The sequence below is a fragment of the Mytilus galloprovincialis genome, chromosome 2, assembly GCF_965363235.1.
Source record: "Mytilus galloprovincialis chromosome 2, xbMytGall1.hap1.1, whole genome shotgun sequence".
In the NCBI taxonomy this organism is placed as follows: domain Eukaryota; kingdom Metazoa; phylum Mollusca; class Bivalvia; order Mytilida; family Mytilidae; genus Mytilus; species Mytilus galloprovincialis.
This window is the reverse complement of record NC_134839.1, coordinates 10,628,177-10,697,666: the sequence shown is the minus strand read 5'-3', so window position 1 is coordinate 10,697,666 and position 69,490 is coordinate 10,628,177. Positions and strand designations below refer to the sequence as shown.

The following is a 69,490-nucleotide window of genomic DNA, read 5'->3' as shown; positions in this document are numbered from 1 at the left end:
AATTATCTTGCCCATGAACTGATGACAAAGTTTTAAAACAAAACATTTATTATTTGACAATGGACGAATAACACCCTACAGTTAGAAAAAATGAAAAAATTAAAAAAAAACCACGTAGAAAAACAATGAAATCAAAGCGAAAATCCACAAAAACCTCTTTTAAACAAATTGATTGATGATCTCAGGTAACTTAATATGAGTAGTAGATCCTGCTCCAAATGTAGCATCCATCTTTTTTCATATTATTGGAACAACATCAGTGGAAAGTCTGAGTCGGCGATGTTTCATCGAAGTAGAGTTTGGTTAAGACAGTTGAAAATTTTCAGAGGTCATCTACGACACAGTTATTCCATTACGGTCAAAGAACTAGCCGATGTGTTTAGAAAACTTCGGAAACAATGTTTTTAACATTACATTTTATAGAACCCTGGGTTCAAAAGCTTCCGTGTAAGACGTAACCTTCTATTAAAGACTTCATGGTAAGAAACACAAACTCTTGAATATAGTATGAAATATATTCTAATGATTTTAAAACAATATGCTGACAAATTCAATCCTTTTTTTTGGAATGATCTGCAAAAAGATGTGTTCTTTCTATGTGCCGTCATCAGACATGGTCGCCTTTTTTCGTGCCGTCACAATAGGAAATTCAGAGGAAAGCAAGAAAATTCGAATTATTACCAATGAAGAACTGAGATAAATAAAGGCAACAGTAGTATACCTTTGTTCAAACTCATAAATCCATGGACAAAAAACAAAATCGGGGTAACAAACAAAAACTGAGGAGAACAACGACACAACACTAAAATGTAACTAACACACACACTAAAACGATTCACACATTGATTAAATAAAAATAATCAACATGTCAGGAAAGGGATATAAAATCGTGTAAGAATTAGAGAAAATTGTTTATTATATTATTTAAGTTGATATACAAATTCTTTAGAAAATATAAACAAGAGACTCTTTACTATATGGGCATTATGGTCTACAGCAGACTACTTCTTATCATAACTAATAATTAAGGCCAGTTAATATTATCCATTGAACTTTCTTTTTTTTGTGTGGAAACACTTCAAAAACACCAACATTTGGATTATATATCTCCAAGTTGATATTCCAGGGCTTACAAGGAGGCAATCAAAAATTTATATTCTATTTGTATCAAATTGTACTCGAGTAATCAGTCTTCTGAGGTAGTCGAATAGCCTTTGCCATCCCAAGTATAATTGTCGGAAACTCATAATATTTCATATGTAACAAACCTGATATATTGAGAAAAGAAAAGTCATATAATTGTCGTATTAACATCATGCGGTTTCTTTATCAAAGATAATTTGTAATAACGATGTTTAAGTCTAATGAAATTTGAAATATCGTGTAATAAACTTGGTAAGTAACTCTGGATCATAGTTAGAAGGCGGATAGTTCAGATCTTTTTTCAGAAGTAACAAAACCCAGTTATAAAAATCTCTCAAATAGTAGCAAAAGATATTGGCAATTTCGATTATAATTATAACAATTGTTAATACAATTTCGTACAATAGAAAATTATATGTAATAAATATTGGAGTCATAACAGTGTGTTTCACAAACTCTTAAACATGAGTGAACCGTTGTGTTTCGATAGGCAAATCATCACCAGCAAGATATACAATTTGCATCGTGAATTCGCTAAGAGTGACGAGCTGGCTGTGAACAAAACCAGTTATAAATTAATTTGTCTATATTGACAATGTTTATGTCAAGATGCTTAAACTGTCGATGGCTCTAAACGTTTTTGGGGCGTCAGGTGAAACAAAATCGACATCATCATTTCATAATTTACATGTTAAGAAAAAAGATTATAAATGACTTAAACTTCACCTTAAATGCCAATTATAGGAGGTAGAGGATACAAAAAACACAATCCTAATTGTAGAAGAAAAATTTAAAAAGCCATGGCAAAACAAAAAAAAAATGAAAGAAGAGACGGATCAGAATCTAAAACGATAACCAGAAAACGAAAGAAAGAGGAACGCGAACCCAATTAAAAACCAACCGTGATCTCAGGTGCTCCAATAGGGCCTGCATGTGCCACCGTGTACTCATAAAAAGTATGTTGATAATTTATATAAAGTTATTACGCATCACGCAAAAGGTGAATGTAAATTAACTCTTACATGTGTATAAACCTAATATATCACCGAATTCGTAGACCATCAGTCATGTTAAATAAAATTTGAAAGGTAAACATGCTTTTCTGGACAAAGGTTAGACAACACTGCTAGCGGAAAAAACAACACTGATATTGAAAATATCGAAAACTAATTAAAGTAAGAGCAACTCAAATCTCCTTTAAACAAAGCTATGGATGACCTCATTGCTTTGAAATGATTGACAGATCCTGCTATACATGTGGCACCCGTCGTGTTGCTAATAATAAGAACAAAATCGGTGATAAGTCTATGTCGGTGATGTTACTTCGAGACATGATAAGATTGTGATAACGACAATAAATACATATCATTGATCATCCGTGACACAGATATTCCATTACGGTCCACGAAATAGAGAATGCGTAAAAAAACTGAATATAAAGACATAATAATAATACAATAAACTCTTTATTTAAAGAGGGTAACTCAATTGAACTAATTTAATTTTCATTCAGGCCATCAAACAAAATGCATGCATACAGTTAACATTCATACATTCATACATTAAAATACAATAAATATCACTAGTATATACACAATTCAATTATTCAAATATACAAATGGTAATAAATGGCAATATTTTATAAAGTTTTGTTACAGGAAAACAAATTATTTGACTAGCATATAGTTTTCAAGAAAATGATTATAACAATGTTTCTTGAATAATTCCACATTACGACATTTTTTTATTTCGAGTGGTAAATTATTCCGTACGTTTGCAGAATTATGAAAAGATTTTTATAAAAATTTGTATTTGTTCTTGGAACAAGAAGATCATTATTAGAGACATCAACGTTCCCTCTTACAACCCTTTGTTCAACAGCTTCTTTGTAAGAAGTCATCTTCTTTAAAGAAATCGTGATAAAAAAAACTCAAGTTCTTGATTGGATATTTATATATACTCTTTAAGCAGATGCTCACAAAATAATAATTTAAAAAAAAAAACAAATGGTAGTTAAAATCAATTCTTTTGTTGTAAAGTTCAGTTCTCATCATTATTCAATATCTGGCTGTAAGTCAAAATAAGAGGCAGATTTAATTTCATCTATGATATCCTTTATTATAATTTCGATGATAAAGATGCGTTCAACAAACTGGTCACCAAACTTTTTATTATTTAGTAAAATGTCACAATCATATAACGATGTGAAATTGATGGACATTACTGGTTTCCTTTAATTCTTTCTAAGAAGCTTTGTATGAATTTTGTCTCATATTAATATGTAAAAATGTGGAGCACAGTTGCTTCCAATAGGAATGTGGACTGTGAGTTAAAGCACGTCATCCAAACATAATAAATATGTTATGAATATAAATAGCAAGTAGCTTGGTCAAGTCAGTTTATTTATTTGTAGTAATTATTTTTTAAGTTAACCCAAGTGCGCTTTTACCACTGCTAGTGAACTTTTCCTCCACAAACAACGTAGTAGTCAGCATGTTTGTGCTGACATGAGATATCCTTGAAATTTTTTATTTTTTAAAGAAATTTTACAGTTTAAAAAAGTTGAACAGTTCGATACACTAGGGATTTATTTCCCTTTCCTCCCGACCCTGACATAGATTACCTAATCCGAATTAGGCAAATCATTTTGAAATTATTTGCTTCTAAAATTTTGTTTATTTCTTACTTGATTTTACAAACTGCAGATAAATTAGAACACGTCAAAATTTAAGTGACAAAAAATATTACTATGGAACCAAGCTTTAGTCTTACTGGACAAACCAAAATTAAGTGACCTGTTGATCACATCGATCCCATTGCACTCAAAAATTATAAAAGCATTCACAACAGATACAATATAAATGCAGGGAGATGATGTTACTAATGTATAGCTTATGTTTAATCTCTTTAGCAACTTTTGCAAATAACATATGTTTAAAAGAGAGACGAAAGATACCACAGGGACAGTCAAACTCATAAATCGAAAATAAACTGACAACATCATGGCTGAAAATGAAAAAGACAAACAGACAAACAATAGTACACATGACACAACATAGAACACTAAAAAATAAGCAAAACGAACCCAACCAAAAACTAGGGGTGATATCAGGTGCTCCGGAAGGGTAAGCAGATCCTGCTCCACAGGAAACTTCACAGATACTAATAAGACTGGTTCCTATCTCACGGTCAGTCAATTTTATTATAGCAAATTTTCTATTATTATGTGGCAACATCCTAACAGCACCGACATGTTCACATATGACCAGGGATGTTTTCCATTGGCAGCTATACTTATAGTTTTATTTTTTCCTTGTTTGTGACATCACTGAATTCAATTTATTTTCCGAATTTCGCGAGTTATGAGTTTTTTGTCTATTGATTTTGTGTGTGTTTGGGGTACTATCTCAATGCAGTAACTATCTCATTTTGTTCTATTGCATTGAATAACGTCTCAAAGACAAAGTTCATGTTGGTAATGTTTGAAATAAATCTAAAGATAAAACATACATACGTACTAAATGCTAATTTAGACAATTTCTTTGTTGTGATTTGTGTAGTTTCATTTTTCTGTCATGTCATTGTCAGTTTTTTTTGTGTAGTGTTCCTGTGGGATAAACGGATTCTGAAATCTGTAACTTGAATCAAAATTAGTTCAAAATTTCTATTCTATTTGTATCAAATTGTACTCTAGTACTCAGTCTTCCGAGGTACCCGAGTAGCCTTTGCCATCCTAAGTGTAATTGTCGGCAATTTAAAGTATTTTATATAAAACAAACCTGATATATATTGAAAAAAGAAATGTCATGTAATTGTCGTATTAACATCATGCGGTTTCTTTATCAAAGAATATTTGTGATTACAATATTTAAGTCTAATAAAATTTGAAATATCAGGTCAAATAACTTGGTTAATAATTCTGGATTATAGTTAGTAGGTGGATAGATCTCTTAGACGTAACAAAGCTCTGTTATGAAAACGTCTCAAATCGAGCAATTGCATTATTCACGTATCTGGATACATACACGGATTGGCATATACGTATCGGACAGATTTGTTTAAAATAATGATTCAACCCCAATCTCCATTAAAATTAAATGCATTATACAATATTTTTCATCGGGTCCAACTTGAGTTAATTTTACTGAGACATCGATACAGATACGCCAGGAAACACATGATAATAGCAAATGCTCTAATAGTAGCAAAATGATATTGATAATTCCGATTATAGCAATTTTTAAATAATAATTATAAAAAAGAAGATGTGGTATGATTGCCAATGAAACAACTCTCCACAAGAGACCAAAATGATACAGAAACTATTAGTTTCTTTTGAAATCATAAGTTACAAGTTATACTACTGTAGCAACCAATATTCAAAATAAAATACATTTTCGTATAATTTGATTTTGGATGTAACGCGTCTTCTGATTGGCTGACGTTATTTTGTTATGAGCCCATAGATATAATTTAGTCATGTGACCGTGACGTCATCAACGTTTTTTCATGGTTTTCTACGGTTAAAAATGGAATTTAGAATTAAATTATAAGAAATGACTGTAATATTTTTTCTGTCTATTCGAAATAACATAAAAAATGTGGTGCACACTGTTAAATAACCCGCTACGCGCGTTATTTAGTGTGCACCACATTTTTTATGTTATTTCTTCATAGACAGAAAAAATATTACAGTCATTCCTTAAACAATAAAAAATTCTATTTTCTATGTAATAAATATTTGAGTAATAATAGTGTGTTTCACAAACACTTAAACATGAGTTAATATTTGTGCTTTGACAGGGAAATCATCTCTAGCAAGATAAACAATTTGTGTCATGCATTCGCTAAGAGTGACGAACTGGTTTTAAACAAAAACAACTATTTGTTTGTATATTTTGACAATGTTTATGTCAATTTAGCAGGAGATGCTAACACTGTCGATGTCTCTAAATTTATTGGGGGCGTCAAATGAAACACGATCGACATGAAAATTTCATAATATACATGTAAAATAAAGTTAAAGATTATAAAAAGTAGTCACCTTCCTTAAAGAAATAGTTATATTAAACACATGCTCTTGATGAAAACAACGTTCAAACCTATGTTTGCGTTGGATAAAACGCAACTTTTATACGTGTACATGTAACAAATTTCGTTGTAGAAGGGTCTAAATACAGCACAAACAACAATTTCCAAAAGATCAAAAAGAGTGAAAAAATATATTTTAACAAAACATATTATATACTCTAAAAGCAGATGCTCACAGAATAAAAAGAAAAGAAAATTTCACAAATAGAAGTTTAAATCATTTCTTTTGACGAAAGATTAGTGCTCATAAATATTCAATGTCTGGATGTAAATCAAAATCAGAAACAGATTTAACTCTTCTGTGGTATCCTTTATTATAATTTTGATGAGATAGATGCGTTTAACAAACTGTCATCAAACTTTGAATCATTAAGTAAGATGTTATCATTCATATAACGATGTGAAGTTAAGGGACAATACTGGTGTCTTCATATTCTTTCTAAGAAACGTCTGTGTGAAGTTTTTCTCATATGAATATGTCGAAATGTGGAGCACAGTTGCTTCCAATAGGATTGTGGTTTATGAATGAAAGCACGTCATCCAAACATAACAAATATGTTATGAATAAAAATATCAAGCATCTTGATCAAGTCAGTTTATTTATTTGAAGCAATTATTTGTTTAAAGCATAATTGTATTCATAAGTCTATGACCTTTGCTGTGTATAAACCATTGCTAGGGAACGTTTCTTCCACAAGCGAACCGCCATCCCAGAAGTTAGCATTTTTTGTGCTGACATTAGATATCGTTGATACGGTCTTTTATTCATTTTATTAATTAATTGTTTACAAAAGGTTGACCATTTCGAAAAACTAAGTATATCAATCCCCTGATCTAAATTTGGCAAAACATTTTGATATTGTATGCTTCTAAAATGCTTGTCTAGTTTTTACTTCATTTGGCCATCCAACTTTTTATGATAAGACAGTCACTTATGCATCTACAAAACTTATTGCGCACCAAATCATAAACATTCAATAAAAATATGTCAATCTACGTTGAACATTCTTTTATATGAAATCAATTTGGACTAATTTCAATAAATTGTCTTAGAATCAAACAATGATATGAATTAAGAAACGTGAAACCAAACCGATTAAAAAATATTCTAACTTTGTATTTTTGATCGTGGTGTTTGGAAGAGTAAACTTAAGTAGAGATATTTGTATCCTTTTTTTAACAACAGTTACTGCAGATAAATTTTGAAGCTGTCTAGAGTTAAGTGAAAAATGTAACTATGAAACCCAGGTTAAGTCTTACTGAAACAAGAATGTGTCCATAGTACACGGATGCCCCACTCCCACTATCATTTTCTATGTTCAGTGGACCGTGAAATTGGGGTCAAAACTTTAATTTGGAATTAAAATTAGAAAGATCATATCATAGAAAACATGTGTACTAAGTTTCAAGTTGATGTAACTTTAACTTCAGCAAAAAAACCTTGACCAAAAACTTTAACCTGAACTTTGCACTATCATTTTCTATGTTCAGTGGACCATGAAATTGGGGTCAAAACTATAATGTGGCATTAAAATTAGAAAGATCATATCATGGGGAACATGTGTATTAAGTTTCAAGTTGATTGGACTTCAGCTTCATCAAAAACTACCTCGACCAAAAACTTTAACCGGACGAACGAACGGAGGCACAGACCAGAAAACATAATGCCCCTCTACTATCGTAGGTGGGGCATAAAAATGTCAAATATTTGTGACCTTGTTGGTCACATAAATCCCATTGAATTCAAAATAGAAGCACCAACAGATACTATACAGATGCAGGGAGGTGATGTCACTAATGCAGAAACGTGTGTCCAATCTCTTTTGCTACTTTTGCAAACACAAGTTAAAACTAAATAGGTACACATAAGACTGCTTCCTATCTTTACGTGCAGAAAATTGACTATGAAGGTCAGTCATTTCTATTATATTGAACTTTATATTATTATGTGGCGGCATCATCCCAACAGCTACAGCATGTTGACAATTTACCTCTTTTTTGATATTCCGAATGTGGCATTTACTACATGACTGTCCTAACGGAGGATTTCTGCTAACAAGAAAGCTACAAAACCAATTATTTCATATGTCAATACAGTTTAAGTAATGCCTTGTAACATGTAGAGCAGGTTCTACTTACCCTTCCGAAGCACATGAGATCACTTCTACTTTTTGGTGGTGTTTGTGTTGCTTAGTCGTTTAGTTTTCTATGTTGTGTTTTGTGTATTATTATTTGTCTGTTTGTTTCTGTCTTTTGTAACCATGGCGTTGTCAGTTTGGATGTTCCTTTGGTATCTTTTGTTTGTTGAACTTTGTGAAGGTTTTCCGGCACCATCATGAGTTGGTAGACCATTATGAATTATTCAAGTCACATATGATATGTTCCATTTGAAGCTATACTAATAGTCTAAATTTTGTCATTGTTTGTGACATCACTGAAATCAATTTATTTTCCGAATTTCGCGACTGTTTATGGTTGTTTCTGTGTGTGTTACATTGTCGTGTCGTTTGTTTTTGGTGCACTTTAGTGTTTCTGTTGCTTTCCTCTTATAGTTGACGTGTTTCCCTCGGTATAAGTTTGTAACCCGGATTTGTTTTCTCTCAATCGATTTTTGACTTTCGAACAGCTGTATACTACTGTTGTCTTTATTTATGCTGATGCCATTTCTTGAGTAGGAAATTCACCTCTTCCAGAACACCTTACTTCATTCTCAGTTTTTGTTGCATTTTGCGTTGTTAAATTTTAGATTTCTATGTATTGTTATGTGGACTGCTGTTTATGTTTTTGCAGTTCTGCTTACGAGACATTGTGTGTAAATCAACTCATCAAAGATTTTTTTTATTCTATTTGCCCCCATTGGACATGTATTATCTTTCTGTACAGTCATATAATATTTATTGATACTAAATGTCTATTCACTCCATTGATAGTGTGTGTCTTCGGGTTGCTATCTTAATTTTGTAGTCCTGGTCTCGTTTTATTCAACTGCTTTGTATATCGTCTTAAGTACGAAAATCATATTGTTAATGCTTTAAATAATGAAAAGATAAATCAATAATACTCCTAGTAAATATGATCGGAACTATTCCTTTGTTGTGCTATTTGTTCTGTTTGTCTTAATGACGTTTTCATTTTTTGTCATGACTTTGTCAGTTTGTTTTTTCGACTTATGAGTCTGAATATCTCGTTGGTAGATGGTTCATTCTTTAACGATAAAATTAGTGTGGTTTGATACAACCAACCTGATAAAGATATGTGCAGCAGTCCATAGGGTAAAGTGATACTTGAAACAATCGTGCTGCAAAATTTGTATTCAATTTGGAGTAAAAGGAACTTTAAATTATAAATATATTTTATTTTTTGAACAATTCTTAAACAGTGATCATACAATAACATCAAAATATAAATAAATCAACATTTCTATACTGACATCATCAAATGATAATACAATCGAATATGAATCAAATCATATCAAAATACCGGACGGGCTCTCACTGTATGATTGTGAACTCGTTAGAAGTTGTTGCTTTATGGAAAATATCAATCATTGTGTTTGAAAGAACTTGTGTGTACATCTTTTGTATAAAAAAAATAAAGTCTTGGGTTATGTTTGACAAAGCATGTGATTTTACTTATTTTTGAAATGTTCATGTTCTGTCTATGAGTATTTTTGATTTTTTTTGTAAAAAACATACATTTGTTCGTGTTAATTGACAACATTAACGTAATATATTAACACCGTTGTGGTTTAAATGTTGTATATCTATGTTTGTTTTGTATTGATCACTTGATGTATCCCTTCCTTACTTAGTATATAATATTACTGAATAAATTATCAAATGTTTGCGTATTGTTTATTATGTACTTTCTTTTCTTTATGTAGTTCATTTCATTGATTGGGAATTAAGAAGACTCCGTCCCTATTTTGATATGATCCGCTGAACCCAAAAAGGTTCGTTTACTCATCACGGGAATACTAATATCATTTTAATAATTCATACTCCTACAAACACGTACCGATTCAAAAGAACACAAAGCGTAATTAACCGGGGAGTATTTCTGTAACATTAACCTTGTAGGTAAGTTAAAGGGATATTAAACATTTACATCAAATCATCTTGAAGTAAAATAAACAGTGTGAGAGAAAATCTGGCAAGGGCAGATTTTACTATTTCATAATAATAAGGGTAAACTAACTTACAGTAATCAGCATACAAAACAAGAAAATCTTTCCCGAAACATTCATTTCCTTTAAATTAAAAAAAAAATTATAACACATACATACAATACCCAGCCAGCATTTCTTTATACTCTGATACATCAATAACAAAAATATCACTATATAAAATTTCATCAGATCACAGTCATTCCTACCCCTATAAACAATTTCTGTGGTAAAGTTAGTGCTAGACAGAACTAACTGAGTTATATTTTAGCAAATGAAAACATACATTCGAGGGACAACAACTTCTCTTAACTATGATTGTTGGCAAGACAATTAAATAACTCTATCTTCATGCTACAAGTATTTATAATAATAAATTAATTATTTAGGCATAGACAATAAATAATCTAATCTTTCAACATAAATAAGAAAAATAAAGTCATCTTATGAAAAATAAAAATACAACATTATCATATATATAATATATAGTTTCTCATCCTTGTTTTTTCAATAACACATACTAAAATATGTCCATGAAGTATCAGTAACAAATCAAACTACAAACTAGTGAAGTTTTTACATGAAGGCTTTTCCGAAATATGCTGAAAATATGTTATGCCTTCTGAATTCGAATTCGTTAAATAATTCGGCATTGAAAACCGACAACTTTGCACTAAAAGGAGGGATACCAAAAAGCATACCATAGTGATTCAGTAATGACAAGACTTCCGATAAACTTTAAAAAAATAATGAAACAAAGATAGCAGCCTATTCATTGAAAATTTTAGTTTTAATTAGATGAAATTGGTTCTACTTTTCATGTCCCGTTGGGTTATAAGCTCCTGACGTTTTGTAGTTATTTATATATCATTGTCTTTCAAATGATTAGGGTTTAGTGTTCTAGATGGAGGTTAAACCATAAAAGGGTTATGGACGCACGAAATTCATCCAAGAGTTAATTCGTGATTAATCTTCAACAGGAACGCTGAATCCCAAATATTTAAAATCCTGGAAAGCAAAAATACGTAAAAAACTGATGGAACGTTATAACTAACAGTTAACTTGAAATCATATCGAAATTAATCTAACCAGGTAAACTTGGCAGAAAAACCTCAGTTTCTTAGCAATTTCTTAAAATAGAAACTGGGAAAGTTACAAAAAAAGGTAAGATCCCCTACGTTTACATTTGATAGGAGACAGATAACAGAATACCTCTACAACAGATTTACCAGGATATAAGTTCTTTATCGTAAAGAAAATTCACACAAGTAGTTTTAAACAAATACATAAATCAAATACCATACAAAAAGCAGTCCGATAAAAAGCCGTAGTGAAAAAGATAGAATGTCATGAAGAGGTAAAGAAGCAACCTAAGTCTTCAACCCAGATATTCAAAGAAAACCCGTATATCTCTACATGTACATGGTATTAAATTTTGTTTTAAATTCAATTATAAATATATGGATATCAGTATCTTCATGAGAAATCTGTATTGTAATTCGGGGTAAGGTCAAACACAGTTATTGATAAGGTATAACATTGAAATGTCATAATTTCTAGTATCCTTGTACTACGAATCGACACATGGGTAATTACTGTAACCTTGATAGTTTAATATGTGACATCCTCGATACTTCTTTAACCATTATCCAAAATAATATCACACATTGGAATATTAAATCAAATTATAGCTATATGGACAATTTGTATGATCGTTAAAATTTCAAATTATTATTAAGATAAATTTCACGAAATAGTGGTAAATGAGCGAAGGATATGCATGCAAGTGGTTCTGTTCTGTTTGTTTGTTTCTATGCTGCCTTTGCATTTATTTTTGGGCGAATTCTTGTATTAGCTTTTCATTAGCATAGATGTTTTCATATGTCGTTTTGCATTGATTAGTTGATTGATTGGTATTTAACGCAACTATCAGCACCAGTGTGCCATTTCGTTACGGCTAGTTATTATTGAGAGAGAAAGCTGGGAGCTCGGAGAGAACCATCGACCTTCGGTTGGAAAACAAACAATTCAAATTAAATAATGATAGGAATTAAGCGCACCTGGCACGTACGGGATTGGATCTCACAACCTTAATGTTGACAGACTAGGGAACAGTAGTTCGACAACTTATGACTACTTGGCTTCCAAGGCACCCCGTTGTTTAGCAACGGTTAATTAGAAACGATAGCAACAACAGCATCTCCGTATATTCTGATCGTGTTAAATAAAATATTTAACAAGATAAAGTATCAGTGTTAAGTTTGGGAAAATGAAAACGAATATATAGTTTATGAAAGTCGATCAATAAACTTCTAAATGCAGTAAAGTTAAGTATAATAGTATTACTTCAAAGGTTTTAACAATTTATATTGATGAAACTGTCTCCTTAAGCAATATTGCCAAATAGACTGATTTTAATCGTTTGAAAAAGATCCTATTAAATTATATAATTTAATTAATTAAACATAACAAGTTGACAACCTTAGTACTAAATCATGCATATACACATGTTGCAATGACGCTGCATATTTCTCTCACTTCCGTTTGCAATAAAAGTTATAAGGGAATAAATTTGACTCTAAAATTATAATTACCACACCTCAAATGAAATAGGATAAAATGTTTACCATTCATTTAGTAGATAATTACATATAATAAAAACAAAAGTTAGTTTCTAAACTTGTTCAACAAGCTTAAACTGAATATATGCGCATGCTTAATCATGAATGCTAAAATGTTTTTTCCAAGGAAACATAAATGTTACAATTCATAACATTGCCACATATGCTTGAGAATAGAATTATAACTATGAAAAAAAGACATTTATATTTCGTGGTATGTTATTGACATGATTTTGTGTCATAAGGGAAGTTCTTTGACATTTTATGACTCAAGACATGTTGTTGGACCTTTTGAAACCCGCCTTCGTATGACTGTTATAGCATAACAACATCCATGCAACACCTTTTATATAAGTTCCTACTGTAAATACAAGGAACGGATTGTCCTCTCAAGGGAAATAACTCATGTAAAAAGCAAAAGCTGGATTTGTTTCTGCTTTGATGAGAGCTGCTTGTGAGAAGGATACATTAACGTTATGGAATATATGAGATTCCGCATAATAATCATGTAATACAATGTATGTAAATAAAGCAGTTAACACTTTTAAAACGTTCAAGATACAAAAAACAGACACAGTAATACATTCACCGGGTCAATGATTTTTAAACAAAACATTCACATTTACATATACAATAATACTGCAATTTACAGAACAAAAACAAATGACTCGTCTTTTACTAAGCGTAAAGTCGTCTGTAAAATACGACAACTCTAAGCAAATCTTCGCGCAACTTTCTTCATCAGTCGATGCTGTTTATTATTTTATTCGGAATGTTGATATTTCTTCCATAAGAAAACAAAAATGTAATTTCTCTAAACATCTGGAGATGACATAAACTGCTTATTGATATGAATAGTTTTTTTTTGAAGCCATATTCAAAATTATATAAAGCAAAGACTGACGAAAGTATCATTTATCACCTTAGAACATAAACGTGTATCGCTACAAAGCAAATATTGCTCTATGAAACACAATAACCGCATAGATCGTATATTTCTGTAAGCTGTATCAGCTCGAATGCTCGATTACTTGTTCCTGTGAAGCAGTTGTAGAGTATCTGTTCTTTCTGGAGATCAAACGTGCTACATCAAACCAATACTCTCGTGAAGAGATCCAAGCCGAAAATATGTTTTTCTTATTCAGTGGCAGGTACATTCTTCAATATGTCCCTTTGGAATGTCTAAAAAGGTAACACTACTGTCGAAGACTAAATACGTTTGTAACGGTTTATATTTACTTGGGTAACACTTTCTAGAACGTGTTGAGTTTGTTTCTACATTAGTGGAATTATATGAGCATGATCCAATGCACTCGGTTTTATAAAAACCATCTGGATATGCAACCCGGTCGCCTAAGCCTATATCGGAGAAACGTATATATTCTTGATAACGACAACATTGATTAACAGGATTATCTTTAGAACATGATATTGTATCTCGCCTTTGCCTCTGTTTAGATTCTTTTTCATGAAACATTAGAAATGGCCTTTTCTTTCTAAGTTTTAATGGTTTTCTTGATTTATCTAAGTGTTTTGTTTTCATAAATTTATGTCTTTTCTTTAATGTCTTGAGTGGTAAAACTATTTGAGTGTTTCTGTTACATCTTTTGCAATCAATGCAAAGATTTAAAACTCTTTCCTTTAATTGATTAGCTTTTTTAATTACCGAAAACGGTAAAACTAATTTATTCCATTTTTTATCAGGATTAGGACGAAAGCGTAAACGAGATATGAACTTTTTGTGGCGGGTATGTTCGTTTAATAAAGAAACTTTAATGGTAATTTTTCTTTGGCGCTTTCGTCGACGTCTTCGCCTACCTCGTTTGCCGTCTGGTCTTTTCCTCCTATTTGTTATATAAACGAACACATCTGCACCCGGTAAAGATTTCCCGGGGGTAGATTCTTCTGGCAGTTTGAACTTCATACAGTTGGTATCATTGCTATATTCTGTAATTATAAAATATTAAAATTCATACAGTTGGTATCATTGCTATATTCTGTAATTATAAAATATTAAAATTCATACAGTTGGTATCATTGCTATATTCTGTAATTATAAAATATTAAAATTCATACAGTTGGTATCATTGCTATATTCTGTAATTATAAGATATTAAAATTCATAAACTCTAAGTTAAAAAAAGTGAAGTTGAGCAAGCATTAATAATGTTTTAATTTACTGTAACATTTTGTAAAATCTAATAATGCATAGTTTTATTTTCAGTCCTCTTCTAAAGTTTGGGAATTCCCAAAAGTAAATCGAAAATTCATCGAAATTGTATACAAGATAAATCGATAGTAAAAGTCTTAAAGTTAAGTATGCTTTCAAGCTGAGACTACTAACATATATGTGTTATAGTAGTCTCAGTTTCAAGTTGCCATTTTAAAGTTAACAAAGATAAAGTTGTGGCATTAAGATAATTAGGACTTCATTGAATGCCTGTTTATCAGTATGAGTCACCAACATACAAAAACTAACGTAGTTTGTCAGTACCAATAACATACATTTACAAACTTTACATATCAAACAGCTTTTCCAACATAACAACTCACAGCGAAAACTGATCGTCATGAATGTCAATTGTTAATTTAGTAACATAAGATACTCTGAACATGATCGTATATCCCAAGTGGGAGTGCTCCGATATATAACGGAGGTGAAAAATACCTGTACAGAACAGATCATATACATTTATAAAATAATCACAACTTGCTTTATTCAAAAGATATGCAATATGTGAAAAAACATGATACTCAATTGATAATCTTCTCGATATAAAATGTACTTCGATGGGCGTAGGCGTAGTTGGCATTGTAAACGTTATCATTTTGAAGCATCCTTTTGTCATATATTATATTTTCCTAATTATCTTGTTAAACACGGGCTTTTCTATGTAGTACTTCCGCAATTTGCAAATCTACTGGAATTGTTACAATAAGCTACCATTTTCAACATAATTATACATAATATTTTAGCAGGTATATCATAGATTGGGCGTACGTATTATGGTACAAACATGTATAGCATTGTCCGTCTGTTTGGATTTCACACGTGGTACTGAGGCTACAAAATACTTAGGGCAAATATCTTGCAACTTTTACAAGTATTGAATAATTGAATTAGGAACAAAGTTACCTTTCAATTGATTCTTTAGATACGGGACTCAAAAGGACGATTTATTAAGTTTTTTCTCGCATCAAAAAATAACTTTTGTATGCTAGGATTGATTCCGTGAGTACTACCCAAGTCGGTTTACTTGAAATGCTATGATGCTTTTGTTAAGATTGGGGAAAGTAACATTCCTATCTATTTGAAAATGTTCTGGTTTATCGATCTAAGTTATTGGACTTTATACGGTAGATTTAAGGCAACTTTTCGCATGTCACACATTAACTGTAGCACATGTATATACAATGAACATGCCTTAAACTTATACTATTATATAGAGCTAGGACCTAACGCTAAATCCGATTAATCGTTCCAGAGTTATTGGACTTTAACCATCATGTTAATCTAAGGCAAGTCATCTCGTGTCGTACATGTATTTGACTATGTTACATCAATTTACTTCAAACTGTATAGTATTTAGAATGGCAAAAGTATGATCCTATTCCATTTTCAAAACTTTCCGATTGATCTGTACAGAGAAATATGCTGTTAACTGACACAGTAAGGGATTTTATATTCATCTACGAATATCGTTCTACAGGGCCATTTTAGTGACTTTCGATTTAATGTCGTTTCCAATAGTCCATTTTATTCATTCAACAATGTACTTGTATATACGACAATAACCGTTGGTCAGTACTTAGCCTCTTTAATCGCGATGTTTCATTAATTTTGGTCTTAGTTCCTGTCCATAGTAAATATACTACACCCCACCCCTTATAAACATATACTTCTTAATACTATACGACTAAAATGTCCGAAACGATTTAACAGATGAATTTAAAACACATTGACACAATAAAGATGTTGAAAGTTATCTAATATGGCTAAACAATAGTGCAATCTTTAATTGTAATTACATCTTTGTAATCATTTGTACTAAATTTAAATTAATTATTCTGACCGATATTATTCTTTCTGTAATGGGCGTCTTCATTTGACAATAAAATATTAGAACTTGAACTTGAATCTTCTCTTCTGCATTATAACTTTTATCAGAAAAGAAAATTACGGCGGAGTGTCTATTCGTCCGGCTAGCCAGACGAATAGTTAATAATCTCTATTTGTCCGGCCTTCCGTTTGCGGATGCGGCAAATCTTTATGTCAATAAAAGTGTCATGTGGCGCTGAAAGTGTCCCGGATGAGGTGTCGGATAACAAATGCGCGTATGAAATGGACGTTGTGAGACATGATTGAAGATAGTGATTTAAAGATGTCATAAAGAAAACAAGAGAGAATGTGATTTCCTTTAAAACAAATTTTTATATATTAGTGACTCCAGAACAACAGCGTATATAGTTTACATGTAAACTGAGAGGAATAAAGCCTGACATCAAACTGAAATTGCTGATTTACACCATGGAGGCAAAACGCATTTGAATAATGACTACATCAAATATGCTTGTATGCATTATTTTTAAGTTCTACTACAACGGAGATCTATGAACATGCACTGATAAACCTTGACTCAGAATAGGATACCATGGTTGGATAACTCCCATTTTTTATTCTGTTTAACTTAATGAACATCGTTTTCTATATTTTTCTATCGTAAAGACAATTATCTTACTTTGGAAAAAGGTTATACGTGCCTACTGTTTTCTCTTATTTCCTATGAGTTAAAAATTCCCAAACATTTTTAATTAAAAAATCGTGTCTGAAAATCATTCGATCCAAACTTCAAGGAAACAATAAATTCAGAATCTTCTTTTTGAACTTCATAGATGTCTATTGAAGCCAATGTTCAATCGTCAGGCTCTTTACCATACATGAAATTCATAAGTAGAGGTTGCACTTTGTAAATACAGCTGTTTCTCAAAACATGCCTCTTTTGGGGAGATTTAGAATATTCATAGAAAAATATTTTTGTTTACATACTGGTTCCCAGTTATGCTCTAGATGTGTTCCATCTCATAGAGACATAACTTGGGAATGTTACCAGTAAATAGACATGAGCATATTGTTTACATTGAAATCTGTGGTAACCCTTCATTCGAGATAGGGGTAGTTAAGAAAATTAGTGTTAGTTTAAACTCTGAAAAGTTCAGGGCATATAAACGTTGAAAATATGCCGCACAGCCCTATATTTTGACCTTTGAAAAAATTGTAGTGCATATGAACTTTCAATTCTAGGATAAGATTTTTTCAAAACTTCATAGTAAAAGTGGTACAGTTTTAGCCCTAAAAGGAGTTCCTATGGGAAATTGCATTGTCAATATTTACAGAAATGCAACCTAGAACAAATAAAAAGATGAGAGTCTTTTTTGCCCCTTCCCCAAACTCCTTTAGTATAAACAAAAATCTGAATAAAATGTATACTTTGTAATATATATATGCATTTGCATTTTGATTTGTTTTAGTGAATGAATGGAAATATGCACATTTTTTTTTAGTTAAGTTACTTATTCAAAGTGTATTTGCTGCATAGATGCTGATATACGATTTTATACAAATTTCCTCATAGCTACCCATCGTTTATTTATCTCCTTAAATCACAATGTTATATCTTCACCATAATATTTTTGGCCGGACAAATAGCAAATTACCGTAAAATGCTATTTGTCCGGCTTGCCGGATGAATAGACATTTTGATTATTTGTGCGGCTAGACGGACGAATAGCCACTAAATTATATGTACAGACCTACCACATTTTACTTTGACCTACATTAAGGCAAACACCTATATTCCAAATATATGCCATATCGGATAACTCGAAAAGTATAAAAAGTTTATAATTTAGTTCACCAGACACGCGTTTCGTCTACACATTAATCCAATTGCGCTCAAATCTCATTTTTGTTATTATTTGTACATTATATACGAGAAAAATCTGATAGGGTTGATTAATAAGTTTTATTTTTGTAAACAATGACTGCACTTATCGAAACAATGCAAAAAGAAATTGCTACTTTAATTTTCCTGATAAAAATCTGTATGCCATCAATATGAAATAGTTAAGGGTGATAAATCAGTTTTATTTTTGTAAAAGTGACTGGACGTCTCGAAACAATGAAAAAAGAAGTAAAAGAGAAATCTATGTAAAGACGGTTTAATTCGTGTTATCATGCCATTCTTTATAGTTGCATGAACAAAGGTAACGACCTGATTTATATTTGTGATTAACTCTAGACTACCTGCAGCAACCTTTCTTCCACCTTTAGGTGATAATTGTATACTGCACGAATACATTGAATGCACTGACATGTTGTATAATATTACATATACTTATAGAAGCTTTATAAAATTTACACGCTCCCTTATCATCAGAATTGATTTCTCCAACCTATATTGTGCTCTAAATATAAAATAAAATGTTTGGTATGCATATTGTCTGTAACCCAAGGATAAATTTTCCTCTTTACATTAAAGTATGTGTTAAATTATATCAATATATAACGAATTATTCATCAAACGGTTTTAAAGTATTTTCAAGATGCAAGACAACCTGTCACATTCACTAAGAGATTGACATGTATCTGACAATCAATAAAAAAGTGCATGAAATGCACAAAATCAAAATAAAAAATATCAAATGAAAAAACATATACTCAATCGCACTATCACATTTCCATGTTCAATGAACAACCAAATCTGTGTAAATGTAAAAACAATGTAATAATATGAACTTTTAAAAAAAAAAAAATTGCGTGATAAAAACAATAAAACAGGTACATGAAAACTTGCGAGGTTCTGATTGCGCAACAGAACAAGGAGTCAGTACCAGCAAAAATGAAGACCAGTCTGGATCATCAAATAATAAAGTTTCGTGTTGAAGAGAAGAGGTGGCCTTACACGTTTGTACAGACACAGGTATAAGAGGTACGCAAAGAACAATGTACTCGAGTTTGACAATTTGTGTAGATGAAGTGCGACGACATGGGATTCCCTATCCTTCGCCTTAAACTCATCTGGTGCACATCCGCTGCAACATTAACACCACTCTACACAGATATGAGGTTTTGATACCACACATGCTGCCCATAATGATCACCGTAGGCAAGTATGATAACACGAAAATACTCAGCCGCACACAGCTCGTGATACTGTTGACTTTCTAACCACGTTACAAAGGTCCCTTGGCAGTCCAATTATCAGACTGGTACTAATAATAGAACAATTGCGTGATACCTAAGATAATCGCATGCCTCGTCATCAAGCGCCGCTCACTAGACAAGAACTCCAGGTAGCAGGCTCTTGTGCAAGATTGGTGAGCATTTTATAAGACCGTATTCGTCGATTGATCAAGTCTTTGCCGAGAAGGATCCGTGCTGTGTTACAAGCTAGTGGAGTACACAACAGATATTGACTTGAAGTCGCGTCATTTAAATAAACTTTAAATTTTGAATCACTAATGTCATGCTTGCTTATTTCTGTATTTAAAACAATGCTAAAAATGTGAAGTACTTTTTTTTTCTTCTTTTGGGAGAGAAAACTTTTTAAAAAGGACGTGTTTGAAGTTGCTAATATCACTGACAACCGGATAAAGCATATCAATATATAAAAAGGAAGATGTGATATGATTGCCAATGAGACAATTCCCCACAAGAGACCAAATGGCACAGAAATTAACAACTTTAGGTCACCGTACGGCCTTCAACAGTGAGCAATGCCTATGTATATTAAATAAAATTTTAATAATTTCTAATGGCTATGCAAATATTTTTACATTTTTATTTGTGAAAAAATGCCTTTTGCATTTCAGTGCACTCATTTGCTATTCTTATTTATAATCATCCTTTTCGATTTTTTTTATTAAATGCAGTACATCAATGTTTGAAGGATGAATATCAGTTGCATGTATCATTAAATTATCTCTCACATAGGCATGTTATATAAAAACGTATCCTTGAGCAAGTCAAGTGTACCTCAGTGTATACAATACAACACGAAATACAAATAAATTAATACTGACAAAAACCAGAAGTAGAAATTCGTGGCTGACCTTAATTCTTTAATAGGGTTAACATGTGTACTCGGCAGTTTAAAAGTGTCATAAATATGGATATAATTCTCATGGCGTCAGTATTTGGACAGTTAGAAATCATTTCATTTTTGGTTGATAAAGATTTGTGAATTTTAACGCGCCGATTGTCAATACAATTGATTTTTTGTGTATGTTTGTGTCTGTATGGCATGAACATGTATGACTATACAGACTGTGAATTGTAACGCCGATTGTCACTACATTTATTTCCCGTGTCAGAGGGAGATTTGAAGAATTGTTCACCAAAGAATATTAAAATTTCACGAGAGCTTTGCCAGAGGGAAATATGATTTTCGAGGGTGAGACAATCTTCATATCTCCCGAGACAAAGGGAAATGAATGATTTACTCCACTGATTATGCTTTGTTTACTATCAATACATTAAATATTAATGTGCATACATTTTTTCCTTATCCGCTTGCTTTTATAAGTTAAACACGACATACCCATTGATTAACAATACATATCAAAACTTAATTATTAGTCTTTTTCTTTATCGTCAGAAATAAATTTGAACATGAAAATGATTTTTGCTATCGCTATTTTAAGAAAAATAAGAAGTTCAACACGTTATATGTACATTAACCGCGAGAAACGTCGCACGATGTAATCCCGACATTTCAGAGGGGAATATGATCCTCAGAATGGAATATGAAGATTTGTTCAATGATACTAGGGATTGTCTCAACCAATCAAATATTGATTAAACTAACAATATGTTTAACAGTCGAATAAAATTGATTGTCTATTTGTGTCGGTATAACATGTACATGTATGACTATGCAGTCTTATTTGATCTGATCAGCGTCACTTTGTAGGGAAAACTATCGTTTTTAAAGAGTAACCCGAGCAACAAATATTACGCCGAATCCGGACAATAAGTGGTCATTTGTTTATTTTAAAATCTGACCACAGCCAATATACCCGTGTTCCATAATGGCAGAGACACCCGTCTGTTTCTAATCTACCGACTTTTAATAAGTTTATTACTTTGACCTAGTGACCTGTTTTACCTAAGATACATTAGCCAACATAAATTACACGTCAAACAATAAAAGAAAAATAAAACCAAATTAGAGCACTTATTCTTATATTATTTCTAAACTTCTCATTTATGCCTATAGAGAAAGTTTACTTGTGCTTATACTTTTTTCTTTCATATGCATTTACCATTTGTCAATGCTAAAAAAAAACCCAATATGATCAATAATATAAATGACCAAAGCAAAATGATGGGACATCAACATCGATGAATACTAATTTAAAGAACCCACGAATTGACTTGGATATTATAATAGCATTAATAATATATGGTTATCAATAGACTGTCCTGTGCGACAGCTAAACCCTTGCTAAACAGTTAACGATAATGAGAACTAGCAACGATTCGTACAGAGGTCCATAGATGGGTAGATCCAATGCTTAATGTCGGACCCATTTCAAACTCACCCTTTATCCAAAGACCAGACCAACTTACCGTGTAGATCTTTACACGTCCAGTGGCAAATATTTCATGTGTTTTTTGCCTGAGAACAAATTAATTAACATACAGTATTTCGACAATAAATGCATGAAATATTTGTAACTGAACATGTAAAAGAAACAACCAAACAATCATATTAAACATATCACAAATAAAGAACGATCTACAGTTACTGATATAACAAAATACAAGCTACTTTATACATTACTGTTTTGTTCAATGCATGAGATATTTGCCACTGGACATTATATAGAAACAATCAATTAATCAAATACGCATATCACAAACAGCAAACGATCCCTCTTAAAACAAAATACAAGCTACTATATATACAGTACTGTTTTTACTGTCACCATTAATGATTATCATACCAGGAAATGTGACCGATTGAAACCGAGACATTATTTGCTAATGCCAATAATAGCATAGATTTCACTTTACTTAAACTGGCGACCCGTTATTACATGACTGCATAATCCCAATAGAGAATAAGGCAGATATTCATCAATATCCTAATCTGATAACTCTATATCCATACCCAGAAATAAACGTAGCCAATTAATTGTAATTCTATTGGTTAACCTGTCTGGTAGCTGGTAAAAATCTGCAGACAAGTTGAATAATTGCGAGTCATAATGTGACAATTATTAAATCTTTCTTTTGTTTCCCTGTATCGTTTACAAACAAAACCCGATTTGAGTCAATAATAGATATAATTAGCATGCCAAAGAAGATGAGGATACAAAAGTTCGTCAACCTTTTTATATCTTATTTCAATCGCACCGTATCAGAGTTTTAAACGACCGTGTCTCATTGAACTCGAATAGTATATAATTAAAATACAAGAAATAACACGATATTTTACAAAAATACTCTAGCATAAAAGTTTATATGTTAAAATAGCCTTTCAGATATAAATATGTAGATCTGTATCATGGCTCTATTGGCTACGACTGCTGAAGCTGTACATGTATGGCAGCTGACTATGCGATACTATTTAATAAATAAAAGTATTACACTGATTACCGGTTCACTTATTGTAAAGCCCAATAAAGTAAAACAGACACATACTAAAATCAAAACCCTCAGATTAGTACATGAGTAACAAGTTCCACCTTCACATTAAAACCAATTATATTTTAAGATACGATGTCTTCACGCCGAAACTACAAAAGGTCATACGGATACCTCTTGATGCCTTTTCTTTTATTTTGTGAATATAAAAAAAGAAGATATAGTATGATTGCCAAATGAGACAACTCTCCACGAGAGACGAAATGACACAGAAATATGGGTTATCGTACAGCCTTCAACAATGAAAAAAGCTCATAACGCATCGTCAGCTATAAAAGGCCCCGAAATGACAAATGTAAAACAATTCAAACGAGAAAACTAACGGCGTAACATATGTACAAAAAATGAACGATAAACTTATATATGTAACACATCAACAAACAACTACCACTGAATTGCAGGCTCTTGAAGTTTAGTTTTCTTTTTCATTGACCTTTAACCCCTTTCTAAACTTATTTATGAACAGTGAATGTAGATACACCTGGGAAATACAGATAAGGAACTGAAATGACAACAATTAAAGCGATACCTTTGTAAATTTTGTATTTTAAATTAATATGATTTATAGGTTGGTAAACAATTGAAACAGATCAAGCCTCTGAAGTCCGAGTCCAAAAGCGGATAAATAGAACTTGATTTTTGGTCACGTTTTCTCATTTTTATTCGATAACTCGTTCTTGAAGTGTTGTATTATTGTCATGTTTTATTTAAGCTAAAGAATGATCAAATCTTAATATTAGTATGTCAATGCCAATGCCAACCAGTTCGTTTTTTTAATGCGTCGATATGTGACCCAGTTTACACACAAACCACTCAACGGACGTCACGATGGCTTAAACAAATAGATCAATAACATTTAAAGCTAAAAGTTATATGATATAATCAGGGTGTTCTTATAAAGGGTGTAATTATTTTATCGTAACACTGTGCTACAGAAAGAATTTGGCATACATTTTTCAAGGTCAATACATACTTACCTGCAAAAGAAATTTGAATGTCATACTATAAGTACCATCATCAATGATAGGCGGATACGAATAGAGAAATAGGGGTATATAAGACAATTTCAGATTGTCTCTTTAACAAAAGAAGTATTTGAAAGAACTTATTTGTCGATTAGTTTTGTTATACAAATTCTATATCTATTGTACTTGTTTTGCTATTGCAAGCGAAACATAAAAAACGTATATTGACCTATAATTTTTTGTTTAACGCCACAGGAAGTTATAACCGAGATAAGATCTTGAAGTCCGAGGATATGTTTTTAAGCTTAGGCCATAAGACTGATTGTATAAAAAAAAGTGTATGTTTACGTAATGAGGGTGAATTATTATTAGAGCCTATATGGTACCCGAACGTTGAGAAATAGTAAACCAGGTTACCTCTTCAAATGTTAATTTTATCCATAATACAAAAAGGATAATACAATTTGTTGCGATGTCACTATGACGTCATGATCATGTTGTAATTGACTTATTTGGCTTATAAAGCTATTGGTATAATCAATTTTTACCATACAGAACATTTAAAAGATCTTGTTTGAAAGATAAATTAAAGGGGCCAAAAATACGCCCTATACCGTCTCTTTTGAAAAAAAACCACCAATGCAAGATTGAGCACTCAGTAAAAGCATGTTTTCTAGCAATGCCGAACAGGATACATGAGATAAACAATGCTATGTGATCTAACTACTACCATATAAATAATTCTAAAAAAAACAAGCGAAATAAAATAAAAGCATATTTCAAACCATAAAAGGACTTGTTATTTACATTGTAACGACTTTTACAAAAACAAGTGCAATAAAAATATGCATATTTTTAGACGACTAAACGACTTTTTAAAAATGCTTACTCGATATAATCTGTATTACATTGAAAAAAAAAAACCAAACAGCTTCAGCATAATATCCTCTATAATACTATTGGAATATTTATCCAAGAAAGCGTTCAATATAGTAATATTCAGAATGAGAACATTGTCAATATAAAGTAAGGTTGTATAATCGAATTGGTTAAGAGAGAGCTACACGATATAAATGACACTAATAGAGTTCCGTGATAATGGCATGATCAAGTTATAGAACATTGTAGTTGTGTAATGATCAACAAAGGCCACAACTTTCTAAAAGTGCTGAAATTGCACTTAAGCTATGATCAAGTTATAGAACATTGTACTTGTGCACTGATCAACAAAGGCCACAACTTTCTAAAAGTGCTAAAATTGAACTTATTTTATTAAAAAATAAAGGCCACAACTTTCTAAAAGTGCTAACATTGGACTTGTGTAATAATCAACAGAGGCCACAACTTTCTAAAAGGGCTGACGTTGCACTTATATGAAATAAAAAGAAAAAGATACAACAGTTTAAGTAAAACATTCAATAAATAAGGACAGTAAATCAGGCTTAAAGATGGAAAATTGAAGTTTGCTTTCCGCCGCATTACAGCAAAAAGGCTACCTTGCGGCGTAAAATTGCCAATAAGACAACAATCAAGCAAAGTAAAAAGGACGCATGTTTCCTGCACTATAAAAAATAACTAAACGGCTTACCTGATGGTTCTGAGAAAACTAATGATATGTTGATGTTAGATGCAGTAGATGATGTTGGTTCTGTTGCAGCATTTGTTGTTGTCTCCCTCGGGTTGACAGTTGTGATGAGAGGTTTTCTGTCTATAGTTGTTTTGCATAACTGCTTCAAGTAACCACACATTCTCATTTTGATCTTTGTTTTAGCTATTTCCTCGTCTAATTGTCTTCCGAATGCTTTAAATGGACTAGATAGTTCATCGGTTGTTGAATTGGAATTTTTAGAGTTTTTGTTCATGGCTCTAAACCATGTTCGTGTTAAAGTACCTCCACGGATACAGGTAAAGTATATAAATAAACTGAACCATAGTTGTTTCATAATGTTATTACTACCACAGCGTTAGCAGATAGCTATATCCATCGACTGTAAAATACAATAACGGTATTAGTTTCTAGTATATGAAATCAGATCAATTTAACAACTGATAACTGTGTATTGAGTTTTCCCTCTTACATAAATACAAGAACAACTCGATTCCTCTCATCAATACCAGGACAACTATTCTCTCAGACACTGATGCTAAATTTTATATGATTCATTTACTATTCCATTCATGATTTTTTTTATTTTGAATGTCATTGTGACATAAAACTTTGGTAAAGGTTAACACACCTCCAATTCATTAACTCCAGCCCGTGCTGGTTATTCTCAGATACATTGAACAGACGGTAGCCAATGCGTTTTCCGATCGCTGACAAGACGCTTATACATTGGATGTTTCAACTGAATCTCCCACGCTGTTTACTTCATTGATAAAGTTGAGAATCAATACTATGTAAAACTACAATACACAGGAAACTACATGCGGTGTTTTATTTAAATATTAATTATATTCTAAGTCATTTACCTTACATCTGTTGTAGTATGAATGAAAATGATAAAAATGTGTTTTTTTCATTTTCCAGGTAGGTTTTTCTTATTTGAACTAGACACGTATATGCACATTACTTTTTAATCAATTGAAATGTAACATGAGTAAAGGCAGTAGATACCGGTAGTAACTTCAAATCAAAGGTAATACTAAATTATAAATAATATGCAACGAGATGTACTTTAAAAATTACAATTTGCAATTTCAACTGAGTCTCAAATCGCCAACAGCAAATTTCTAACTTTGAAGACCAGATAAATTAGCTTTGATCAACATTTTTGTTTTTAAACAATTTTGCTCAAGGACCAAAATTCCACTATATAACCTTGCAATATGATTAAATTACATAAAAGAAACAAATTATATACGACAGACTTATCAATCAAATGCAGTTATAATATTTTTGTTGAAAAATATTTAATTTACCAATTACGACCCTATTACATGTAATTCAAACAGTCTACACTCATCTAGCAGAATTACAACTGTCTGCATTACAGTACAGGTGTACTGTAAAAACAGTACATGGTTGAGTTCAATATAGTAGCAGCTACGTAGTGCTGCGTATAATTTGACTATTGAACGTGTAGCTATAGACTAGTTGCTACATAGATATTGATAGCAGCTACGTAGCTGCTACGATATTGAACTCAACCCAGGTGTACTGTAAAATCTCCTCACTTAAAGTAATTACTGATACTTTTCAAATTTAGAGTTTTTCACTTCCTAATTTTTATTTTCAATGAAGTTTATGAATACGTTTTTGTTTTTGTTTACTTTTACAAGAACGAATAATACGCTTAAAGCAGTCAGTTTGGTTGTATTCAGTAACAATAAGCAGTTAATCTTCGATGATACATGACATTGTATATTACTGTATTGAATTTGGACCCTACTGCGCGCAACCTATGATGTGACTTCAGTTTCGATACAGCATGTGCTCAGAATGTTTTGATTTTGAATATAAATCAGATTTATAAACAAAAGAGTGCCATTATGATTTTCGAAACTCGATAAAAAAGTAAATGTACATGTTTTTATGCATGTTGCTGTTAAATGCAATTTTGATACAGCATTGCATATTTGTTTCATATAAATTTGCATATAAAGATGTCAAAGAAACAAAAAATTAAATAAGTTGTATCAAAAAGATATCATAAAGCTGTATTATAACAAAATATTTCAGTTAATTTTTGTTAATAATATCGTTCTTATATATTTTTTATATAAATACTTAAAATTGGTTGTTCTATTGAAACCAAGGTATTGGGCTTATTTGAGGCAAACATTACTTCTTCATTTGTTTAGTAATAAGTCAAAATTACTGTAAAAACCTCAAAGTACCCAAATGAAGCTATGATACTATAAGCGTACGTAAAGATCGAATAAAAGTATAATTACAAAAATACTGAAATTCAAAACGGAAAGTCCCTAATCAAATTGCAATATCAAAGGCTCAACCACATCAATCGAATCATGGGACAACGACTGTCCTATTCCTGACTTGGTACAGACATTGAGTGACTTTTTCAAAATGGCAATAGTGTGAAATAGATAAAGGGGAAATCGTCCCTACCTTTTATCTCTGAAAACCAGTCTTTTGTTGCGTACAAGCCACTGTAGATATGAAATTCATAATATTTAAAAATAAACATAATGCGATCTCGAGTTAAGCTTTATGACCGACTTATCGTTTCTGACTTCTTTTGTTGATACTGACGTAATGGACACATCGGGTTTTAACGGGGATTTCCGGGTTGTCCTGGCGGACATTAGCCGCTTTCATGCGATAACTTTTAAAGAATCGTTTAAACAATCCTTATCAAATTTTATGGTATTGTTTCGTATTCCAACAAATTGAATTTAACTTCGATGTTGATAGTAATTCTTAAAAGATAAGCAGTTCAAAAGATTTATATATCCACATTTTAGAGAAGGAGTACGCAGCTTTACCTCTGTTAATTTGGCTTTTCGTCCTTTCCATGAATTTTTCCTCAAGCCTCACAATTCATTGTTTGTAAACTGATACTAATAAAGGAAATATCAAGAGGGAGCTATGTCGAACAGTTATTCGTGTTTTAGAACATTTAAACAACGTACAATACAAAGTCGACTACCAAAGGAAAAAAACCTTTGACTTGATAATAAACTTGGATAGATAATCTGTATGTTGGGTAAACATCAATTAAAGAGTTACATAGAGACACTAAAACCAAAATACTTCTAGATGGAAATATACAACGTTCACCAATATATGATAAAAACAATTATTAATATATTTCAAAAGTATAATCGAAGACTATGGACTCCCCTGTCACCTGGGGAAAACGGAAAAATAAAATAAATATATAACCAAAAAAATTAAGTATGTAAAACCAAGGATTTGTATAGTAAGACTATACAAATCCTTGGTAAAACAACAATGCTAAAATAGAAAAACACAAGTAAACCATTATAAACAATAATGTATCATAAAGTAGTTACTGAAAAGTTGGCCGATTGAAATCCGTCAGTCCTAAACTTTAATATTTTTTTTTGACATTTTGCACTTCAGCGTCACGACAACTATTTTAATTATCTCCCACGACAAAAAATTGTACGATCTGTTGTAACCGGGGTTAAGGAGAGAACATTCTGGTTTTAATATATATATTAGATCGGAAAACAGAAAAATGATATATGTATTATTATCAAACGTATTTAATTTGATTAATTTAACAGAAATCAAAGAAATATATAGTATTTTACATGAAACACAAAATATATACTGTTTTTATTTTTCTGTAGAAACCAACAATAATGACAATATAAGGGGTCATATAATAATTGAAGTCAGAAAATTCAGAGTGGCAAGTAAGAAATAAGTACTTTATATGACAAGATACTCTGCATGATACGCCCGATGTCTTGTGTGGAGGTTTTATGCAATAATCATAAATAGTTTCTGAGAAAGTTTTAAGCAATAACCATATATTGTTTTTGAACACGGTGGGACATTTGAAACCCCCCACCCTTTTTTTTTTTACAAAAAATTAAAAAATCACTAAAATAAAATTTTGAATCAAAACCAAAAAGTATACAGATCTTAAGATTAATATAACAAAGAAGTGTGTAAAGTTTTAAGCAATAATCATAAATTATTTTTGAGATACGGCACGACATGTAAAAAACCCTCCACTGTTTTACAAAATACTCAATAACTCAAAAATAAAATTTTGAATCATCACCAAAAAGTTAACAGATCTTTAGATTAACATAACAAAGAAATGTGTAGATTTTGAGCAATAATCATAAATTGTTTTTGAGATACGGCACAACATGTAAAAAAACCCTCCCCCTATTTTACAAAATACTCAATAACTCAAAAATAAAATTTTGAATCATCACCAAAAAGTATACAGATCTTAAGATTAATATAAAAAAGACATGTGAAAAGTTTTAAGCAATAATCATAAATAGTTTTTGAGATATAACGCGACATGTAAAAAAACCCTCCCCCTTTTTTACAAAATACTCAATAACTCAAAAATGAAATTTTAAATCATCACCAAAAAGTATACAGATATTAAGATTAATATCACTAAGAAGTGTTTAAAGTTTTAAGCCACAATCAATAATCGTTTTTTGAGATACGGTGCGAAATGTGAAAAAAAAAAAACACACGCCTGTTTTAGTTACAAAGTGCCGTAACTCAAAAAGTTTTAATCTTATTTTCACCAAAAAGCATACAGATCATTTGACCATCATAAGAAACAACTATATTGAGTTTCATGAAATTTGGATAAGTCGTTTTCAAGTTACGGTGCGACATGTTTACGCCGGACAGACAGACGGACAGACAGACGGACGGACGGACGGACTAACGGACGCACAGACCAGAAAACATAATGCCCCTCTACTATTGTAGGTGGAGCATAAAAATTACTAACAGGATCATATGTTTATTATAAAATTTCAATTCTTTTTTTTCTTTTTTTTTAATGAATTAACCTTAATCTATGGTACGGTTTAACCTTTATCTATGGTACGGTTTAACCTTTATCTATGGTACGGTTTTGAAAATTGTATTCACTGTGTTGACCAACTATCCTACACGTCTTGATTCATTCACATTATATATCACATTTCAAACGCACACTATCGGCTTGCGTTCTCAAAAATTCCAGATAAAATGTCGATGAACAGGAGTCAAAACATTTGACGTAGGTAGTTTGACATTCGAATTCAACTATAAGCTTAACAAATGTGATGACGCAAACTGAGTATTATTTTCCTGAGTATCAGTGTGTATACTTTCTATTTATCATTTCATGTGCTAATATACATGTATCACGTGCATGCAATATTATAATTTCAGTCGTGAAAGCGCATTTTTGTTTTTCTTATTAAAATTCAATATACGGCAGAAAGAGATTGACATGTGACTTTCAAACACGGTCATCATTACTAACGATATTCTGACCTCTAGCTGTTTCTCTTTTGTTTCTTTTTTGAGTCACTTTTCAAAAAAGCTAAGGATTGTCTTCCCAAGGAATAGGTTCGTTAACTTTGGAATTTATTTTACCTTTTAACTTTTTTCATTTGAGTGTCACTGATGCTTTTTTGTAGACTTAACTCACATCTTGTGTACATAATTTAATTCTGGTATCTTTTTATATCTACATAAAGTTTTATATAAATTGGTTATTTTAAAAGTGTGTTCAGGTATTCGTAAAACTTCAAAATAATAAAAGCTATTCTTCGGCAAAACCAAATTTCCATGTAGAATGTTTGAATTGATTTAAGTAAAATTTGAGATGTTTTATGAGACCAAAATAACTCTTCATATAAGGTCCCTATTAGTTGCATGCCACATGTTTCTCCGCATATGGAAATTGGAATTTAATTTATCTATACAACACCTATCATGCGTACAGACAGCTTCTATAACATGCAGTTGAGAATATGAAGGCATCCATACAGGTAAAAGAATAAAAGATCTGATAGATAAAATAAATATATCCAGAATTCCAGATTATAAAGCAAACTTAGTTCATAAAAGATTGCGATTGGTTTGTGCAATTTGCATAAGTCATTTGGTTTCTAGAAATTGGGGATTTGCAAAAGGGTTATCATCGGAAAAATTGTGTAAATTGCCAAGTAATGAATAAAATAGTCGAACTTTAAAATGTATATTCATATAGTAGCTGTAAATATACACTTTCAACTGACTTCTATTCAAGGTCAATTATTTCAAATCAAAGCAAACACAAATTCAGCAACAATCTTTTGGTGACCAGTCATTGGTCTTAGGTTCATGTATTGCTTTTCTTTTTTTAAAGGAAACAAGTTGTGTATGTAGTTGTGATGGGGTATCTAGTCACTTTCTGCTGTATTAATTGACAAATAAAGGCAACAGTAGTATACCGCTGTTCAAAAGTCATGAATCGATTGAGAGAAAACTAAAATCAAGGAAAACACATAAACTATAAGAGGCAAACAACGAAACAACAGAAACACTGTAGTACAACACAAAACAAACGGCAATGCAACATACACAGAAACGAACAATTAGATAACAAATGACATATTCCTGACTTGATACAGCCCAAGACATATAAGTCTCGAGCTAGAGGATAGTGACGGCACTGACGGGAGTCATTACAGAAGCCAAAGCTGCATGTATATAATTAAATTAAGATGCAAATAGGGGTTTTCAACGTATATGCAAAGGGGTGTTTAAGTTCGACAATCTTTCGATTATCAATAACTTTTCACCACACCTATGTACATACATGTAACATACCTTTTTGTTTTGAATAATTATGCCAAATTCCATACCTGAACTACAGGGCGTTTTAAGATAGAGAACGGAAATGTTTTTGAACATATGCACATGGGTGGCGAAGTTGAAATTTGAGTTTCTGATCATGACTTTCTTTCAATATTGCTTTATATTTTAAAAAAATATGGTTAATTAAATGAGCAAATATCCGACAACTAGTTTTACATTTGTTTAAATTTCGTTCCATATATCTTGTTTAAAAATAAAAAAAATACCTCTACGGAAATGAATTTTCACTTGCAAATTAAAGCATCCAATAAACTCATCTATAAGCTAACAAATAGTGCTCGTTGGTTGAATTGAAATGAATGCTTTTAAGGTAGGGTTATGTATTTTTTTATACGCATTTTATTTACTGCCTGTCCTCCATATATACAATTTAAATATTGTGGTTTCGTACAATAGTACAATAGTAATTAATAATGTGTTCCGGCACTTTTAAGGTTTCGTAAGTAAAATACTCACATTGTTGAAACAATGATATACTAGTAGTTGAACTCTATACATTGAATTCATTTATAAATTATATGAAAAATGACATGATAAGTACAATTTGCTTATGTAAAATAAACTTTCCTGGTGTCCCTCGACAGTAACTTGCACCTGTTCGTTTAAAATAACACAAACATTAATTAAAAATGACAAGTGTGAATGGTCAATAAGTGCACAAAAATCCGCCTGCATTCATATATTTGACCTTAAGAGGACGCATCACAATTCTATCAACGAGGTGGTCCAGTTCTGATAACCTGCACTTGAAGTCAAATATATTGTGGAATCTGAAGGGATTCGGTAAACTTTACAATATCCCCATATGGTATTTACTTTCTCGTTTGATAGAATTACATAAATATATGTAAGTTAAAGTGGACCAACGTTTATCGAAGTCCTTAAGAACACACTTAACAACTCTGATCATCACCTAATAAAAAGACGTCTGCACGACCTTTGATATGCTGATTTAACGAAACAGTGTACTATGTAAACTATAATGATATTGCAAACTATATTTTATTGTATTACAAATATTCTGATTGAAATACAATCTAACATTCTACAAAAGGAAACTGTTCCAATCCATAAAAATGCTTATTCACTTTGTTCTATTAAAAACCTATAATAGGTCAACCATGTCCTTTTTCCTATTCATTTGGATATAATAAGTTAGAGATCTGTTAAGACGTTGCAATCAAATGTGTTCATTATACAGTTCTAAAATAAATGGAAAATCGCTTTAATCGACAGAAGCAATACATTTAGTATCCATATAAAATATCCGACCTTGTTTAATTCTGCAATTCAAAGTGCACAACTCTAATATGGCACATGGTAGATCCTGTATATATCATGATGTTTATAAATACAAAAGGTTCCACTCCAAAGTGAAATAAGCGTAACAAATCAAACCTATCAAAATTTAAATCAAACTTTTCCTAATTAATTTTATTAATTTTATTTTCCTGTATTTTATTTCACGCTGTAAAAATGTAAGGATCACACTCAAAATGCATACTTATTATGAGTAATCATGATCTGGCAACCAACAAGAAAACGGTGTTGTGACACTTCTACAAGCGTTCGTATATGAGTAAATCATACATGGTTACAGACAAAAACAAGAATGTGTCCAAAGTACACGGATGCCCCACTCGCACTATTATTTTCCATGTTCAATGGACCATGAAATTGGATAAAAAATATAATTTGAAAGATAATATCATAGAGAACATGTGTACTAAGTTTCAAGTTGATTGGACTTCAACTTCATCAAACACTACCTTGACCAAAAACTTTAACCTGAAACATCCACTGTCATTTTCTATGTTCAGTGGACCATGAAATTGGGGTCAAAAGTTTAATTTGGCTTTAAAATTAGAAAGATCATATCATAAGGAACATGTGTACTAAGTTTCAAGTTGATTGGACTTCAACTTCATCAAAAACTACCTTGACCAAAAACTTTAACCTGAAGCGGGACAGACGGATGAACGGATGAACAGACAGACAGACAGACAGACGGACGAACGGACGCACAGACCAGAAAACATAATGCCCCTCTACTATCATAGGTGGGACAATCGAAATTATCTCTTTTTCATAGTATATAGAAACAAGAAACAAGCATGTGTTCATAATACTAAATTAGTACACGAAAGCCCCTCGCAAGTTATAAACAACAAAAAAAGAAAAAAAAAAAAAAAAAACACACACAAGAGATATTCTTATTTAAAGTCAATATAACGATGGTCAAATACATATACCTCTAAAGTCTAGGTTTAAAACAGTTTACTGATTTTAACATCAAGTCAACATGTAAGCATCCAAGACAGGACAGGAGCATGACAAAACCAGTAATATTGAGAAACTTGATCTTTGACAGATAAACTGTGATAGGGAGTGTTCTAATGGTTATTGAATTTTCATGGTGGCCTTGTAACATATAAAGTTATTTCAATCGTTCCTTCTTATAACCGCATACCTGACGTGTATTTGAACATAAATGAAACATCTGCTATTCAAATCTTTATTTGTACCAGTCCTTGCTCATACCATTAGCAGAGACACAAAAGAAAACAAAACGCAACAGGACTAAGGAGTTGTACGGAAGCGTATTAGCGCCACACATTTTTTTTTTTATTTTTCTTCCTATGTTTGCGTTATAACGCAAACCTTTGCGATATAACGCAAACCTTTGCGATATAACGCAAACCTTTGCGTTATAACGCAAACATTTGTTTTATCTTATTTCTTATTTAAGATTCAAAGGAAACAGTAGTTGTTAATGGAGGAGGCTGGATATAATAAAATTTATCACCTTTGTAGTAATTGCAAAGTAAACTGCTTGAATAATTAGATCATATCAATGACTAATAATGAGCATAATAATATAAGAAGATGTGGTATGAGTGCCAATAAGAAAACTCTCCATCTAAGTCACTATTCGTAAAAGTAAACCTTCATAGGCCGAATTACGGTCTTCAACACGGAGCATTGGCTCACACTAAACAACAAACTATAAAGGTCCCCAAAAACGATATCCAAGTTACTACTAGTATATATATTACAAAGAAAATTGAGTAAATTGAGGTTATACCTAAGAAAAAAATCAACCCTGCTAATATAGCTATAACCGAATATAAATATACTTCCAAAGTAAGCTCTCGTTTGAGAACTGTGTAAAGTAGGTTACATTCAAACAAGCTACCCTTTGGCAATAAATGTATAGAATGAAGATGTTTTATTAATAAAATTATGTTCTCTCTATTCAAATTGCTACCCAAGCATCTTAAAAATATTTCATTATATTGAAATGAAAATTCAATGACTTTCTATCAAAGAATCTTGATCATATTCTGAGATTTAAAAAAAATGTTTCCTTATTAATAATTCATTTTAAAGCAGAAAGATCATTTTGTCTATTTGACTTGGAGGTTTCACAATTGTATGACATTATTTTTGATCTTTCAATTTTAATATGACTATATACTATATCTATTTTCTTGTTAAATTATATACTTTTCTGATGCACAAATCAGTCTTAATTTATGTATAATTGCACTTCAATTATTCCATTATTCCTATGCATATTTATTATAATGATTTGGCCTTGTATGTATGTTTCTTTTTTTATCTACTAGTAAATCACATCCGAAATGAATGACAGACGGACATATATACAAAACTTCATGAATAATTGAAATAAAGATGTTTGCGTTGTAACGCAAAGGTTTGCGTTATATCGCAAAGGTTTGCGTTATAACGCAAAGGTTTGCGTTATAACGCAAAGGTTTGCGTTATAACGCAAACATAGGAAGACAAATAAAAAAAATAAAATGTGTGGCGCTAATACGCTTCCGTAGAGTTGTATATTAATACTCACGGATGGAAATTTGACAACAGATTTGTCTTTTTTTTCTTGTAGTTCTCAGTTGTCCTTAACTATTGCTTGATGAGTTTTTAACCCAGAGATCAATCTAAATATTAGTCAATATACTTTATTTCTCAAGTTTACATGGACATGAGATGGGGTTAAGGTACTCAATGGAAACGGACAGTTCAGTGAAAAGCCATCAGCAATTTATGAAAGAGGCGTAAAAGGATTTTGCTATTAAAATTTCTGGTCTTGTGTTAAAGAAGGCTGGGCTGATATGGAATATTGACGCATTCGTGTTCCGTGAGAGCATCATATGCTAACAGCTGAGAATTTTTTGTAGACATGGAATATCATTGATTTGTTTATTTTCTGTGAAGGATGTATTTTATAAAGGCTTTATTTTGCCTACTTTTGTCAGTGAAATTTTTATTTTTTATTCAGATTTTTATTCATTTCAATTGGAAGATCATTTAATACAAAATCTAAAAGAGTTTGTTTACGAACCATCTTGTAATAAAAACTGTGTTGACGTAATTGAAAAGGTTCTTCTGCGTATTGTTTTAAAAATTTATAGATTTAAAATGTTCATAGATTTAGATCAATTTCAACATGTTTATAGATCCTTTAAAATTGAGCATATACAAGAACCATCTAATAAAATTACTAGAATGTTTGCATATCTGAACAGCACCTCTCATGTGAATATTAGTTTGCTGCTTGCAAATGCTCAACATTTCCGAATAACAAATATGTGTCAAATTATGAAATTATGTCAATTAAAAATCATAGGCAGCGGTAGTCTCCGATGTTAAAATATCGGAAATCCTTAAGTATTTATAAATAAGGATACAAAGCCAAAACTTATGAATTGGATGAATTGTAAACGGAGAGAGACTGGTTGTGTCGATAAGGCAAGAGTCTCCTGCTATGAAAAAAAATCTATTTATAGGATTGTGTGCGTCAGAAACGCTTTTCTAGGTTTACATTCATCAAGAACGTTCACACCAAAAACATAAGTATCGAGTTGAGAAATGTTAATGCCTAACGATAGGGCAAAGGATATGTTACTACTGGGAACGGGAAAGTTGTAAGATGACAAGCTGACATTGTTACGTATGTAATAATTCTTGTTTGTAGTCTTCCATCTATGTATATAATTATGAAGAAAAAAATAAAATCACAAAAGTATTGAACTCCGAGGAAAATTCAAAACGGAAAGTCTAAAATCAAAATCTCAAACACATCAAACAAATGGTTATCATATTACTGACTATGTACAGGCATTTTCTTATGTAGAAAATGGTAGATTAAACCTGAATCAAGATATAGAACAGACCTTAATGACCTTAATTTTTCGGTAGTGTCGTTAGTTTCAAGTTCACTAGGATATATGAGAAACAAGCACATGCTGATATGCATGTTATTGAATGACAGGAAATTATCAATATATCTACAAGTTAAATCGTAGAACTTTGCAAAAGGCCTTTCTTTTTGTCTTTGAAAAAGTTTGGCCTTAATTCTCTTTCAGACGTTGACCAGTAGCTGTACGGATGCACAGCTAATACCAACTACACTAAAAAGTATTGTCGATCATACAAGCATTCTAATGATTTCGATTTTGGTTTTCTTTCTGTTAGGATATGTGGTTTCTGTACCATGTATGATTTTAAAATACTTTCTACGATTACCATTTTTGAAGAAAAGAACGATTTAATAAGAAAATGTGGTAGATTTTTCATTAGTCCGATAATGAAAGACAACAACCTAATTAATAATAAATTGTCGACAAAAAGAAAAACAATTCGAATAAAAAAATAAACGGAATAAACAAAAATTGGGAAACATGAACCCAACATAAACTTTGTCTTCCAGCAAATGACAGTGCAAACGTTTTTTTTTAAAGAGGGGTAATAAGCTCATCATAGATGCCAGGATTGAAATTTTATATTTGCGCTTGACGCGCGTTTTGTCTACAAAAGACTCACAAGTGACGCTCGAATCAAAAGCATACTTTGCAACATTTGTTTACAGATGTGGAAATCTGGTAAACCGATAAAGACAATATAAGGTAATAAAAGTAATAAACACAAGTTGGGGAATTGCATGAACTCAGCAAGGAGAGTTAATAGGTACATCAACAGAGTGAGCATCTCCTGCTATTCATACCTCACACGTCATGTCAAAATGACTCAATCTGGAGAAGGACAGACTCAATAATATAACAGAGCAGATGACGTTCTGGTTAAAAATGTCACTTCTGAGTTAAAGGTAAGCAAATAAGTATAACAAAAATACTTCAAAGCAAATCAAAACAAGAAAGTCCATAAAAACTGACCATCAAACTCCATCAATCAACGGAAAAGTGGAAAACAACTCCATCAATCAACGGAAAAGTGGAAACTCCATCAATCAGCGGCAAAGTGGAAACTCCATCAATCAACGGAAAAGTGGAAAACAACTGCTATCTGACGGAAAACAACTTCTATCTGACTGCTATATTCCTTATTTTGCAACAGACACATTGCATCGGTCAACTAATTCGTGATGGTGACAAAAACATTTTTATTAATTACCATTTCCGTATATTTCCGAGTTAAATTGGCTGGAAAATTTTACGTAAAGATCATGCAACTGCATATTTTTTTAATTTTTTTTTATATTGTACCATTTAACTTCAACGCGAACATATTCTTTAGTTTTTGATGCTATCAATCAAAATATTAAAAAAAAACACAATTCAAAGTATGGGAAAAATCTGGATTCAGAATACTTGGGTTTTTTATTAGAAGGGTATCAAATCATTTAATCAAAACCGGCGAAGACCACTCAGCAAAAAATCTTCATGATTTTTGAGATCTTATTGTGTAATAATTACATTAGATGTATGTTTCATTATAATGCGATCTTATGATTGGCTAACTGCACTCTCGTTATTCCTTAATCAACTTCATTACACAATTAAATTTATCGTTCATGATGACACAAGGTCCCACAATAGAGTGCAAGGTAAAGTAAACAAAATCTTGATAAAATCGAGTTTTCATGATCCCAGCTAAAAAATGTAATTATAAGTATTGAATGCTTCTTTTGTAACTTCATAGGAACGAAAAAGCGATGACCGTGCGCACATTTTTAGAATGAAGCGCTTCATACAAAATGTAATTCGGTCAAGGCTTTTACACCCCAATGAAGTAACAAAAAGAAGCATTTAATTTTTAACTACTTATCAAATAACGTTGGACTTGCAGATCGTATTTTACCTATACATGATATATGTTCATTTCCGGAAATAGTTAAATACATGAAGTAAACACTTTCCACAAGTTATATGTGTCAATTAAGTTTATATCTTTGGGATTACATTATTATAAAACGTGCATATAATGTATCAGTTATGCGTCACATTATTTAGATTATGGAAAAGAGATTGAATATTTTTTAAAGATAAAAATAGACTAAAAACATAAGGTGTTTGTTTCCAATCTTAAAAGACAAGTTGTAGTATTTTTCTTATAAAGATGCGTAAAAAAACTATTTCAAGATAACATTTTATATTTTAAGTTGATAATTCGTATCAGTAACAGAACTTGTTAAGCTTCCCAACAACACTATTGAAATGTGTTTTCAAAACGTTGTTAAAACGTTTATATATTTATTGATAAAGTAAGATTAGGGTTTGCACAAACGTAACTGACCAAATAAAAAACTCCTCGCTTTTATGCACTCTTGACAGCGGAAGCTTTTAATTAACGACAACCATTCAACAGATATATTTTTTTTAAATAAAAGACGCCCTTTTCTAACAAGTGACGTCACAATCGATTAGCTTCTCTAGAAATCCATTTTTAAAGATATAAGTTTTCTATTTTAATCACTTAGGTTAACACTCTTGTAATGTAAACAAGCTAGTACCAATTTACAAATGCTAAACGGATCATTTTCAAGTACTTTAATAGATTAAATACAGGTCCTAGAGAAAATATATATATACTTTTATGTGTCTGTAGGTAAACTAATTGTATATTGACTATATTTTAAGCATGGGGTGAAGAGATGGGGTGAGGCAAACGGATGCTTTTATTTAACAATATTAACAAAGGCATCTATACGTATATTAAATAAACAAAATGTGTGGTTGTAATTCATTTTCTGAAATAAGAACTGATTCTGCAAATTGAAAGTCATGTCTGTTTATTGTCAATGCATATAGGTAAATGCACTAGCTCCACATTTCATTATTTTCACACAGGTATATTTCTACGTTATGATGATAAAAAACAATACAATTTAGGGAATGCTTACCTTTTCTTAACATCTCTTGGACTTCTATTGTTTTGGAAATACTGTTCTTTACATCAATTAATACATGTCAAGAAGTATCATGTTTTGTGGTTGAAGGTTAACATTTAATCCTGTAAAATTTAATTTTGATATTATGACTGTCAAACTATTTAAAGCATACATATGCAAAAACAAAGCACTGACATATCTTTTTATTTCACTTTCCATGTTTACATGATCACTTAGAACAATAACAAACAAAACATTTATATACATAAGTGGTGTAAGTGGTATGAATATCTTTGTTACTATTTTCACTGACTAAAATTAAAAGATTAAAAACTAAATATATGGAGTTAAGTTTAACATTTACCTTATTGGTATGTACTAGTCTGTACTAGTAGTAAAACTCGAGTCTTGTCATTTAAATGAAAATTTTGAACAATTAAAGTTTTGTCTAAATTATTGGTTTCATCAATTGACATACACAGTGGTAATGAGATGATTAATAGTGTGATGCGTGTTTGTCAGTGGCTCGAGTCATAAACATACACCTTTTAAATACACATGTACAAAGTTTCATTTTATTGTGTTAAAAACCTTTGCATCTTACTAACGCGAAAAAGGCACTTTAAAAGTTATCCTAAGAGTCTTTAGTAATGAAAGTGGAATAAAGACTTTCAAGCTTTCTCATAAACAAATAAAGTTTATTGGTATATTATGTAGAATATCTGCAAATCTTTGACAAATATGTGCAATTTATTGAAGCAGGATCTGCTAATCATTCCGGAGCACCGGAGTTAACCCCAAGTTTTTGGTGGGGTCAGTGTTGCATGGTTTTTATATTTCTATGTTTTGTTTTGTTTAAAATTATTTGTCTGTTTGTCATTTTCTTTTTTAGCCGAGTCGTTGTCAGTTTATTTTCGATTTATTTTGATTTTGAATGTTCCTGTAGTATTTTTTGCGCCTTTCCTTTTTTTTTTATTTTTTTTTTTTTTTATTAAAGATGATTGAAATTTATGTAAAATAAACCCATTGAAACGAGTATTTTGACCAGCCAAAGTTTCTGGTACAAGAGAGGCAAAAGATACCAAATGGACATTCAAACTCGTAGGTCAAAAATAAATCGACAGTGGCATGGCAAAAACAAAAGACCACACTCCAAACAACAGTACACAACATATAATTCTAAAGACTGATCACCAATACGAATCCCATCAAAATACTGGGTTCTCAGGTAGGATTCCTTATTTGAGTTTGAACAATAAGAAATGATTCTTTTTGTCATCTGTAATATCTTACAATTACATTTTATTTATTATAAGACTATTGAACAATATCAGTAACAGAAATGTGTCTGTTGTCACAAGCTTGCATTGGGGAGTGTGGGGAAATTAGTACCATTGCATTCAATCTGACTGATGTGGTGCACCATATATCTCAATATTATACATTTTTTTTAACTACAAGTGGTTAGATACTTGAATTGTGGCATATTAGACATCTGCACTTACAGCAAATTGATTACTTTAGTCTCCTATCAATATTTATTTGTATAAGACTCTATTTCGGATAGTCATCTTAAATTTCGAATAAACAATTTTGAAATCTTATAATTTCATAACAACATTTCTCTAGGGATTTGACCGTTCAGAAAGCTGACAATATAATACAGTATGCCTGCACGAAATAATGATTTATCTTCGTTAACTGCCTCTTGTAAAGTGCATGAGACATTTATCTAGGGTACGGGGGTGTATTGTAACGATTTTCTTTCTCGTGATAAGGTCATTTCGTCACGAAGTCTTTCTTGTCGTCTCAGGATTTTACTCAATGGGATTAAAACTGTGAATGACAACGTTTTAAATAGACAATGGAATATAATTTCTTGCCTTCCCCATTAAGTTATTTTGTTACCACTGATTGAATAGCATGCAAATAGATAACTCCCTGTAATAATTCATTCATAATCAGTTCTTTTAAATCAAGGTTGGGTTAAATATTCGATGTGTATTAAGGTTTACAAAGTAGATATACTTGTTATTTATATCATTTCCAAGATAACATTAAAAAAGCATTCACGTCCTTCATGATGAGGTCCTGATATGGTAAGCTTTTGTTATATATATATATATATATATATATATATATATATATATATATATATATATATATATATATATATATATATATATATATATATATATATATATATATATATATATATATATATATATATATATATATATATATATATATATATATATATATATATATATATATATATATATATATATATATATATATATATATATATATATATATATATATATATATATATATATATATATATATATATATATATATATATATATATATATATATATATGTATATGCGTTATTCTCTGTACACTTCATTATTGGTAAGATAATTAGAGGAAAGAGGAGGTACGATTGGAGTCAGCAGCTGACCCCAGCATTTGCAAAAAAAAACTTTATTATTTGATACGATACACAGTTAAGCAAGTGTGATATAAAATGAATAAGATCATTTCATTAGGACCCTTTAGTACAGGTATGAAAGTTGTGATGTCACTTTGACGTCATCAAACACGCTGGAATGTGACATTTTTCACAAAGATTTGGACGACAACATTATATAGGAGCAAAGTCCTTATCCTTAACATGTTTTACATACATACAAATCTTTGTATAACACACCTTCATCGAAATATCTTTTTGTAAAAGGCTTGTTCAAATAAGGCCTTCGGAAATAGTGAAATTTAATTACTTTTGGAGTGTCAAAAACTCGTTGGAAGTACTTGATAAATTGCATGCTTATATTGGTGATTTTGAATCTGTTCAAAGTTTTGATTTTTCTACCCTATGTACCACATTGCCTCACATTCTCATTAAGAAAAAAAATCACACACCTAATTAAATGGGCATTTAATAAGTCAGAATGTGAATATATATGTTTAAACTCTTTTAAGTCATTTTTTAGTAGCAATAAACAAAAAAACTATGTCAATTGGACATGCTTTGATACTATATCTGCTTTTGAATTTTTACTAGATAACATTTTTGTTCGCTTTGGAGATTCCGTATATCGTTAGGTTATCGGAATTCCAATGGGGACTAACTGTGCACCACTTATTGCGGACCTGTTTTTGTATTGCTTTGAGTTACAATTTATGACAAAAATCAGCAAAGACCCATCGAAACAACCTGTGATATACAAATTTAATAATACATTTAGATTTTTGGATGATATTTTAGCTCTCAATAATGACGACTTCAGTATGTATACTAAAGAAATTTATCCTGTTGAACTTATCTTAAATAAAGCTAATACTAACAATGACCACTGCCCTTTCCTCGATCTTGATATATATATCATTAACGGAAAGCTTAATACTAAAATTTATGATAAAAGAGATGATTTCTCATTTCCTATCGTTAATTATTCATTTTTAGATGGTGACGTTCCCTTGTCACCATCTTACGGTGTTTATGTATCTCAACTTGTACGATTCGCTCGTGTATGTAACAATGTTTTAGATTTTAACGAGAGAAATTTATGTATTACTGAAAAATTATTACACCAGGATTTTCGATATCACAAACTAGTCAAAACATTTACTAAATTTTATCATCGGTATAAGGACATCATTCGTAAATATAGCTCAACATGCAGACTTCTTATACGTTCAGGTATTTAACATCCAATATTTTATGGAAATATTCTTTATAAAGCACAAAAATGTCAGTATTCACCTCAGAAGCTAACAAAACCTTTAAATAGACTTATTAAGAAGGGATATAGTTACGATATTGTTGTCAGGTCATTAAAGATTGCATATTTTGGCGTTAATATTGATTCACTTATAGGGTCTTTGCATCTGAACTAAACACATTTATTATTAATGAACCAGTTGTTGGCATGACACGGGTTATGTTCTTCTCATATATGTTATGATGGTATGATACTATACCCCTCACGGGGAGGATTGTGCCTGATATTCATATGATGAAGACATAATTTTTCAATCAGTTTAATTGAAGTCCGGAGCTGGCATGTCAGTTAACTGCTAGTAGTCTGATGTTATTTATGTATTATTGTCATTTTGTTTATTTTCTTTGGTTACATCTTCTGACATCAGATTCGGACTTCTCTTGAACTGAATTTTAATGTGCGTATTGTTATGTTTAACCCCGCCGCATGTTTGCGCCTGTCCCAAGTCAGGAGCCTCTGGCCTTTGTTAGTCTTGTATTATTTTAACTTTTAGTTTCTTGTGTACAATTTGGAGTTTAGTATGGTGTTCATTATCACTGAACCAGTATATATATGTTTAGGGGCCAGTTGAAGGACGCCTCCGGGTGCGAGAATTTCTCGTTGCATTGAAGACCTGTTTATGACCTTCTGCTGTTGTCTGCTCTATGGTCGGGTTGTTGTCTCTTTGGCACATTCCCCATTTCCATTCTCAATTTTATTGGTCTCAATTAGTCTCAATAATAAATGATATTGCCTTTAACAAATCAGGATTATGACAGTTGTTATCCATTCGTTTGATGTGTTTGAGCTTTTTGATGTTGCCATTAGATTTAGGGACGTTTTGAATTTTCCTGGCGTTCGGTATTTTTGGTGATTTTACTTTCTAGAATGCTCTTGATTTCGCGGTTGTTTTCTAGTACTACTAATAAGTTAATATCTAGTTTACAAAAATCACAAGCTATGCAAGGCTTATGATTTTGTTTGATTAGGAGCACAAGACGTGTTTTTCATTGATAAAATTACTACAAAAAGGCTATTAATTCAAAACAGTTTGCAGTCCTTATCAATTTAAGAAATTGAAGAGTATTCAAAAACCAGAAAGTCCCTACATTTTGGAACGCCGGCTAATGTCAACTACGTCAGTTGGAGAGAAACTTCCTAGCTTGGAATGATTTTAACACTTTTCAATTATTACATTTCCAGAAAATGATGGAATCCAATATATTTTATGACAGCAACAAGGTAGCTGACTACTTGACTGCTGAAAGTATCCATGGGACAAATATTCCTTAGGCATTTGTGCTTTGAGTCCATAGAAGACTCATTAGTGTTTTTGAATCGTGACAGTTCGATGGTCAACTCAATAAAGAAGTTAAGGCATTAAAAACTAACAAGTTATGTCAAATAAAGCTTAGGTCATCCATAGCTGAGAGCGGAAAACTTTAGTGTTGCTAATGGTTCTGACATTTTGTAAATAGTTTTAAAGTACAGAGATTGACCGCATAAAAAACGAAAATAAATTTAAAGCTAAATATACATATACCGCAACATACATACCCTTTAATCAAACATACAAAATCCATGTCCTACGTTATTCATTAAGTGAAATGTACATCCTCATCAAAATCCTTTTGACCTTTTATTTGAATATAATTAAAGCCTTGTGTATGGAAATGTCAGGATAATATGACCATTAATAAAAACGTCGCTCGAAGTTACAATTATGACATCTCATACACCTACACATTGTTTGATAATATGTGCATGAAAAAGTAACCGGACTTTTTTTTTTAAATAAATGTAAATTGCAAAAAAATAAAATTTGGAAACGAGAGGAAAAATGTACAATATCTTGAACAATATACTTCTCTATTCGTTGCAGTTCGACAGTAAATATATATTTTTGAAAATGTTTTGATTTTTAGCCTGTTTACGAAAGCATCTTTATAGTGTAATTATCAAAGCTTGGTTCTTAAGGGCTAGTAACTTTTGTTTTTCTATAAATGATATCGTTGTAGGAAATTGTGGATGAGAAAACATAGCAAGACTTCATTTATGATTTTACTAATATGACTTAAAGAACGTTTTGTCCTGTTTGGTGTCTGGAATTACACAACCAACCCTCTATTTTAATAGCTTTGGATTTGAAAATATTTTGGATTCGAGTATCACCGAAGGGACAATGATTGTCGAAAAGCGAATCTGGTGCAGACAAATTGGTATCGTTTATGTTATTACTACCACTGGGTCGATGCCTCTGCTGGTGGAATGATAGTTCATAAGGGTATCATCAGCCCAGTAGTCAGTACTTCAGTAATGGCATCAAATACGGATTTTGTGTTATTTAAATTTGCTGTTACAAAATTTTGGTAATTAATTAAAATCAAGGAATGTATCTCCCTCATGCATAGGAACCTGATGTACAGTAGTTGTCGTTTGTTTATGTAATTTATACGTGTTTCTCGTTTCTCGTTTTTTGTTATTTCATATAGATTAGACCGTTGGTTTTCCCGTTGGAATGGTTTTACACTAGTAATTTTGGGGCCTTTTATAGCTTGTTGTTCGGTGTGAGCCAAGGCTCCGTGTTGAAGGCCGTACATTGACCTATAATGTTTTTATTTTTTTTAAATTGTCATTTGGATGGAGAGTTGTTTCATTGGCACTCACACCACATCTTCCTATATCTATCTATAGCTCTGATTCCTTGCCTAGCTTTTGCTATTTTTTTTGTCCTATTTGGTTTATAGCTCTTCAGTTTTGAAATAAGATTTTCAAATATTTTGGCCTCGAGCATCACTGAAGAGACACTGATTGTCGAAATGCGCACCTGGTGCAGAAAAACTGGTACTGTTTATGTTATTTTAACAGATCTGACTTTTACATGTGGGATATATAGAGAGAACATGATATGCTAGATTATACACATTACCTGGTTCTACTGGAATCAATATCGGATTGTGTACGAGTACCAGTCTTCATTCCAAAACTAATTGTCTCAGTGTGGTTCGACGTCTCCTTAACGTGGTCACATGACAACTCTTCTAGTCTATTGTGTTAGAAGCGAGTCGCTGAAAATACTTCAAATCTTCAGAACAAATAACTATCATTGAATATTTTGAAAAACATTAAACTTATAATAAAGCTTCACACAAGACAACACGAAACATTTTGTAGGTGAATTTTCTGAACACTTAAAAAACGTGACGTTAAAAAATCCGGGAAATGAAAATGACAGGATATATTTCCAAACATATTTCCTGAATGTCGGGAACTGATACACTCAAGTGATTTCCCGTATATTACTCAAATTTTGAGATATTTTAAGGAAATCTCTATAAGACACACGTTAAACATTACATTCGATTGTTCGAAGACCATTTCTTTTTATGATTGCTGATATTTTTTTAAAGCGTCTTTGAATTTTCAAACTGTAAGCTCTTTCATCTTTTCAAAGAAAAATATAATTTATTATGTCAATTGACTCTAATTCGAGTTAGAAAAGATAACCGTTCTAGTAATTATTTGATCTAGTTTACCTACCTCTGGATGCTTTATATCTCATCTTTCATTTAACTAGGTTGAAACCCCACCACAAATGCACTCAAGACACCCGATTGGTTTGATCAGAGCAAAGGGTTTAATTTATTACTACCGATTTAGTATTTTGTTGATAATGTCAACATATCAATTCACTGTATTGAAAATCACTTTCATATAAATGTTACATTTTGATAGTCAAATTAAAAATCTTTGGTCCTTTTTACAATGTTTTTAAATAAATTAAATTTTAATTAATACAAAGCGACCCATACTGTAAAAGGGCGTCATGTTCCTTAAGATAAAGACCATTAATTGTATTGAGTAATCAATCACTTTACAATGATTTTTATATGAAAAATTGCAATGTAATCGCGTGATCTTCTAAAATAAGAATCTCAACCTGCAGAGGTATTCAGTTATAATATAAATATAACAACGGACATAAAATGACATTGGGTACATATACTAAAACGGAAAGATAAAATTGTTTATGGCGTGTATTATAATTTGACTGAAGTTATTTATATATTATCATGATGCTAATTAATTCGTATGTTTGTGTTTGAATATTGCGACAGTTATTTTTCTGACATCTGTTTAACATAAAAAATGAACAAGTGAAGAGAAAAAAACAACTACTTTATTTTTCCACCTAAAGGAAAATATTTTATACAACCTTGAATTAAATACCGGACTTGTTCAAGGGTTGTAAATACGGGACATTTTGAACTATAAACTACAAAATAAGTTAACGTCATCGATAAACATAGCTCAAAAGGCAATAAGGAACTATTTTTTTTAACCCTGAATGGTGCTTTTGAAAATGTTCCCTATACATAGGCGGGGTAATAATTTCTTAGATATTATTTTGGGTTTCTTTATAATCCATTATGTTTGTTGATGTTGTGATTCTTAAAGAACAATAGCACTGTTCAAACGCATCCGTTTTAGGTTGAAGTAACCGATTTTTGTCAATTATTATACAAATAAATCTTTATTTGATATTCAAAACATACACAAAGAAGTAATCTAGTAGGATTTCAGTTAACTTTCTATATTTATATCATCTTGTATAATAAGTGACTGTCATCAATCGCATGCATATGACTTCACGAACAATTTACGGTAAGACTGTTAAAAGTGTAAGCATCATAGTCAACTCATTCTTATATTTCATACTGTAGTCCTTCGGTCTTAACACACATATACGTTTAAAGAATCAAATATTACGATAGTCCTTGATTAATTAGCAATGGAAAAGGATACGCCTTATAGGCAAACTAAGATGTGATTCTAAGAAAACCATTCTTTAAATATAACTAAACCGGCTACATTGATAGTGCATGGATCAAATAAAAAGTTCAAATATATTAATGAAATACCAAATGGGACAGACACATACAGAATATTGCGGGGTTAAACATATTAGTTGGCACCCAATACTCTCTCTAAAGGGGACAGTAGTGTTACGACACAACATGAGAACAAACTTTAAAATCAGTAGAAAAAGGCTTAAAACTTATTAGATGGATACAAAAAGAAATACACATAAGAAGAACACAGAGTGGACGTAGACGGGTATTTGTACATCCCAACAACAAAAGACACTGAGAGTAAAACAGTTGAAACGAAAAATATATCGGCCTGATTTATATCCAAAATAATGAACGATAAACAAATACGATATATACAGCAACAAAAGGGAACCACTGAATAACAAGCTTCGGCAGATACAGACACGACATTATAAATGATTTAATATCTATTCACAAACGCTATGTAAAAGCGTGGTCAAATCTTTTAAAACAGATCGAGGAAAAGATAAGGAAACAGTATGCAAATGATTAATATAAGTTATATTTTTTATACAAGTATTAATGGTCTTCTTTACATATATTTGCATGATAATAGACTTACCTTGACACGGCCTAGACAACGGAAGTTATAATGTCATTCCATTTATTACGATAGGTCACACTCAAAAACTGGTACATTAGACGAATGATCTTGTGCAATTCACTAAAACAAAAAACAGAACCATTATCAAACGGTTGACTATAACAGGTGTCGTTCAAAAGCTTATACCAATTAAAGTGACAGTTTGTTAACTTTCAAATATATATTTAATTTCATTGGTGACATAAATATATACAGCATGGGCATGACATACATGAAATTTTATATACAAAAAAAACATGCGCAGTTTCAAAGTAAAGATTGTTAAAAAGATAATCACAACAAAATGATATAATATTTCAATCAAACTACTACTAAAAAATAATTCCTTACCTAATGAAATGGAAAGGCCGGATGATCTTTGATCCGTATGTCACCTCGATATTGCCTGCAAGACATTATGACATTTAAGTACAAATATCTGAACACCTTTACGACACTGTCATTATAACACAGGTGAGAATCTTCCTGCTGACAGTTATCAAATATTTATTTTACCACTCATGTTACATTTTAGCACTCTTCATACTTAAATGGTATTTGCATTTTGCAGCTAATGATATGTTATCTTATATAATTCATTGAAAATATGCTGAATCAAGATTTAATGCAATTTAAGATTCTCATTTAGTAGTTTATATATAATATGCACGCAATTTAAGTATATTGCAAATACTTAAAGGTAATAAGTACGTAAATGGGTGATGTCGAGGATTTTTATGAAAGTTTGAATGGAGGTCGAACATATTGGAGTACACAGAATATGAATGAATTTTATACTTGAGTAAAAGTATTCTGAATAACAAAAACATATATATGTTGTTCTACGATTTCAAAAAGGATTTCCTTTAAATGTCAACTGGAACTCTTATATACTAAAATGTGGAAATTTGCCGAAAAGTCAAACGCAAGCGTTACGATGTCACAGTAATACAGCATGCTTTGGAATAGAGAACAATTGAAATTGAATAAGGAAAAAAGAAAAGAAAAAGGAACAGGAAACGCATCACTAATAAAGCGAGATATTTTATTTATCAGAACGTGCATTTTTTCTCTCACTTGTATCAGAAGTTAATTTGTGGCAATGAATTTAACTTGAACGTTTGGTTGTACATGTAGAAATATATTTCAAACGGGATATCGAAATATGTTTTCCTAATTTTACGACATGACCTCTACAGTTAATGCATTAAGAAACTATCCACATTAACGTATTGATCCTTGGAATGAAAAGTATTTTTTAAAGATTATCAATTAAAAATTGCAGTAAGCTTTTTAGATATTTTCTTTATTTATAGAGGTACTTTTTACAGTTTAAATACGTAATTAAACATTTATTCGTATCCAGTAATAAACACAAATTTTATTTTTTCACATGACACAGTCATATATTTGCTTCTACTCGTATTTGATTATGAGGCTTTATACCAAATCCAGTGGAGGTCTACCAGTCCACATTTTATTCTGGGAAAATCATTTAAAGTTTCACAAAAGTAATATAATAATCAACCATTCACCGATTTAACACATTCAAGTTTATCTATAGATATACTGAATATAAAGTTGTTGTTACATACAATAACATCAAATGCATAACAAAAAAGACCAAAATAAAACACTAAATTTTGAAACAATTGTAAAAGTTTATTCCTGAAAAACAACGTTTGCGAAAACTGATTGATACTTAAAAGTAATAAGTTTAGGGGCTGGAATGGCATTTGTCAATATGAAAACAATCAGACGACAAAAAAAGACTAAGGCTTTTTCAAAGAAACATACAGTCGTCAAAATTAGATAAGTGTCCACACAGTGAGATGTCGCGCTTTTAATCATCTTTAAAAACTGTCAATAAATTAAAGCAGAATCTGTCACAGATGAAACTCCCCAAATAACACAAAAAAACCAACAACATTGCAGTATCATGACTTACATTTTTGGTAAAAAATCATTGACGAAGTTTCTGATTTTCAGTAGGCACCTTTATTATATAATTTAGCCTTTCGTAGTTTAGTGTGGTTCATTTCGCTGAACTTGTATACATAATTGGGCAGTTGAAACCGCCTCTGTTTTCGGGATTACTCACTGCTTGGAAGACCAATTTGTATTGTAGCCTTGATTTTTTCCTGACCTTTGTTCGGGTTGTTATCTCTTAGTCACATTCACCATTTTCATTTTCGATTTCTACATGAACATATTTGGCAGTGTTATTAAAAAGGTAATTTCCGTCCTACATGAATTTTTGCATTATGAAACTAAAATTGGCTAGTTTATTTTATGGAACGTATGTCACTACTTTAAAAAAATAGTTATCTCATGTTACACAAAACTACTTCAACTTCAATTTGAGATGACAAAGATCGCAACTAATTAACCCACTATCAATGTCTCTGTTATTCAAAGCTCTTTTACATATTTGTTTTATAACTCAATTCTAAGAAATGCAAAGGTACCAAAGTAATTTGAAACAGGATATTTTGTAACTTCAAATTAATACAAACATACAAAGATCAAAGAAAACACCCAGTCTCAATTGCACAAAGCCCCTATGGAGGTCAACTGTATTGACGGGATAGGCATTTATTGCTAGGCATGCATTGACTTATCTTAGTTGGTTCAATATAAGCGTGTTTAGAATGATAGATTAGATTATGTAACATATATTTTTCATTGCTAAAATGATTTTTATAACACACACAAAAATATAATAAAATGAGGGTCAAAATGTTAAATCAATATAAATTACATTTACTCGAGATAAACGGCAATGAAACACTAACTCAAGTATTTTTACACAAACACATACAAGCAAAATAAGCTTATTTTAAGGATCCGTCATGAAACATTGTATTTCGCATTAATTCTGTTTTTTTTTTTGTTAATGCTTAATTTCAACGCTTAACATAACGCAATGGGCGGGAAACATTACGCCATGGTAGAAATCCCGAGTTGTTGTCTAAAGATAAATAAAAAGATGTGGTTTGCGTGCCAATGCGACAACTCTACATTCAAGTCACAATGAATAAAAAGTTAACAATTATAAGTCAAAGAAAGGCCTTCAATACAGAGCCTTGACTTACTCCTAACAGTAAGCTATAACGGACCCCAAAATAAATAGTGTAAAACAATTCAAAGAAGAAAACCAACGTTCTATTCTATATCAAATAAGGTGAAACTAGAAACACCTATGATCAACACCAATTAACGAAAACCACTGAACAAGACTTTGGACAGCTAGGGGCATAAAAGGGCAGCGGTTTTGGAAAATTTAACAGACGCCCCTCTTCACGCTAACCTGAGCCAGTAGTGTAATATTACTACATAAAAAGACACTATAAAACATATATTGAAATGATAACTCGATCAAAAAGACATTTAAACAAAAACAATAAAAATACACTGAACAAATAAATTGATCTATGACAATATTAATACAATATTAAAACGTAGGTATGTATATAACATAGACATTACAGGTAGTAATAAAAAAAAAATGTAGGAAGAGTGTTTTTAAGAAAACTCTTACCTTGGACAACATTGGTTATTAAGGTAGTATATTCATCAACAACTTGAATATAAGTATACATTTTTATTAAGATGAACTTCAATAAAATGAATGCCAAAATCCTAAACATAAATCTTGAACTTGCAGTTTGCATTTATTTAAGAATTGAATGCTTCTTTTTGTTAATTCATTAAGGCGTAAAAGCATTCTAAAAATGTGCACACGGTCAACGCTTTTACAACCCTATGAAATTTCTATATGAAGCATTCAAAACTAATAATTACTTATTTAGCTAGGATCATGAATATACGATTTCCATCATATTTTCTTTCATATATATAATACATATATATATAAAAGGGTACAACATCACCAAAAACCTATCAAAATCTTGAAATTAATACAATTTAAGCGAACGCTGGAACAATTTAAAAATTTCCAAACACGGCGCAAAAACTACAGAGATATGCCAAAATAAAAATAGTTATTTGCGATGTGAACTGGCACAACTCTAAATTCCCAAAGGAAGTGTTACCACATGACGATGTCTGACTTGCCAACAAATACTGAATACTCAAACATTTACTTGTCACTCCACTGGGTCTGTGTACACAATATTTTGTAGTGTAACTTGCAAATTTAGAATGTTGTATACATTCTTCAGTGTCGATGTGGCATGCAGTATGTTGGCGAGACAGAACAGCCATTCAACAAACGCATGAATGGTCATCGTAGTGACTACACCTGCAAGCCCGACCTCCCCGTAAGTCGTCATTTAAGATCACATGGGCACGACCAAGCTGATCTAAAAAAACTTACCATCACCATCATAGATCACAACGAGGATTGGTCAAAGGCCGACAGACTTGCTCGGGAAAGTTTTTGGATAAGGAAGCTCAGGACAGTTTCCCCAGAGGGCATTAATGAAAAAACATGGAAGAGTCACTCATTTTCCCTACCATTACTAGCTTCCTGTCATCACCCGTGTCCAGTAACTCCGGCTTACGTACTGGACACTTACACTTTTCAGGAATTTATGAATTATACTAGTTTTAATTACAGTTGGCAGGGATGTGTAAATACACAGCCACGTTCTATTACTTAACCTTAGTTAATTCATTTGTCATCGTGCTATTACCGAGAAAGGATATCTGTTATCCGAAATATCTAACATATTGTTAGTTTTATTGTGTTTTTGGTGATGTTGTACCCTTTTAGACTTGTTATATATTAAATTTTTAGTGTACTGAATCATAATTATATGATCCGTCGCCCCGTAAGATTTATCGTTGACTGTCATTTAATATACATATATATATATATATATATATATATATATATATATATTTTATTTCGTTTGAAATTTGGTTTTTTTCCGTTTGCTTTTTGAAGTAATTATTTATAGATGAGAACTAGTACAACTAGTTCTGATACTGGTTCTGAAACACAATGTACTACACGTATTTATAAAGTTTGATGTTAGGTGAATAAGGCACGAGGAATCTATGGTGGGGTTTAATAGTACTATATATTAACTTTTGCATTGAAATGTATTAGTATCGAAGGTGCTCGCAGTTACGTCGAATTGAAGTTGGTCACATTGGTATGTTTACAGTTGCTGCTATGTTTATTGTACGTACAGGCGTTGGAAGTATTAGCCGAGGAAAAAGAAACGATGCGAAAGATGAACAATGTTATACGTCATGTATTTATATGTTCTTTGAATCGAAGAAATCTGTATAATAAAGTGAAGTAAAATATTGTAAGAGAAAATAATATGTTACTGCGAGCAATAAAATTAACGGTACCAATTTTCTTGCACCAGATGCGCATTTCGACAATACATCTCTTCAGTGATGCTCGTGGCCAAAATATTTGAAATCCAAAGCTTATATAAAAGATAAAGAGCTATAATCCAAAAGGTCCAAAAAGTATAGCCAAATCCGTGAAAGGAATCAGAGCTTTGCATGAGGGAGATACATTCCTTAATCTATAATAATTTCTATCATTTTGTAACAGCAAATTTTAATAACACAAACAATCCGTATTTGCATGCCAGTACCAAAGTATTGGGGGGGTGGGGGGGGGGGGGGGGGGGTGGGGGCTAGGATGAAATTTGAAAAAAATAAGCAGGACAGGAGTTTTGAGTAAAATAAGAAGGCAGGATGAGACACTTGCAAAAAAAAAGAGTCAGGACGACAATTTAGGTAAAAAAAAGTCAGGAAAAACTAAAAAAAAAAAAGGCAGGACCGAACAGAGTGAAAAATAAAAAGGCAGGACAGAGATTACAGCTAAAAAAAATGCAGGACAAAATTTTTCATCCTAGCCCCCCCATAAAAATCAAATGGTAGCTCCCTTAGACAAAAAGCAATATAAAAGAATGACGAAAGAAAGTTTTTGCCTTTTTAGCTGTAAACATTATACTTGCTTATAGGCAAGTGTTTATTTAATTAATCTTTTAGACAGAAAGCAATATTAAAGAATCGCGAAGGAGGTTTCGCCTTTTTAGGCGTCAGTATTATTTTCACAGCAGTAATATTTGTATCTGTATATTACCTTTTATCCGTATAACATCGATTAAGTAAAACAATGACATATTCCATACAACTATGTACATTAAGAATATAATGCATCAAAATAATAGTCCCTATCAGTGCCATGTTTCAATGATATTGGCCAGGAATCAGTCAAGATTGCAACTCAACTAAGAGATCCAAATCAGTCTTTACCGTGTTTATTTTGAGATACATGCAGTTAAACAATTTCAAAGGGTTATATTTTTCTAATTCTCCTATTTTTTTCAATTATATAAAATATATACTAAGTAAATTACCTGCTAGTCTAGCTAGTGTCTCGAAAAGATACATGTATATGGGGAGTTCTGAAGTTTGTGTTATATAAATACAGGGTGAGAAGTGAAATGATCAACCTCTTAATTAAACAAAGTGTGGGTTTGATGACATCGTATGACAAACTAAATCACATCAAAATCAAATTATACTACATTTAAGTATTTGCAGTATAAATGATTCAACATACTTGTTACGTAAAACAACGTCAAATTACGTCAGAGTTCATCCAATTGTAAAACATGAGGTTTTTACGGTACTCAAAAGAAACAAGTAAAATTACCAAACGGAATAATTTCAAGTGATTAGCAGGAAGTAGCAACTTGTGCAAAACGAATTTTTAAATTATTTATAGTTAAAATATATTACTCAATAAATAAACTTCTCAATTGAAACAAGTAGAAAACATGGTCTGATTTTATATTACCAGTTCTAAAAGTATTAAGCTAATCAAATATGTCAAAGAAATACGTCATCACTTGCTAACTATAAAATTGTAATGTAAGCATACCCTGATTTTTATCACAAATTTCTTTTATTAAAGATACTATCATTAGGTTAATTGAGTCTTTTTTGAAATTTATTTCTTGAAAAACAAATAACAGATTTGGACAAAACATAATTTGCCTAAAACAAAAGAACTGTTTTACAGTTAAGATTTAAACGTCATGCGAGTTGTTATATGTCTCATAGTTATATATAAAAAATTCTTCATTGACATCTTAAAGGGTGACCTTGAGAATAAAACAAAAATATGACTGACGGACCTTTATACTGATAGACTGGCCGTCTACATCCTACGTGTTTTTTTTACATTTTTTTCAAATTAAGCGATTACTAAGTACATCAAATAACGTATAAAGTTAATGATATTAAAAACTGCTTGAAACAATTTTTTTGTGCATAGGGGAACAGTTTAGCTTCTGCACAAATACAATCAAGTTTATGTGGCAGCTACAAATATTGCCCTTGTTTTTCATTTCTTAGATAAGACATTGTGTAGTACCTCTGAAGAATTTCGTTTCGAGAATTTCTTCATGTTTAAGCATTTTATTTTCTTAGCCGAGTTACTTAGTTACACGTTTGTTTTAAAGTTCTCAGTTTAAATTCTTCTACCAGTTAAGTAGAGGACGTGACTGTTGCTTGTGTTTCTTATCATGGAACAATACAGAGCGATATCTTTGTGTGGTATAGCTTATTTTAGACGTATACTCAAAACAGAAAAATGTCTTTAAAACTAGTAAGCAATTAAAAATCTACTAATTTATATGCTGTAAGCTATTATGGCAGGGGAATTGGGAAATTGCATGCATCTGAATAATGAATTTTAATGAAGTGATAAGAAAGTATAAGTTAGTGCAGAAGAATCAAGGCTAGCAAATATTTTCCAAAAAACAATGTAAATATATGTATATCATTTATGCCCACACATACATAAAATTGATTAAAAATTGGTATTTGATTAAACAAAAAACAATTGAAATACCATATTCTATTGAATGAATATTAAATTGAACGTTTAGTAAGATAGGTTTAACTAACTGCTGTCAAAGGTTGTAAAAAAATAATTTCTAAGTAGTGTAAAAGGAGTGCTCGTTTTACTTGTAGGTGTATAAGAGAATAGGGATGTATAAACTCACTCGTAGGAGGTATGTATACAAAGTTCAAATCTTCATTAAGTAATATTACTTAAAGAATTGCGTCATAGTAGAATTGAGTACTGATGGTTAATAAGATGATTAAAATATTCATGTAAGGCTAATTGACCGAATAGAAATAAAGGCGTCAAATTAATATGAGGATTTGAGATAAAATAAGAGAATCAGTGCAGACAGGTAAGCGCTTTATATAAAAAAAATCGTTTCATAACAGTTTTCTAATTAAAAATGAGGCAGACAATACCATGCACATTATTTGTTTACAGACAACTCATGTATCATGCAAAAAATATCATAACTGTTCTTCTTAAACTTGTCATTCACAGAGTCCACCGCTGTATATATGTAGTGACATGGTATTTTGTTTTAAATACTAACGCTTTTCTTCCTCAGGAAAGAATACCTTAACCTTATTTGGCAAAACCTTTAGGAATTTGTGGCCCTAAAAGCTCTTCAACATCGTTCTTTCTTTGGCCTTTAACCGTTTCTTATTCGAGCGTCACTGATGAGTCTTTTATACAACGAAACACGCGTCTGGCGCAAATGTAAAATTTCAGTCCTGATATCTATGATGAGTTTAACTTTAGTTTTTAACAATATGTAACAAAGCCTCAAGACTGTGAAAGAATTAGATACACATTTTAGCGTTCCGAAAGCACGGAAAAAGTTTTTATAAAAAGTTAAAAGCGAGCTCTTAGACTTGATTATATTTTAGAAAGTTATCCACACAGCTATTGGGGAAAATAACCACATATATGTTTCTTCCAATGATCGCAATTGTTTTTCCTCGATAAACTTTACACGTCTATGTTTTGCTTTTATATCTAAAAAAAAACCTATCAGATTTGTTTTAGTCTGAAAAGATAATTGTTCCTTCTAGTTATAACAAGTTAATTACAACTGATGACATAAAGTTCAAGATATTATTACTTATGATAATATAAAGTTCAAGATTGTATCACTACTGAAAATATAAAGTTCAAGATGTTACCCGGTATAGTTGAAGTGATATATCTGATACGCAATCATGTGAATTTTTTTCATATCATTTTTTTCCCATATTGTTCTATTAGTTTCTATTCGAACCATACTTTATGTCAATTTCTCTAAGAGAGCATCTTACTCTTCTTTTTTAATATCTGAGTGGTAAACAAATTAGAATAAATTATCCGTTTTGATTATTGATAAGTATGAATCAGATTTTTGATTTACCATACTTTAATATAATGCAACCAAACGGTACAGTTTTTTTTAGCAAGATTATACATACATGGGTTGTAGAATAAACATTATTAAGACAGCAATCTTATGCCTCGTTCACACGGACATTTAATTCGAATTGAATTCGAATCGAATGCGAATCGATTTCGCTAATTGCGTTTACACACTCTTTTTTTCTTCTTATTCGAATTGATTCGAATTGGCTTATTCGAATTACCCAATTCGAATTAGAAATACGTTTTTGTTAATACGAATTAAAAGTTAACGTCGTTTGGATGTAAAGCAAATTTGACGCGCCTTGTAATTCGAATTAGAATTGACGTTACCTAGGACGTAACACGTTTCGAATGCGAATTAAACTAATTCGAATTAATAGTTAATGCGAATCGAATTCGAATTACGTGTGAACTCAGCATTACAACATATAAACCTCAAAAGACACCAGAAGGTGAGAAGTCAGTATGTCACACTGTAATTCTCACCGAGTCAGATAAATGTGAATTAGTTTATTAGTCATACATGTACTTTGACCTCTAATGGTTTACTTTTATAAATTGTGACTTGGATGGAGAGTTGTATCGTTGGCACTCATTCTACATCTTCTTATATCTACATTGTAACTATGCTTCTGATTTGAAACAATACAATCAAAATAACACAAACTAGTTAAGACTTTTTAAATTTGTTGTGTCTTAAACGCTACTATTAACTTGGGAATGTTGAAGGTTTTAACTATTTTTTTCTATTATGATTGCTTCCCCAATCCTCAATTAATGAATATCATTATATTAACAGTCCAGATTAACAGCGTACGCCTTATTCATGTCATGATCTTTGTGGGCGTGTACATGATGGTTAGTGCATCTGATATATTGTTATGGAGCTATACACTTGCACCTTAGCAGTTAGGTATGTTGCTAAAGAATTTTCATATATAGGACTATTATCTTAATATAATACTAAGATTGAAAACACGTCACACGATGACGTATTTTATGTCCTGTAATGTCATTCTACTCATAAATTAGAAATGAATTTATGAATTTATAAACTTAATGCCAAACATTTGTAAGATACAGATTTATGAATACCGAAACATGTGAAAAGACATAAAATAATATCGTTATCAATCTAAGGTCCACTTTCTGGTGCCATGTCTTGAATATAAAGCCTCGGTCACACTTTACCGGATATCTTGAACGGACGCCTAACGGATAAAAATAAAAGTTGTCCGTTGACAAAATTGTTATCCATTGGGAGTCCGTTGATGTGCTGAACGGATAGAACGGACGTGTAACGAATGCGTAACGGACACACACCGGATATGCAACGTACGAGAAACGGGCAGAACGGATGTCGAACATACATCCAACGGACGAGTACCGCATAAAATGGACACTTAACGGAAGCGTACCGGATAAAACGGATGAACAAGATATAGTAAAAATTAAAGGCGACAATAATAATACATGTAAATCGCATAAATATTCAAAATGTTTCTGTGTAACTGGTTTTGGTTTGTTCTTCAAAATGCCGCCATAGGGCAGTGTCTGACCTAAATAAGAGCTGATTGATTGTGAAAACGTGCATCTACTCTAAGATCGATTGTGAATAATACGAATTCATGAACCTTAAGAAATCTGACATACAAATAATTGGCATTTCTGACGTGAAATTTTCAATTGGCATTTATCCGTTTCAGATCCGTTTTATCCGTTATATGTCCGGTAGAAGTCCGTTCCTCATTCGTTCAACATCCGTTTCATCCGTTAAACGTCCGGTGGAAGTCCGTTGGTGAATTTATCGTCCAGACCTCCAACAGATTTATAACGGACACGTAACAGAAACGAAACGGACCAGTACCGTACAAAACGGACGCCTAACGGACGTTCAACGGACATTTTTTCCGTTGGACGTCCGTTCAAAGTTTTGAACATTCTCAAAATTTGCCACCGGACAGAACGGACGTCGACGGATAAAATGTACGCTTAACGGACATGCAACGGATATGGACAGACGTCTTCTAACTGACATGAACGGATTGAAAAAAGTTATCCGTTAGGCGTCCGTTCGAGCTATCTGGTAAGGTGTGACCGAGGCTTGACAGTTGTTTTTCACTACCTACTTTTTGAATTTACATTGGTGTTCGGTAATTTAACCTTTGGAATAAAAAAAGGCTAGAAGTGTCGTTTATAGAGGGAAGGAAGACACAAAAGAAGTCGAAAGTTGACTATTGAAAAGAATCGATGTACGCAAATATTTAGTTTTGTGGAGCAGCAAGGACACACTACAAGACGCATGTCGGGAGAAGTTAACAAAAAGAAATTGAATCTTTCCAACAAAGAATGAAAGATTAAGCCGATGGTGAGTTAGAAAACTGTTTTTGCTGAAAATGATCTGTCCAAGGCAAAAGAGATACTTACAAAAAAATCACAATTGTTTTGACATCTTAAATTTACGGTATAATTATGTTCAAGGTCAGTTTAAATGGCACAGTTGCTAAAAATAAACCATGGTTTAACTAAATTATACCATAGTTTGCTATAGTATGAATTTCAGTTATTGTAAATTATACTTTTAAGTCTTCATGGGTTTAATAACAAAGGCATTGGTTAATCCCAATTAACATAGCCAATTAATAAATTGATTCAAATAGTATCAGTAGTATATATATATCTGTTAAGTTATATAAGAATTTTGTTTTGGAAAAGTGATGTCCGTTTATATTTGACTATAATTTTCGATTTCCCTCTACGACTGTTCTTACTTCTTTCTCTGCCGATGATCAATATTTCCAAGAGTATCATCAATCTAATAGCCTAGTTATGAATGAACTTTTGGTGGTTTAAGCAAATACTGATCTGGAATCCTCTTTCGTCCGGAATAGCCTGTGTCTCGTTCACTCCGAATTGGACAAACAACTTGGTTATTTCACATTTGAATTATGCTACGACACTTGTATTATAGCACCAAACATGTACAACTCAGCTGATGTTATAAACATCAACTTCTTCAAACACTGCATTATCTATGTGAAACCGAAAACTGCAAAACCTTGAAAGTTTTGATAACAGATGCTCTAGCTATTAATAAGCAAATTTACTAAAATATCGGAGTTAGGATCTGAATTGTAAATCAAGTAATGAATATTTACGTATAAGGGCATAACCTTTGTGGATTGGAATATAGGTCAGCCAAACATTTCTTTGGTTTTTAAATGTTTTGATCAAAGCGTCATTGATGAGTCCTTTGTAGACGAAACGCGCGCATAGCGTCAAATACATTTTAGCCCGTTATGTATAATAAGCTTATCTGACAATTAAAATCAATACATTGTTATTATCTGTCTTATCAATCAATCGTTTTTTCTTGAGTTTGCAAACATAAAAAAAAAAATATGGACCACAGAACTCTTATGATGCATGCAACCCTCTCCCAAGACAAAAACATTACTGGATTCTGAACCGGGAACGGCGACAATTTTTTTGTTTTCAAATTTCAAAATTGATTATCGGTATTCTTTGATGACGTATGTATTATGCGTGGTTCGGCTGTGTTGTTTTTATGTGCTGACCTCGGTTGTTTTTCGTGTTCGTTTTTTATTCTGTGGTTAGTCACCACTTCGGTGTTATCAAGGATATCAATTATATGGTCATTTTTATAAATTTACTGTTATGAATTATATAAATAAATACTTAGACTTTCCTTATCACAGGCAGATAACCTTAGCCGTATCTGGCACAACTTTTTTGAATTTTTGGTCATCAATGCTCTTCATCTTTGTTTGGCTATCTTTACTTTTTTAACCTGAACATCACTGATGAGTCTTTTGTAGACAAAGATACTAAACAATATTGACCCGTAGGCTACATCTTTGGCCGTTGGGTACAATGTTTGATGATCATGAATCACTTTTTATATAAAAATGATAAATGTTTATTACGAAACATCGAGTAAAATGTCGAATTACAGCAATTAGTTGTCGATCTTTCCACTAGCAATTGATAGATTTGGAAAACAAAATTTGGCGCAAATGATACCCCTGAAAAACAGTTATTGGCGCAAAAGGAATGCTGCCTCTAGTACGATACATGTACCTCTGCCGATGGCCTCGGGTATCACAAGATCGGTAGCCACGTATGAACTGGCGAGGATATATGGATATTATCTTATTCAAATTTGCTGTTATTGAATTTCGAATTCATTTATTATGGCTGTATGCAATCTAAAAACGCGTCTAATAAGATCGCGTGTGTTTGTGTGTCTTGTGGTGTTTTTGTAAATAAGGTTGCTTTATATCCATTTGTATGAATTTTACATTACCATTTAATTTATCGATATAAGAATAAAGTTTACGTATGTATGAATGCATTATTTGACAAACACGTTACAAGACGCGATCGTTTGTTGTTTCAAACTACTTAGTCTATGGTATGAAGTGTATTGTAATTACAGATACAAACAGTACCATGAGAAACTTTATTATGTCGTCTAAGAAAACAAAAAGACTAAACAGCAAACATTGTAGTCGTCCGTAAAAGTTAAAAATTTGAATTATATTTTGTTTTTCAAGACTAGGAAGAACAGGTAAATAGAACAATTTCAAAGGAGATTGTAAGACTGGTAGTTTACAAACTTAATCAGATGCTTTCAAATTGTTCTAGCATACCAAATATGAATATATATCCGAAAGTTCTCTCATAATGACTCTTGAATCATACTGTGCTCCAGTAATAATCCATGTTTATTGTTATTGTAGAATTCAAGGATACCCAGTTCTAATGACCAGCATACAGATATTATATGACTTGTATTGACCGTCTTTTGTATAAACATCAAGGTTCCTGAAAAGGTGAAAGTCATAATTACCAGACAGAATTCAATTATTTAATAATAAGTCATTATTGTTCTCATTACAGATATTAAATACGCTCTAGGTTTTATTGATATGTAATCTTAATCACATGTCTCCTTGTAATAATTCTTTTACATTGTTCCAGGAAAAGTGCATATCCAGAAGTCTCTAGTACTTTTAAATCAGAATATTTTCGTTGATTCTATTTTTTTTAATTTATAATTTTTAACAGTAAAATAGTTCAATAAAGGCAACAGAAGTATCCGCTGTTCGAAAGTCATAAATCAATTGAGACATTAAGAAATCAAGGTTCAAAGCTAAAACCGAGTAAAACACATCAACTAAAAGAGGAAAATATCGAAAGAACAGAAACACAGAAGTGAACAAAAACAAACGACAATGCAACACACACAGAAACGAACTATAAGAAAACAATTGCCATTTGCCTGACTTGGTAGAAGACATTTTAAGAAAAAATAGTGTGTTGCATCTGTTTTTTTCTCAAACGAGAATTCTCTCGGACTTATTGGTTCTTAATTATTGTTTTGTCAACATTGAGTTGTTTTTTCTCTTTAAAATAGTTTCATATTTTGTCCTGATTGGGCTCTTTGTAGCTTTCTATTCACTATGAGTTTTAAATGGTCGTTGTTGGAAAGTTGTGTGTGCGATTATATCAAATCTCTTTTTTAAATGTAAAATGAAAAAGCCAGAAATCTCCTATAGTTGGGCAAAATATACTAGAGGGACAGTCAATGGGGTGAGAGCTTTTAAATTTTGTGAAACAGATGTGATCTAAACGCATATTTTATGACTTTTATCAAGAAGATAATATAAGGTATGATTGCCAATGAGACAAATACAGTAAAAGAAGCAGAACATTAATATATTGAAATATGTAGATATCTCTCTCATAAGCAAATCAACCTAACTGTTAAATTATAAGGACACACACTAAAGGTACAGGGGCATCCATACAGTACGAGTCACAAACCCTGCAGTATTATATGTACATTTTGATACTTTAATGTATATTTGAATTATTTTGGGATTTACTTTCGTTATACCATTCACCATAATGAGTTTTCATAACCCTTTACAACATTACCAATTGACCCATACACTATTACCCCTCCCACATTGAATCAAACAAAATAATGCACCATTCTATCAGATGATTTATAAACAGAGGAATCTGTTTATTACATTGAAATTGTTAAAAAACTAAACACGTAGGTGCAAAACACATGAATCGTTCCCAAAACCATGTTTTACCTGCCCAATACGATTCGTCATTCTTCATTGCATCATACACAGTTTCCCGATGCACCGGTCACCTTTGCGCCATTTTCTAATGGACTATGCATCAATTCCAATCGCCTTACTCGCCATTTCTAGATGTACCATGTATCATTTCCAATCGCCCCACTCGCCATTTCCTGATGCACTATGCATCATTTCCAATCGCCCCACTCAACATTTCTAGATGCACCATGTGTCATTTCCAATCGCCCCACTCGCCATTTCCTGATGCACTATGCATCCTTCCCAATCGCCCCACTCTCTATTTCTAGATGCACCATGTATCATTTCCAATTGCCCCACTCGCCATTTCCTGATGCACTATCATGCATCATTTCCAATCGCCCCACTCGTCATTTCTAGATGCACCATTTCCAATCGCCCCACTCGCCATTTACTGATGCAGTATGCATCATTTCCAATCGCCCCACTCGCCATTTCTAGATGTACCATGTATTATTTCCAATCGCCCCACTCGTCATTTCTAGATGCACCATTTCCAATCGCCTCACTCGCCATTTACTGATGCACTATGCATCATTTCCAATCGCCCCACTCGCTATTTCCTGATGCACCATGTATTATTTCCAATTGCCCCACTCGCCATTTCCTGATGCACCATGCGTCATTCTTTCGCACAATTTCTTGATGCACCATGCACCATTTCCCTTTGCATACATGCACCATAATGATTCTACATCGTTACACCGTTCCCCTTTGCATCCAAGCACCATTTCCTCATGTACCGTTCACTATTCCCATTTGCGTCCATGTATTAATTTCTTATGAACCATTCATCTGTTTTCCCTGTAGACTATATTTATTATTTTTTAATATAAAAAAAAATGAAGGACTGTTAAAAATGGAAACAACACGTAATATAAATTTAATGTTTCAGAAGCGCACTTCTGGATGTCCCTTCGTCAGGAACGATCAAAGACAAATGTTTTAAAGCGAAGGATGTAAAAGAACCGAAACAGTTTACGAGCTATATGACCAAACATAACTCAATGGAATAGCCAAATCCATCTTTGGCCGAGGGAGTTGAAACATGATAAATTTCTTTGAAATTTCAAAATTTGTAAACAGACAAGTTTAGAAAGGATTGCGTTTCTTGAAATCTTGTCAGTTCTGCAGTACTGACAACACAGCTGATGATACCCTCGATGACTGATAGTTTACCAGGAGAGGTATTGACTCAAAGATGTAAAACAAATCAAAACAACACGTTATAATTATAAATTTCATGCGTCCGAAGAGCTTTTCTGAATTTACCGTCATCAGGAGCGTTCAAAATCCCTCGCTATTTCTTTTGATGTCTAATTGATAGGATAGAGCAATTGAACTGAAATTATGTCACAACCATGACCGGTTTCAAATAACTTTCAATTTCTGCTTAAATTCATGATATGTACTTTAAAGTTTAAACAATACTATGGCTGATGTCTGAACAGATAAATAATTAGTGAAGCCTGAAGATTAAACAAAACCGCAATTTTGTCAGATCTTGGTAAATTATGAGTAGTTATCTCGAAAAGAGGGATCACATTTATCAAAACCACAGTTCTGTTCAAAGTTAAGCTATTTATTGGCTTTCGGATGCAAAGTAATTCATTTAGCTGTAGGTTAGCGATATCTTTCAATTCAAAGTTTGACAAACATATGTAGTTTTTCAAATTTGTATCAAATTTTATAGTTTGCTTTAAACAACTTCAATTTATATAAAAATTGTTTTAACACAGCATGGCGACATGGCGCAGAACAAATTTGGATTTTATGGAAAGTTTTAAAATTGTGAAACAATATTTTACAAGTATTTAATAAAAACTCTTTAATATCAAATTTCGAGTATGATTTGTCAACTTTAAGATTTTTACGCTATTAGTGAACCAACACAGGGGTCTACCACTTTATTATCGTTGTTGATGTCCGTCAAATGGAATCAATATCGAGTCACAATAGTCTTCAGTAATGAACAATTATTATTATAATTTGATTTTGTGGTTAAAGGTTAAAAAAATAAAGATCTTTTATGAATCATTTTGACTCGTTGATAGAAATTATATTCCAATAGATTTAAATAACTTTCTGATTTTGAATCTCTTAGTAAGAAACATAATGCGGAAATTGGCCATTATACAAATATTCTCAGTTTGAATACCGAAACACAGGCTGACATTAATGTCATAGATAGAGGTATGAGTGCCAATGAGACAACTATCCATCCAAGTCATAATGTTTACAAAGTAAACAATTATATGTCAAAGTACGGCTCCAACACAGAGCACAAACCGACCAGCAATCTATAAAGGGCACCAAAATATATGTGTAACATACTAACATTGATTGATTGTTGGTTGCTTAACGTCCAGTGGTAACAGACTAACATATGTTAGATCTAAATCAAAAGGTTATTCAGAATCTTTCTTAATTATTCGACCTAACATGAACTACATTTTTTGTGTAATGAAACATGAAAATGAGGTAATTAAGTCGATCTTAAACTGACCACAAATGATACGTGTTTGTCCATAGCAAAGAAACATTGTGGTAGACAGTAGGTTCCGAAAAATGGCAGACAACTTGAATTTAATCTATAAGAATTGAAATGAAGTAGAGACATTTAATGCTTTCAATTCTTCTTAACACCAAATATAGTTGACCTTATCCACAGAATAACATATTTCAGTTAATTTTGTGGGATTAATAATTACGCTACAAATGCCGGTCGTACATCTAATGAGAAACGTTGAATTCGATGCATCTTGTAGCAGAGTCAGGCTCTCACATGGTAAGAATCGCCGAGAGCGTCAACCCACTTGATACAGAACTTGATATAAATTGAAATTGTCGTCACTAATATGCATGAAACATTTGCCACTTGAAATCGGGCAAACAAAATCAATCAATCATTTAAGATTTTAATTCGTCTTATGATTGATATACAAATATTTTACTTTATAAATAGTTATAATTGTTTGACTTTACTACAGCGATTGTTCATCTGATAGTTTTTACATTTTACATTTGAACATTTTAGCGAGAAATATGGGTAACATGACTAAAATAATTTATTAACAATCAAATGCAATTACACAATAGAAATATACTTTTAATATTTTTTAATTACAGCACTCGGTTGAAATCAGAAAACAAAATAATATCATAAAATAATATATTCACATCATCAACATTTCATTGAAAAACTATCCATCTTATTGAACAAGCGCACGTTTTAATTTTACGCTTTGGAAGGCAATTTACTTAGAAGGACCGGCACTTGACGTAGATTTCATGAAAATAGGCCACGAGGTAATACTTTGTTATTGTTAATGTTCATCATTTGAGTTTGAACAGTCTTATCGTTCTAACCAGAAGTTATAGGATCGTGGGATTGATTATTTTTTCAAGGTTATCCGGAAGTTGATTAATTAAAAATTACACCATTACAATATTTTCTTGACATCGTTAGTTGATGCTCATGCTAAAGTCTATGTAGCTATAAAACTGGAACCAAATCTAAATAATTGATGTCATTAATTATATGGTCAACACAGGGGGTCTGGCTAAGATTTGATTAATTGTAGAAGATCATATGCCATATCGGGTGTAACCGTCAAGTCATGGTATTGCGTGTCCCATTTTAACATTGGTAATATAAAAT

The 69,490-nt window shown here is 31.7% G+C and overlaps 1 protein-coding gene and 1 long non-coding RNA gene across 3 annotated transcripts; one reads left to right on the top strand and one right to left on the bottom strand.

Moving 5' to 3' along the window:
* Window positions 1-9,568: 9,568 nt before the first annotated feature.
* On the bottom strand, window positions 9,569-56,817 carry LOC143062860 (uncharacterized). 2 transcript variants are annotated; one of them, XM_076234677.1, is made up of 7 exons: window positions 56,778-56,817; window positions 50,776-50,830; window positions 50,404-50,505; window positions 47,876-48,014; window positions 41,193-41,302; window positions 26,285-26,684; window positions 9,569-14,967 (listed from the first exon to the last, which is right to left on the bottom strand). In XM_076234677.1, the coding sequence occupies exons 6-7, from the start codon at window positions 26,637-26,639 to the stop codon at window positions 14,162-14,164; spliced, it is 1,161 nt and encodes a 386-aa protein (XP_076090792.1). In that variant the 5' UTR covers window positions 26,640-26,684; window positions 41,193-41,302; window positions 47,876-48,014; window positions 50,404-50,505; window positions 50,776-50,830; window positions 56,778-56,817; the 3' UTR covers window positions 9,569-14,161. The 2 variants fall into 2 exon arrangements, with proteins under 2 accessions (XP_076090792.1, XP_076090791.1); XM_076234676.1 differs by lacking the exon at window positions 56,778-56,817 and having other exon boundaries at window positions 50,776-50,880.
* Window positions 56,818-60,463: 3,646 nt separating this feature from the next.
* On the top strand, window positions 60,464-67,661 carry LOC143062112 (uncharacterized). Its single transcript, XR_012974554.1, has 3 exons — window positions 60,464-60,581; window positions 64,432-64,524; window positions 66,725-67,661. It is a non-coding gene; the product is annotated as an uncharacterized LOC143062112 (long non-coding RNA).
* Window positions 67,662-69,490: the final 1,829 nt, after the last annotated feature.

Coding starts and splice junctions, on each gene's coding strand:
- LOC143062860 (XM_076234677.1), bottom strand. CDS start 26,639: ATGAAACAACTATGGTTCAGTTTATTTATATACTTTACCTGTATCCGT. Junction 14,968..26,284: donor AGTTTTCTCAGAACCATCAG/GTAAGCCGTTTA, acceptor TTATAATTACAG/AATATAGCAATGATACCAAC.